The sequence below is a fragment of the Gobio gobio genome (assembly GCF_949357685.1).
Source record: "Gobio gobio genome assembly, chromosome: 22".
Taxonomy (NCBI): domain Eukaryota; kingdom Metazoa; phylum Chordata; class Actinopteri; order Cypriniformes; family Gobionidae; genus Gobio; species Gobio gobio.
Window position 1 is genome coordinate 40,157,553 of NC_137118.1, and position 72,089 is coordinate 40,229,641.

At 38.9% G+C, this 72,089-nt stretch overlaps 2 protein-coding genes across 9 annotated transcripts in view; one reads left to right on the forward strand and one right to left on the reverse strand.

The window, feature by feature from the left end:
• ssbp2b (single stranded DNA binding protein 2b) overlaps positions 1-7,779 on the reverse strand; it is a 140,872-nt gene extending 133,093 nt beyond the window's left edge. For 2 of the 7 annotated variants that reach the window (XM_079804342.1, XM_079804340.1), the window contains exon 1: positions 7,456-7,779. In XM_079804342.1, the coding sequence (XP_079660468.1) occupies positions 7,456-7,511 (56 nt within the window). In that variant the 5' untranslated portion in view covers positions 7,512-7,779. The other 5 variants (XM_079804341.1, XM_079804339.1, XM_079804343.1 and 2 more) reach the window with 5 other exon arrangements.
• Positions 7,780-10,933: 3,154 nt separating this feature from the next.
• On the forward strand, positions 10,934-51,345 carry atg10 (ATG10 autophagy related 10 homolog). 2 transcript variants are annotated; one of them, XM_079804914.1, is made up of 8 exons: positions 10,934-10,971; positions 15,502-15,668; positions 15,911-16,033; positions 19,437-19,559; positions 32,002-32,134; positions 32,520-32,617; positions 45,832-45,929; positions 48,050-49,518. In XM_079804914.1, exons 3-8 carry the CDS (start codon positions 15,911-15,913, stop codon positions 48,147-48,149), a joined length of 675 nt encoding a protein of 224 aa, XP_079661040.1. In that variant the 5' UTR covers positions 10,934-10,971; positions 15,502-15,668; the 3' UTR covers positions 48,150-49,518. The 2 variants fall into 2 exon arrangements, with proteins under 2 accessions (XP_079661040.1, XP_079661041.1); XM_079804915.1 differs by lacking the exon at positions 15,502-15,668 and having other exon boundaries at positions 48,050-51,345.
• Positions 51,346-72,089: the final 20,744 nt, after the last annotated feature.

Below are 72,089 nucleotides of genomic sequence, written 5' to 3' on the forward strand. Positions count from 1 at the left end.
TCAAATGTTCAAATATGTCAAATAATTTGGATGCCCCCAATATTATATGTTAAATGAATGAATTGGACACTAAATAGAATAAATTATTATTATAAAACATTGTACATTAATGTGCACTATTGTAATGTTGCTGTGGGACAATGTGAGACACCTATCAAATTCAATGCATTATTGTAAATATTATCAGTAGGCCTACTATAGTGTAAATATTGTGTAAATATTATCAGTACTATACTTTCCTGTGGTAGTGGAGCTCACGTTATCACCTGGGTTTTTAGCCACTAATTTTGTGGCATATGATGATGTGAGGCGCTTCAGAATCACTTGCCACCGGCGTGGAGAGACTCTTTCTTCCTGGGCATAAGTTGCACGTTACTTAAATATTCTTACCTTTCACCTCAACGAGGGAAAAGTAGCGCTTATACTTCCAATTTGCGAAAGCTACCTTTGAAGTCGTTGGACTATCGCTGAATGTGCATATGCGTGTGCGTCATAGGTGTGTGTGTGTGTGTGTGTGTGTGTGTGTGTGTGTGTGTGTGTGTGTGTGTGTGTGTGTGTGTGTGTGTGTGTGTGTGTGTGTGTGTGTGTGTGTGTGTGTGTGTGTGTGTGTGTGAACCATAGACCGTGAAAAAAAATAGGTGTGAACTCAACCTATCAACTTCAACCTTGTCTCCCACCCACCAATCATCATCAGTTATGTGTACCACCGCACCCACCCCCAACACGCATGGCTGGTGCGCGCGCACACACACACACACACACACACACACACACACACACACACACACATTGTAGGTCCGACTGACAGAGAGCCTGTTCGGATGAAAAGCGCTTCAGTGAGCTCAATTATAGTAACGCGACTAACGCCGCATTTTTTTCCCTCAGTAACGCTAACGGCGTTGTAACGAGAGAAACAGTAATTCGTTTGATTACTCGTTACTGAAAAAAATAATTCCGTTAGTAACGCCGTTTATCTGTAACGCCGTTATTCCCAACACTGGCCGTAACCAGGGGCCAGTTGCATAAACTAAGCCATTATGTTAAGACAGTGTCTTAAGATCTAGTATGAGCCACTAGCAGTTAGGCAAGTGGCATTCAGTCTTACTTTTCGTATCAAATTAGGCCAGTCTATGTTTTTATGTAACTGATTTTAAAAAGTTATGAACGGTCTTAAAGAAAAAAATGTATGTCTAACTTTTAAGACTAGTCTTAATGGTTTATGCAACCGACTTAAGTGTGTTTTTTTTTTTTGACATTGACGAGCGTTGTTAGACCGCTGAGGCAGACCAGCCTAAAAATGTACACTTTTAAACTGTCTGCCATTCTAACAACAAACAGAGCGGTGCGTAATGGTGATCAGCATTAAGAAATATCAAATATTGGAGGGGGGGGGGGGCAATTTGGGCATTTCCAATAGAGTGGTGCAGGTATGACATCACTTTGTAAGCCAAAACGCGGAAGCGAGTTAGCATTTTAGCACTTCCGGTTCCCTCGTCCCGAAGTCAATGGGCTTTTTGAATTAAGTTTTGGTTAAACGGCTAAAATAAAGTCTGTGGTGAACACAAGCTCAAGACACTTTCCCGTTTTATTCTACGACAAAATACTTCAGTATTACCCCACTCGAGATGTTTTGAAGCTGTTACGTGTAATGGTTACACAACAGTTGCTAAACGGGAGATTAAACGTCATCACGCTGAACAGGCGCTTTTACAGCTTCATTATGCTCATAATTGTGCTCTTATAAAGTAGTCTAACTCTAACGTTCTGGGAAAATGTTTTGAGATAAAAACCTGAAGAGTTGTCGGAAGCTTAGTGATGATGACGTTGAAATCATCATAGAATCCAAAAGCCTATGGGAAAATCCTATTGGGTTTTTCTAGAGGGAACCAGTGTGATGCTAACTTCCAGTTGGCCTGCAAAGTGATATCATACCTACACCACTATATTATTGGGGAGGACTTGTCCCCCTCAATACCTATGGTGGTTACGACTAAACGCTGCAAAAACATGTCAAAACTAGGCCTGTCACGATAACAAATTTTGCTGGACGATAAATTGGCCAAGAAATGATTGCGATAAACGATAATATTGTCGTTCTGAGACCATTTTCATCTAAAATAATGTTAATGGCATAATAATGCAGGTACACCTTTTCAAAGATCAATAAAGTTTTATTTCTCAAAAAACTATTTAACACTGAAAACGGAAAACATTTTAAATATCCACAATAAATGAACAAAACAACCAGAAACAATAAAAGCAATGGACTCTCAGTCTGTAAACAAAAAATGAACTTGAATAAATACCAAAAACAATAAATAAAATGGATGAAAAACTGCAACGGATGATTGTGTTTTAGGTGCATATTAGGGGTGGCACGGTTCACAAAACCCACGGTTCGTATCACGGTTTTAGGGTCACGGTTTTCGGTTCTGTACGGTTCTTGTTGTTGTTTTTTTCTTTTAAACGTTAACACTCCAGAAATGTACTTCAGCATATGATATTTAGCTTAATTATCCACAATTTAGAATACAGTATTAAAAAAATTGTTATATCATGTAATCATGCACAAACTGAATTTGACATGACTTTAAGCACATTATTGGGACCATCTCTGAGGAAAGCTAGGTGAGATTTTGATACAGCAAGAGAGAAGTGATGATATGTTTTTCATTTATTTGGCAAAAAAAGGAGAATATGTATTGCTATCTCTACAGGAACTTATGTGCCATTTTAGCACACAAATATTGAACTTGAAGCACACAAAGGTTAAGCTGAAGAATTAACTTGCATTTATCAAACTGCCAACTTCAGTTTAGCTTTAAGCCTCGTTTAAACTCGACGCGGCAAAAATGGCGTCAACGCGGAGCGGGCGGTAGTGAGTGTTGAGTGCGCGAGACCCCATTTCGCTTGGCGGTGTGCACGTCAAATTTTGTAACTTAATAAATGTTGTAAATGTTTTATTGTAAATTTTGTAACTGAAAAAATATTGTACATTTATTATTGTAAATTTTGTAACTTAAAAAATGTTGTACATTTATTACCGAAAAATTATCGAGCTCTTTTTTATTATTGTGCGATTTATTTATTTATTGACTATCGCGACAGGCCTAGTCAATACACTCTGAAAAAAAAAAGGTTCTATATGGCACCAAAAATGGTTCTTCGTCATAATCATAGAGGAACCACTTTTGGTGCTATATAGCACCATATCTTAACATGTTCTGTCTATGGTAGCGGTGCTATATAGAACCTTAGTTAGTAGGGGTGCTCCGATCGATCGGCAACCGATCTCGATCGATCGATTATCGCTTTGGGATGATTGATCGGCGGTCTCCAAAAAGGCAGATCTCATGAACCGATCGCATGCTGAGGACACATAAAACCCGCACCTGCCGTGAGAGCTAGGGCATGATATGCAGCGACACCGTCTCATTCTCTTTCCAGCGCAGGTAAAATAATTATAATGCTGAAGGTGAGGTACAATTCATATTTCTATATTAAATAACTTACGCAGTCATTTGAAAACGTTCTGTGGGACGTAAGTTCACAAACAGCGCGCGTGAATCACCGTGTGCGCGCGCTCTCTCTCTCCCTTTCAAAATGCTCAAATGGCTTCACATCAGTGCATCGCATCTGCACTAAAATCGCTGCTCAGTTGACACAGGATTTGCCACTTTGCACAATCGAGGCAGTGTCGCATCGTCACTAAAGTTTATCATTTGCATTTATTTTTAAGTCTTGCCAGTGTTCAAACCGCACTCGCGCGCACGGTCTGGAGAGACACACACACACACACACACAGGCCATCTCACAAAAAGCTTGCGAGTACAAATTGCGCTGAAATGGTCAGATACACACAAATGTATGTACTAAATTACCGTCTTGACGAGTGTGCACGTAAACCCCGTCGTGACTCGCGAGTGAACGTTCGTGCAACTGCATGTAACCTATCCGTGTTCGCTCTTAAAGTGACAGCTGTCGAATAAACTGCTGCTGTCTCTGAGTTTCTCTTTGTCTTGTGTTGTTTGATGAACCTTTATGACACTCACTGCTCTTGAATGACTAACTTTTGCAACCTTAAGTGTAAGGATTAATCTAATTGAATTTATTCAGGGAAGACCAATATAAATTTACATTTGATTTCTTATTAAATGTCTTTAGTATTTCTTACCTCAATACTAATGTTAGACCTACCTGAAAAATTGTTTTTAAAAACAAAAATGCACTGCATGATCAAATATTTAGGTGAGATAATTATATACATTTATTATATACATTTATTTGGGAAAGATGGCCTACAGTAGCCTTAACTTATCTCATTTTCTAAAATAAACACTTGGTGGTTCTTCAAGATCTTGACTCAGTTAATTTAGAGTTAGTTTCATTTCTACAAATGGTGCAAACTCTGCAAGATTATAGATAAAAGATTGCCATTCCCCTGCCATTCTGTGATCGGCAGTGATCGGCAATCGGCAGATCATGATCTTGGTGATCGGTAATCGGTGATCGGCCCCAAAAATGCTGATCGGAGCATCTCTATTAGTTAGCGGTGATATATAGCACCTTAGTCAAAGAACCGCTGAAGAACCACTGAAGCACCAAAATTGGTGCTATATAGCTCTTAAAAAGGTTCCCCTATGATTACGAGCCAACAACCATTTTTGGTGCCATATAGAACCTTTTTTTTTAGAGTGTAAAAACCTTTGATGCTTTCCAGAGCACAAACACAAATACGCACTGGAGTGTTTGCCAAATCTGTTTCGCCAATGTGATGTTATTAGTTTAAACTAAAGATGCTCTTGCTTTCCATTGAACTGGGCTTGCTTGTCCAGAGACAAGTAAGTGGGAATCTCCACACATAGCAAATCAAACCTTTCATTTGAGTTGTGTGTTCTTAAAGGTGAAAGTGAAAGTGACATGTGAAGGCCAAGTATGGTACCAAATAAATGGTGGGTGTAATGGTATCAAATAAATTGTCATTCAAATCATTCAATCAGGAGATGAACTTGCATTCATGTGAGGAAATGGCCAAATCAACACAATATGTTGAAGATCTTAATTATTAAACCAATTAAAATGCTGTAATAGCTTAGTTGTGATGTCTCAGTGATTCATGTCGCCTCAATAAAATATCAGTACGAACAGTGTTCGTCATCTTCACCCCTCCCCAACTCTTTAACTTTTTTCCAGCGCCAAAAACAAAACTGCTAGTCATCACGGTGACCAAAAGATTAGTTCAACGATGCACAGAAGCAGGTCGAAAATCGAAATAAACTACCTGAGAGGTGGTCGTTACAGTTATGTATATTTTCAATACACTAGCTAGCTTGCTCAATACACTTTAATAGGCAAGCTTAAACATTTTGGCCAAATGCTAGCAAGACCCCTGTTGTAGAGGAATCAAACATCTGTACAGAATTTCTTTAGTTAGGAACTGTTGTTGTCAGGAATGTTTGTCTGCGAATATCAAGTATCAAGTACCCCCACCCCAAGTATAAAATCCTGGACATGCCCCTCGGAAACATACACAACAGTGATTATATTGTTTTAAAAACTAAAGCATTCACAGTACAAGTATAGAACCACAAATAGCAGACAAATTCACTTAGCAAAAGCTGTAAGAACATCTCATAACCAGCAAAACTGCTTTCTCACGCTCAAATCTAATGCTGAAGAGTTCTCATCGACACCACAAGTCCACACATGTCCCACAAGACACTGGCCTGAATGAAACTGCAATAATTGTTAATTACAAGACAAGACCTCACTGCAGGAAGACAAAACTGTGTGCCTTCCAAACATGTACAAGCAGACAACAAAGGCAGATTGCAGAATAATACAGTTTGTCAATGACAATGAGTGAGGTGACATCTTTCTCACCGACTGACATGTCACACAAGTCCCCATGTCTAAAATCTCCACATTGACAAGCCAAATACACTTCAATATAACATATTTTGAAATACATTCAGGGATATACAATACAATACATTAATTTACTCGCTCTTATGTTGTTTCAAACCTGTATAAATATCTTTCTTCCACTGAACAAATAAGAAGATATTTTGAAGAATGTTAGTAACCAGAGAGTTGACAGAAGCCATTGATGTCCATAGCATTTTGGCATACCATCAACTGACTGGTTACCAACATTCTTCAAAATATCATATTTTTAATTCAACAGAAGAGAAGAGAGAAACTCATACAGGTTTGGAACAACATGAGGGTGAGTGAATTAATGATGACAAAATTTTCATTTTTGGGGGAACTATCCCTTTAAATAAAGGATATTCGTGATAAAGGTATTTTTTGAAAGCTCCTAACAACGGTAGCAGGTGAAATCTCCACATTAACCAGGCCAAACGCACTTCAATATGACATATCTCTAACACACACACATACTAAAGCTGCAATATATTCATGATAAAGGTTTTTACATAAAAAATACCCTCAGAAGACTGTTATAAGTGTACTGGGCATCATTTTAAGACCATTCAAAAACCCCATCGTTTCATGATTAGTCGTTCGTTACGTTCTTCCGTTTCAGACATAAATGTATATACCCATAAAATACTGTATAATATATAACACAGACAAATGTTCTTCTCTGATCAACAGACCTCTCGTCGTGCCATCAGTATCTTCAGAGATTCACGCGCAGCCAAAAAAAAAATCTTATATAACTGCCACAAACATGCAGTCACTGGCAGCGCGCGACGGGCACGAGTAGAATAGCGCGCGACAGAGAGTATGATTGACGTGTCCATCACGAAAAGTTCCACCGGCAGGTCAGTCAAACTCGCACGCGCTGGAACTTTTCACGCTCAAACGTCAATCATATTCTTTCGCGCGCTATACTGCACTCGCGTGCGCAGTAACTTTTCAGACCAGAACCGAACGCCACTCATACTCTCTCCCGCGAGCGCACAGAACAGAGAAAACAGCCTTACGCTCTTTTAACGCTCCCAAATAAACTTTTTTTTCCTACGAAATGCAGCTCACCTGACTGGCTGAAACGGGCATTTAAACTTGTAACGGGTACGTACTGTATACTTTTCTCCTAAAGCCAAAAAACTTCTGTACTCACCTCATTCCAATACTAAAATTGAGACGACGAAATCCTTAAAATGAGCTATATGGCGTTTGGTTACCCGTGACAACTCTGCGTGCACGCATATAACGTTATATATCTTTTTTGACTGATGCAGAAATATAGTCCACATGTAAAGTTTAGTCTCAGCATCTCTTAACTTCTGCGCGTGCACGTTAATTAGACGCACGAAATTCTACCAGCGCGTGACTGATAACTGACAACAACTTTCTTGCATGAACTACAAGCACTGTCAGCGACAACACAGCATCCGAGGAACACAGCGTATCCGCCGCTTGTTAAAAGTCTGGCCGCGCGCTGTCTTCATTACAGAGATTCCCCCCCTCATAAATAAAACTTACTTTTCCCTCGCTTGGCTGTCGGACGGTACGTTGTTACTCTTGCCTTTGGCGTACATGCTTGCAGAGAGCTCCGATTGTCACGCACCTGTCAACCCATCACAGCCTCCCCGGACACAACCCCGTCACCATGGTGACTACAGGAGCGGTTGCTCTCATTGGACAGCGCGCCGAGAAGGAACGCCCATTTTGTTGGGTAACTAGCGTGAGTGACAGTTACTCGGCCCCGCCCCAACAGAAACACAACCCCTTTCTTATCTCCAGCACTCTGTCTGTGGAACACACACACATACACTCACTCACTTCGTCTTACCCGGCACTGAGGGGAATTTGAAACCGTACTGAGAGGGATTTTAAACAACTGGCTGTTCCCCTCACAAGCAATCACACCCTCTACTGTCACTGGCCAAATTTAAAGTGATATGGCAAATGTGGAGCGGATTCTTCGGCTTATATGTACTGTGGATTGAAATACGATTATTTGGGTCGTGCAAATCTCTATTCATAAAGTAAAGCGATAGGCTAACTAATGTTTTTTCACAGTATTTGTGGTAACACTTTACAATAAGGTTCATTAGCTAACATTAGTTAACATTGTAACTGCACTTATAAAGCATTAATTTCAACATTTACTAATACATTATTAAAATCTTGTTAACATTAGTTAATGCACTGTGAACTAACATAAACAAACCATGAACAGCTGATTAACAAAGATTAACTAATGCTAAACAGAGGTGTTGTTCTTGGTTTGTTCATGTTAACTAATACAACCTTATTGTAAAGTGTTACCGTATTTGTTTATCTTCTAAAAAAGTTGACGAATCGCACTATAGCAGTTTAGGGAGCACAATACAACCTTAATCTGCTTTACTTCTGTGATGATGTTTGTGACAATCAAAACATCCCTAATGTATTTTATGAATCAGCTAGTAATTGTATTCCGTGTTGGAGAATACTTGATATTCGCAGACAAATGGATTTTAGACAATGTAAAACTAAAGTGGGGCCTTAACCTCCAGACCAAGCACTTCAATTTTCAAATTCTGGTTAAGACTTTATTCTGAAAAATACTTTAAAATGATGTATTATATATATAAGGGATTTATATGACCCAACGTTTTGAATCAAAATGTTTAATTTGATGTTTAGAAACTGGAATATTGGCTATTTTCTTATGGCAATCTGGTTGTGTTTACACAAATCTTACGTAATCGGAATATTCTTGCGCATATATACACAGACAATGTGAGTCAACATCGAATCAAAATGGCCTATTTACTTAGGCCTACCTGTTTACATTCATAATGCACATTCCTCGTCTTGTTGTGGATGATTCATTGATTGTAGGATTTTCCAAAGGAAAGAAAAATGTTCCATTAACTGATCAAAATACTATACACTTTCCTAAAATGACTTTCCTTGTCCACCTGTGTCAAGTAGGCCTAGCTACTCAGCCACGGGCTGAGTAGGGGCCATTGTTTTAGCAAACAACATTCTGTCCTGGTAACACACTTTTCGGCACCCAATCAAATCCCTTTCACTCTGGAATACCCCAAATTATGGAAGTAAAATGGTTGACTTTATACTTTTAATCTCGCCAAGTTGGTTAGATCCTTTCCTACTATACATGTTTTTTTTTCCTACATATTTTTCAAATAACAGAAAGATATAAGATATTATATTATACATAATTAGCCCTCTATTAAAGTTCACCCCCACAAAAAATTCTGTCATTAATTACTCACCCTCATGTCGTTCCAACCCCTTGCTCTGTCGTGCAAGAACCAATGAGGTTAATTCTCGTGTTACGCAGCACATTTTTAGCTTCTGCAAGAACCAATGAGGGTCATTCTCGTGTTACGCAGCACATTTTTAGCTTCTGCAAGAACCAATGAGGTTTATTCTCGTGTTACGCAGCATGTTTGAGCGTCTGCAAGATCCAATGAGGTTCATTCTCGTGTTACGCAGCATGTTTGAGCGTCTGCAAGATCCAATGAGGTTCATTCTCGTGTTACGCAGTACGTTTGAGCTTCTGCGAGAACCAATGAGGGTCATTCTCGTGTTACGCAGCACATTTTTAGCTTCTGCAAGAACCAATGAGGTTCATTCTCGTGTTACGCAGCACGTTTGAGCTTCTGCAAGAACCAATGAGGTTCATTCTCGTGTTACGCAGTACGTTTGAGCTTCTGCGAGAACCAATGAGGTTCATTCTCGTGTTACGCAGCACGTTTGAGCTTCTGCGAGAACCAATGAGGGTCATTCTCGTGTTACGCAGCACATTTTTAGCTTCTGCATGAACCAATGAGGTTCATTCTCGTGTTACGCAGCACGTTTGAGCTTCTGCAAGAACCAATGAGGTTCATTCTCGTGTTACGCAGTACGTTTGAGCTTCTGCGAGAACCAATGAGGTTCATTCTCGTGTTACGCAGCACGTTTGAGCTTCTGCGAGAACCAATGAGGTTCATTCTCGTGTTACGCAGCACGTTTGAGCTTCTGCGAGAACCAATGAGGTTCATTCTCGTGTTACGCAGCACGTTTGAGCTTCTGCAAGAACCAATGAGGTTCATTCTCGTGTTACGCAGTACGTTTGAGCTTCTGCGAGAACCAATGAGGTTCATTCTCGTGTTACGCAGCACGTTTGAGCTTCTGCGAGAACCAATGAGGTTCATTCTCGTGTTACGCAGCACGTTTGAGCTTCTGCGAGAACCAATGAGGTTCATTCTCGTATTACGCAGCACGTTTGAGCTTCTGCGAGAACCAATGAGGTTTGTTCTCGTGCGTCAAAAAGGTTTGGTTGAGCTGTTTATGTCCACTGATCAATGTTTATTTGTTAACAAAAGCCTAAATTAAATCTGCCTAAATTAGCTCAATTCATATGGTTAAGTTTTACGATTTCTTTATTAACTTTTTGAAGCGTCAAAGTGGTAGCTGCATAGCTGTCAATGGAGGAACAGAAAGCTCTGATTTCATCAAAAAGATCTTCATTTGTGTTCCGAAGATGAGTAAAAGTCTTATGTCTAATGACAAAATTATTCATTTTGGTGTGAACTATCCCTTTAAGTCCTAGATACTTTTTGTTGCTAAAGTACCATTAGCTACAATTATAACTTATTTATATTTTAAACTTAGACACTGGATGACCTTTAAGGGTCCTTGTTTGATGCCCTTCCTTCATAGTACTAAAATGTCATTTTAAATACAAGCTATGGATCAAAATGTGGATGTATCATCAAATAGTATGTTATGACCAGAAATTAAAAATGTTATAGCTAGTGATAAATGCTTCAAGTCCTTAGTTTGGTTGAAAATCCCTCGTTGTGGACACTGATCTTTTCTCTCTTCGGTTGTGTATATTATTTTGGCGAATGTTTTAACTGCTGTCTGTCCTCTAATGTCTGCGCTGTGCTTTTTCCCCCCAAAGTGGGCGGCTTGAAACCGTCTGTGCTGAATAACATTGGCTGTTCCGTTTCACCCCCTCAGCGCTCAGGATCCCGGAAGTAGCCGAGTGAGATCATGGTAAGACAGACCGATAGAGCAGTTTGCGCTGCTGTGGATGTTCTTTATGACAGTTCCGAGTCATACAGCAACAACGTAACATATCAGGCAGTCGTTTTCGAAATTATAACAAAGTCAAAGAACGTGCATTGCAGTTACCACAGCAACGTTGCTGCTGACTTTATAAATAGGAGCTCTCGAGTGCTGCACGGTTGAAGTGACACGAGCGCTGATGCTCAAACTGTTTTTTTAGTTCTTTATCTTTATTTGCTGTGTAATATTCGAGCTCAGCTCAACCAAGACGCCATATGACGCTTTATGTAACTTAAGTATCAGTAAAGGGTGTAACCTGAAAACATGATCGGATTCAGGCTATAAAGTTTCAAGAGGCAGTCGTCATAGTTGTCTTGAAAATACAACCACATTGAAATTTGGATGTCAAGAGTTTAAATGCGATTTGTGCAATTTTCTGATGATAAAATAAGCCCCATCCAAGCTTAAAGCTTAAATAAACAAGAGACAACTGCATATTAAACATCCATGTTAATAAGATTAGTTTATAAGTAAAAATCTCATATGCTAATTTACCAAATAGTGGAACTACTGTTATTCTGTGGCTTTTGTTGTCAAACGAACAATATGAGTAAAAAGCGTTAACGTCCTTGTAGACGTTAAAAAAACCCTCATAATTACAACTCCAACTTGTAAAATGCGAATGCTGTACCACCTGACCACTGCAGATTCATTTAGGGGCCGTTTACACACAGTTTTCAACAAAAAATGTAAAACTTTTCAAGCATTTTGGCCGTTTACACGACAACAGCGTTTTGGGGGTGTGAGTTTTGGCTGGAACTATCTTTTTGGCTGGCCAATGGGGGTGTGTTTGTGAAAAGAGTTGTATCTGATTACTGAATTTGGTGAAATGCAGTCTTTAAAGGTGCACTGTGTAAATGTTAGCGGCACCTAGTGGGGAGGTTGCGAATTGCAACTGCTCACCCCTCCCTTTCGAAGCACATGATGTTGACATTGTCTGAGACATAGATATACATAATAAAGGCTAGATGTTTCGTCCACGCTGATGACCAATGGAGGTCGACAGCCGCACATGGCGGCCATCCTGACACAGTCACTCACTCATTCATTCAATCATTGTGTTTTAATGGTTGCATGTACTTTTTAAATAACCATAACTGATTTTCAAACTGTTTGTTTTGTCATAAACGTCAGAGATGTAGTTATGACACTGCATACTGCATTTGTTCACGCATCCAGAATTATAGCCACGTTCAGCGATTTCAGATTTCAGCGAGATACGAGTATTTGTGTCGTGCAGATCACTCACCTTACATCAGGTACCACAGAGCCTGCCAGAAAGCTTGCCCGTGACAAGATGGCCGCCGGTGATGACGTTAGGCATCCAGCCTTTATTATGTATATCTATGGTCTGAGACAGCAGAGAGTGACTAGCGCTCTCTAGAGCAGTTTGTCCGTTTAGGCGCAAAATAGCGACTTCACTGTAAGGGGACCAGCGGTGTATGTGGATAGAAATGGCTCATTCTAAGGTAATAAAAACATAACGGTACATTATATAAGGTCTTTATACACCACATAGGGAAAACATAGTTATGTATATTATATTGCATTTCTGTCCATAGATCCTCATAACTATTTCACACTGCACATTTTAAGTATGTAAGTGTGTACTATAAATAAATTCCCGTACATGCTAAATTTGCCATGTGAACAACCATGAAAATAATTTTTATGCTTTACTTCTTTAGTCATATGAAATTGGATTAAAATTGGACATACAATAATGGTGCTTCACATTTTGTCATATTTACTAAATATCATAAACTCTAAAGGCCCGTCCACACCAAGAACTATAACGATAACTATAGTAGGATCCACATAATGCTCTGTTTATTCTAATGTCATTTAGAATAAACGATGTCGTTTAGATGTCGTTTTGACATCTGCCGATTTAAATACTTGAGCTTGTTAAAGCATAACGGATTCTGATTGGCTGTCAATGTTTTTATCATTCATCAGCTGGAAAAAATCTTTCTGAAAGTAATTCCATCGATATTGTTTCTCTGTGCCATTATCATTATAGTTGTGGTGTGGATTCTTTTTATATGTAGAACGATTTATCTATATAGTAACTATATATTTATCGTTATTGTCATAGTTTTTGTCCTTGGTGTGAATGGGGTCCTTAAAGGGTCCTTAAAGGGTTAGTTCACCCAAAAAAGAAAATTCTGTCATTAATTACTTACCCTCATGTCGTTCGACACCTGTAAGACCTCCGTTCATCTTCGGAAAACAAATGAAGATATTTTAGTTGAAATCTGATGGCTCTGAAAAGCCTCCATTGGGACAATGCACGGTTCACTCTCAAGACCCTTAAAAGGTACTAAAGACGTCGTTACAAAGTCCATCTCACTACAGTGGTTCTAAAATAACTTTATGAAGTGACGAGAATTAGTTTTTGTGTGAAAAAAACAACAACTAAATAACGACTTATATAGTGATGACCAATTTCAAAACACTGGATCATGAAGCTTCGAAGCATTATGAATCAGCGAGTCGAATCATGACTCGGATCGCGTGTCAAACCGCCAAACTGCTGAAATCACGTGACTTTGGCGATCGAAACCGCTGAATCGACTCACTGATTCATAACGCTTTGAAGCTTCATGATGCCGTGTTTTAAAATCGGTCATAACTATATAAGTCATTATTTAGGTTTTTTTTGCACACAAAAACAATTCTCGTCGCTTCATAAAGTTATTGTAGAACCACTGTAGTGAGATGGACGACGTCTTTAGTACCTTTTAAGGGTCTTGAGAGTGTAAAGTGCATTGTCCCAATGGAGGCCTTTCTGAGCCATCGGATTTCAACTAAAATATCTTCATTTGTGTTCCGAAGATGAACAGAGGTCTTACGGGTGAAATCATTTTTGGGTGAACTAACCCTTTAAGAATGGTCCATAAAAATAGGGCCCAGTGTACTAACATTTTGTGTTGTGCATTGTATTGTGTTTTAGGGTTTAAAGGAAATGTACACAAACTTAACACAAAGAAAATTACCAGTACACTCTAAAAACAAAAGGTTCTGTATTGCACCAAAAATGGTTCTTGGCTCGTAATCATAGAGGAACATTTTTTAGTGCTATATAGCACCAATTTTGGTGCTTCAGTGGTTCTTCAGCGGTTCTTCAGAGGTTCTTCAGCGGTTCTTCAGAGGTTCTTCACCGGTTCTTTGACTAAGGTGCTATATAGCACCTCTGAAGAACCGCTGAAGAACCACTGAAGCACCAAAATTGGTGCCATATAGCACTAAAAAAGGTTCCCCTATGATTACGAGCCTTTTTTTTAGAGTGTACCAGTGGGCCTACTTGTTATCCTTAAAGGCCTGTTCACACCGGGATGATTTTCGCACGCGTTTATCGCCGACGTTTAACGCCTCGGGACTAAACAATGGGCGCCAATGTGAGTGTTCACACCGACGCGCAAAACGCCAGGCGTAAAAGCGTCATTTTAAAAAAAACGCCTCGGGTTTGTTTTTTTATTTTGACGCGGCGCGTAAAAAACTGTCCGACCAATGAGATCGGCGCTTTTGTTCACGTGCCTGGAGCTGCTGAAGTGACAGTAAAACACGACTTGGTGGCGCTCAAGCACAAAACGGTCTTGCCGAGCACACATTGATACGACGAAGAAGTAGTAAGTAGACAAAGAAGATGAACTGCTAATGCTGCTTGCCAGTTAGCAAAAAGTGTGTGAATGGTTTTGTCCATATATATAATATGTCTATGGTTTTGGCAAGCACGTAAATACTGTCTCTCTTCTCCTTCTGTGTGACAAGCGAGTGTCAGAGGCTTAAAGTGCCGCAGCACCATCTTGTGTACCGGGAGCGCATTGACTGAATGTGCACGTTCACTCGGCGCAGCGCCAGTGAAAATCGCTTTGGTGTGAACACTCAAGACGCGCCGAAAAACGGCACGAAAAACGCTGGCGATAAGCGCGCGCGATATTCGTCCCGGTGTGTACAGGCCTTTATAGGTTTAGAATGATAGAAGGAACTTCTAAGGGTGAATCTCACAAAACATGTCAAGAAAGAGTGATTTTTACATTTTCTCTCTCCCTTTTTAACAGATTATTACTTCATAAATTAGAATACACAATACTTCTGGCAAGTGCAAAAGTTCTGAATAAATCCACGGTTGTCAAGAAATATCATCGTTTTGAGTTTGTGTTTATTGAGAACGGCTTCAAATGTGGCTCATCCAATCTGAATTAAGATTTGGTAGTATGTGCGTATAGTTATTTAAAGAATTGTTCTTTCCCCACATGGGCTATAGCTAGACACCCAGACACTAGTCAACTCAAGTGTGTGCACATTTTGTTTATTGAGTCACATGCTGTAATTAATCAAGCCATGTTGTGTCCATTTAGTTTGAAGTTGTAGATGCTCACTAAAGCGGCTGATCAGTGAAGATGTGAATAAATGGGTTTGTTTGATGTTTCTCATTTCTGCTTGCTCACGCAGAGGGGGTGAAAGAGGCACGAGCAGGAAAGGGCCACTTAGGGAATCAACCGTTTCCTCAGAGTAATTGAAGCCAGAGCCTCTGTTATGATGCAGCATCCTAAAGTTGTGATGGAATTTGTCTTTGAGCAATTCTAAATCTGCTCGTGGATTTGCTGAGAGAACTTAAAGTGAGCATAGAATTGTCTCAATTTACTCTCTTAATACAGTTGTGCATGATTAGCATAACTTTGCATGTTATCGCAATGAATCGTTCTTCCACGATCCAATCAATCCCTGATGGAATAAACCAAGATGTGGCCATTGCCCTAATGTTGTGAATGGCGTTTCATGTTGACTTTGGGATATTCGTTTTGGAGAGTTGAAGTAATCTTTGGTTATTAGACATTTAAATGTGACTTTTTACCCTCAGATGGCAGGTGAGAAAAACCCTGCGTCATGTTACTTGGATGAAAGGACCTTCCGGCTTTGCTGTCAGCTCTTTCTCCAACACTCCGAAACCATCCAGGATGGCTGGAGCTGGGAGCAGATCAAGGTGAAGTGAATGTTTGAGTAACTCCACAAAGTCTGGGCCTACTTGTTATCCTTAGAGGTTTAGAATGAAAGAAGGAACTTCTATGGGTGAATCTCACAAAACATGTCAAGAAAGAGTTTTATTTTGAAGATGAAGAAAATTAAGCCTGTTTTTAGAATTTTGCCATTTTTACATTTTCTCTCTCTCAATATTCTCATTATTTCTCAACTCTTGTTAGGTTCTCACTGCAATTGTTAATTGTATTACAACTTTTTTTTTTTAATGTTTCATACAGTATATTTACACTACATTACATATGCACTTCTCAGATGCTTTTATGCAAAGCAGTGTAAATTTTGACAGCAAATTTTGATTTAGTTTTAGTCATAGTCTTTTGACTAAAATGCCATTTAGTTTTAGTCATATTTTAGTCACCTGAATTGTTTTTAGTTTTTAGTCTAGTTTTAGCCGACTAAATATCATAAGATTTTAGTCAATGAAATCTACAGTAGATTTAGTATCCTAAAATCTAATGAGTTTAGTTAAATTGTAATACATTAAGCATTACATAACCGACTGTCACTTGAACTGACATTTTGACATCATTTTGTTTTTGACATTAAAAATACACGAAAGAGAGCTCAATTCACTTTTTTGTTTGTTTTTTAAAAACATCTATATAGTTTTTATAACTTTCTATTTCTATTTTAGTTAGTAGGCCATATCAGGTTAAGCTAAAGCTTCAAATAAGTGTTTTTTTTATTTTATTTCAGTTAACATTTATTTAATTTCAAGTAATTTTTTAATGGTTTTAGTTAACTATTATCTCTTTATAATTTCCTCCTGACTTTCTTCCTGACTATGAATTAAATGGGAATTAAATTAAATACAGTTTATTGTGTAACCAAAAACGAATATATAATGCGTGACTTTTAATTACAAACAAGCTCGAAATACACATTGCCTCTTATTTTGAAATGTCGGTGCCTTACTATTGCAGTTGCAGGAGCTCATTCAAATTCAGGAGATAAAATATGCGTTGTTACAACCGTCTAAAACATATTACTATATAAACATCGTAAAGTAAACATTGTCATTATTCATCAGCATTAGTTCATAAACAATTGCCTGGCATAAATGTGCGCCATTCATTGATTGTGAACCGCTCTGTAGCGCTGTATTGGGGATGAGCCTGTAGAACGTGCAACCGCGCCGTGTTTTCCAGCGGTTAGATCAGCACGCTCAAATCAAATGTGCGCATCTGTTAACACAGGATATCAGTTCTGACTGGATCTCTTCCCTAATCGTCCCTCCCTAACATTTTCGTCTTGTTTTTATTTGTTGACGAAAATTACAGTTGATTTTCGTCATAGGTTTTGTCATCCAACACTAGTTTTTATTTAGTTACAGTCTCGTTTTCGTCAGTGAAAAATGTTGTTGACGAAAATTATGACAAATGATTCGTCAACGAAATTAACACTGATGCAAAGCTACTTACAATAGAGGAACAGAAGCATTTTGTCACTTAATTTAAATGTTTTTACTTCAAAACGACCTATTATGCTTTTGTAAATTTTTGACTTTCTTTAGTTACGAAGCACAAAGTCACTCCAAAGGGAGTTATTCTCTATATCAGTGCGCACTGTTTCTGAACTCCCTGAAAAGCCTTGATTGTAGTGTTGATTTTTCCCTCCATAAACGAACACGCCACAATATTCCTCATTTAAATAATTCCCGCCCAAGGCATACGCAAAAAAAGGGACGAGGCCTGGTTGAGTTAGTTAGTAGTGTGTTGAAACCATAGACCGTAAAAAAATACGGTCTGGACGACGCGACTTCATTCTCTTCCGCTGAAGAAAAGTGAAGCCTCCGGAGGTCCGAATATGGCGCTGACATCTTTGATTTTAGACCGAGTCTGCGCAGTAGTGACCTCGGGACCGGAGTCTGCGCAGTAGACAGCAGGAAGTAGAGCCGCGATATCAAAAGCTCACCCACACTCTCATAGATGCAGAACAACTCATTATGTTGGTGTGAAATAAACAGTTATGGAAATGTAGAAATTAAAGCTAAAGAAAAAAATCTCAGCTGTCAATCATGACGTCACAGCCCCCGTTTTTATAGCATCAAATAACTAACTAAAATTAAACTTATTTAAAGAATGAACACTTGAAAAACTGCCTAAAATGAAAGAAAGCATCTTTTGGGAAAAAATGATTTAGTTTAGTTTGTCTCGTCCATTAGAATACACAGAGGGGCGGGGTTATGAGCTATACAGGGACCAGCCACCTGGGGGGCGATCGAGGCACGTCGGCTTCAGTTTTTAACACAAGTGCTGCAGGTTTGTTTGAAACTCGCAGTTATGGTAAGGGATTTCATTTCCGAAACACACTGGAAGCGGTTGACCAATCAGAACACTACGCTTTTTGGAAGGAGGCGGACCGGAACTAAAAAGAGTGTTACTGACAGACTAGGAAAAGAGGTGCTGCCTGCAACAATGTCAAATATATGTGTTTTTCAACATTCAAGACTATTCTAGTAAACCCCAATAAACTAAATCAAGACTTTGTAAATGGCATAATACGGCCTCTTTAAAAATTGCATTAAAAGCTAGTGCTACCATGCTACAAATGCTACCATGATGTGAAAATGCATGTCCATAGACATTTTGTTTATAGATATCAAAGGTTTTAGTCTACAGAGATGTCAAGTTTAGTCTAGAGATTTTAAGGGAAAGTGTATAAAGGGTCATGAACGGGTTTTTTTTTTTTACTTTATAATGTTTCCTGAGGTGCACTTTATAATGTTAATATGATTTTTACGTAAAAAAAAAAAAAAATGTTTTGTTTTCTATCCTGATTTTAGCCCTCTGTATGATGCATGAACAGTATTGAATGATTTTTAGGCAAAGAAAATCTGTCTGAACTTTAATAATTGCACATCAGAAATCACAGATCAGGCATTAGAATAAACATGGTTACTTGCATCTTTAGTTTTTTACTCCTTTTAATCACCTTTTTGAGTTTAATTGGTCCTGCAGTGTGAAAACATGAATATTCCATTGTCTCTCAATTAATATGGGTTCATAAAATCTGCATGCATAATATTTTGAAATGTCTTTTTAAAATTTTTTAAGGAAAAATGTGTATTTGTCGTAACAATATTATAATTGTTTACTGTCAAGTTTCAGCCAAATATTTTATGAATAAAATAGTGCTGTCAATCGATTAATCACAATTTTTATTTTGGATGCAATTAATTGTGATTAATTGATTGACAGCATTAATTTATTAATTACATTTTTGGCTGAAATATGTCCCAGATACAGTATGTTGTTGACATGTTTCCTGAGATTCATTAGGTGTTTCTTTTACATGCCAGTGTTTTATGGTAATCTGGTGTTGGTTGTGACTTGACTTTGTTCCAGGGCTCTGATGAAGGCTTCATGAAGAAGACTGTTCTCATCCCTGTAAAATCAAGCTTGTTGCACGAACAACATGGGGGTTTCATGCAGGCTGAAAACATGGAGCTTCTGACAGATGACATTCAGGTAAGACAAGTATCACTATTTCTATTGCTCCTACTTAGGAGGATTAGTGATCTGAACAACCCCTAACACTAAGTGCTGACCTTTGACGAGTAAGTCATTTCGTTTGACTCATTTTGGTCATTATAAGCGTACTGTCTCTGAACTGGGGGTGGTTCTTGGGTGGAATGAGCCAGTCCATTTATAAACGCTCACAAAATGGGCCACCAGAAACGAAGACTGACCTAAGTGTTTCCCCACATACTGAATCAATTACCTGAAGGAAACACTTTAACTAAATCCTTGCTGTATAACCGTGCCAGGTATAGTTTTGGAAAAACTTGCTAATGTTGGCATACTCTTTTATGTGACTGTTAAGATGTTTATGCTCTTTTGTCCATCCGGGTGTTTTACACACACACACAATCGTTTAGCTTTGTCTGCACACTACATGCATTTCCATTCGGGGGAAAAATGGTTGTGAGTGACATCTTTAAACTTTAAAGAGTATGCTTGATTTTTTTTTAAAAACAATCTTTGAAGTTAGTATCAGCAAAATATTTTGATTGGTATGCCGGTCTAAATGATCTCCTCCAAAATGGGGGTTGTGCCTTGTGGCTGATTTTTCTTTACCTCCACTCTCAGCCCATTTCATTAGTAAGCCCTTCCGGCTGATTGCAAATGACTCGACTTCTTGCATATTTACATTCAGCTCACACACACTAGGGAAGACTCGACACAGTCTCCCTTCATGAAGGAGATTTTGCCATATTTCAGTGCCATTGGAGAAAGCAGTTTAGTTTTTATGAAGTAACTGATTGTAATGCAATCCATCCGATATTCTGTGGTTGGGGCTGGTCAGTCACACTAATTATTTAATGATATTCACTATTATATCTTCCAGTATTTGCTCTGAAATAGCATTTCTTTACTTAGAGTAACTATCATCTGCAAATGTAGCCAAATTGCTTAGTTTAGGAAACATAACTGGTGAAATTAAAAGCTCCTTAAAATCAATGTGATTATTCACAAAGTTTATATATTACATTTAATATATATATATGAGTCAGAATCTGCTAAGCGGTAATTAAATGTAAATCATGTAAAAATGTAAAGTCTTTTATTGGAAAATTATACATTTTATCAAACTTTGATAATTGCCTTAATCTTTTAAACAATAGAGAAGATATTATTCAAACTACATTTTATAAAAAAATCACCTGTCAAGTTTATAATATATATATTACATATAAGAGTCATATATATACTCATGAGCATATGAGTCAAATTGGGCGACTACAGGGACTCATCTCCAGATCACATGTTTCTATTGTCAAAATGATGGAGAAAAAAAAAAAAAAGATCAGTCAAGAATAGAAAATTATGTAATGTCACTATCAGAATGCATAGTTTGTGCATAAAAAATGTCCATCAAAACCAACACGTTGAATGATGTTCACTAAGCCGGTGAAGTTTTTCCAAATTGATTGGCGTCTATTTTCTTTAGCATGCAGTGTAAAATATTTTGCTCCGTTCCCTGATCATTCGGATTCAATTCAGCAAGTGAAGAACAAATTTATACTTGCATGCAGTATGCATTACATACGTTATCGTCTCTGACAAATAGCATGTTGAAGTCGCTCAGGCCACCATTTTCTCCCTCTTCTCGGAAAGCGATGACGTAGTCATCTGGTAATGTGGGTTTTCCAGAAAATCCGTGACTCGCTGGACCTCTGCTTCTCGTAAATACTACCATGTATTGTGCACGTAATTGTTTGACTGACTTCAATGTTGTGATTATTCAAAAACTGATGGATCATAAGGTAATAATTATTTTGTAGCCGGCAAGTAGTCAGTGAATTGATGTCCATGGGTGTGTTATGTTGATGTTTTTAGTAGTGCTGTGCAATTGAATAATCACGATTAATCGCATCCAAAATAAACGTTTGTGTTTACATATTATATGTGTGTGTACTGTGTATAATTATTATGTATATATACATAAACACAAACACTAGTGTTTTTTTAAGAAAAATTTTATATTTATATATAACATTTTTATATTTATGAATAAGATATAATATATATATATATATATATATATATATATATATATATATATATATATATATATATATATATATATATATATATATATATATATATATATATATATATATATATATATATATATATATATATATATATATATATATATAATATAATATAATATATATGGTGTGTGTGTATATGTATATATATTTATATATATATGGTGTATATATGAAAATATTTCTTAAATATATGAAGGAGTGTGTATTTTTATATATACATAATAATTATACACAGTACACACACATGTATATTATGTCTACACAAACTTTTATTTTGGTTGTGATTAATCGCGATTAATCGATTTCCCAGCACTAGTTTTTTGTTCTAATATTCCATAATATTCCGATAGCCAGCCTAAGTTTTTGACGGACATGATAGCGTGCATAAGGGGTGAACTATGCTGGATTTTTGGGTAATTATAAAATGTGTTGGAGACGTTCAAAATGCTTTTTGTTATTTTGTTACTTATTTTACAGAGTGAAGTTTATTTTGTGGCTTAAATTAAATGTTACTCAGAGACATGTTTGGCTTGTGAACATTTTTACTTTAACTGCCACAAATTCTTAGAATTTTGAAAATCGTTTCTTCTTTTTTTACCGGAAAAGGAGTGGTTTTGATGCTCAAAGTTGTTGTTTTTTTTGTCTCATATAACAAAAATCTTTTATTTGACCCCATGAAAATGCAGATTCTGTTGTAAATAATAGTGAAAATTGCTCCATTGTTAGTATATTTTGACTTTCATATTATATAAACAAAATCACTGAGGATGTATAATAATTATTATATATATTTTGCCTTTTTATCATGACTTATAAGCACATATCTCTGCAGATGCTCATTACTGTAATGCAAAAATTCTGATTCTCATAATTGTAATGCAAAAAGAAATGTTATATTATTTAAATGGTAAAGTATTTATATTTTATGTTGTAGTATGTGTTGTACATTTTAAGTACAGAAAACAACTTGACAGTAAAATGTCCCAATGCATTATAATAATAAGAATTTTCAAGGGAAATGAGCTTAAATCTCAATAAGAAATCTTGATATTAATAAAATATGCTTTGTTTTTATGTAATTTTTTACAGTGTAAAAATAAAGGTTCTTTATTGGCGTCAGTGGTTCTGTGAAGAACCTTTTAACATCCACAGAACCTTTCCATTGCTACAAAAGGTTCTTTAAAAGGTTAAAAATGTTCTAAGAAAAAAACTGTTCACTGAAAAATGGGAAAATAGTGTTTCTATGGCATCACTGTGAAAACACCCTTTTGGAACCTTTATTTTTAACAGTGTATTGCTAGATTTATCCATCGCTGATAAATTACTGAAACACAGAAGCAAAAAGACCAGCATGCATTGTCTATAGTTATACCAACTCAACATCAGCATCTCCTTTGTTCACTCCCCAATATTCTGAAGTCTCATGTGCAGTCGTGCCACAGCGCACGTCACCTGACATGCCCTGCATAAAGGAACATTTAGAAAACTTGACCTTGGTAAAGACTGTTCGGCAGCAAGCAGTAGCTTGCAGGCTACAAGAAAAGTCTCTTTTTTTTTTTTCATTGTTCATGAAAGGAAGAAAAAAAATCCTGAAAGATCTGTGGAAGATTAGGCAAACCAGGACTGCTTTTTTTTTCCTTTTTTGTGGCATCCTGTTTTGAGTGGTGGAATTCTTTTAGGGAGTGAATAAATGCCTCACTCAACAAAAATCTATCAGGGTTAACCCTTTCAGTGCCACACACCTGATTTATGTGGAGCTATGCTCAATGTTACTCTTTGTCTATGAGCACCTGTACATGAAGGGGCCAATAAACAAGAATAATCGTCCTTCTCTCTCTTTATCTCACACCATTGGCAGGGCTCAATCCGAGGGGCGGGATAAACGGTTGTCTTTCAAATTCCCTCTGCACGCAATAGGATAGCGCTACAACTAACCAGAGCGACGAAGAAGGTGAAGCGGAGCTAGTTGATAGATTAAACTTTCGCCGTATCCGGTCAGCAAAACTCCGAACACATCTTCCTTTTTTAAGAATGACTTCAGTGCCGTTTGTTCTTTTCTCAAAGAAAAGCTTAACTCCAAGTCTTCCAGAGTTGCGGCCAAAGCCGATTCGAAAGACCGCTGTTCGCCAGCTTCTTTGTTTACAAGTAGCACGCGGAACCGCGTCAACTCTGCTGTCATTATGTGAAGCCCGCCCACCGACTCTATACACGATGTGATTGGCCTGACCAGAGTTTGTTTTTTCCAGCTCGCAAGCCAACGGAGAGTTGCTAGACGAATCTGGCTGCAAATTAGATTTGCTGCTGCTAGGGTGCATCTTGATTTCTAGGCTAACATATACACACAGTGTTGGTCAAAAGTTTGGAAGCATTACTATTTTTAATGTTTTTGAAAGAAGTCTCTTATGCTCATCAAGGCTGCATTTATTTGATCAAACATACAGAAAAAATTATAAAAAAAGTTATATTGTAAAATATTATTACAATTTAAAATGCTTTTCTATTTTAATATACTTTTAAAAATATAATTTATGTCTGTGATGCAAAGCTGAATTTTCATCAGCCATTACTCCAGTGTCACATGATCCTTCAGAAATCATTCTAATATGCTTATGATTTATTATCAATGTTGGAACCAGTTGTGCTGCTTAATATGTTTTTATAACCTGTGATACTTTTTTTTTTTTTTGCATTCTTTGATGAATACAAAGTTTAAAAATTACAGCATTTATTTAAAATCAATTTTTTTTTTGTAACATTACACTACCGTTCAAAAGTTTGGGGTCAGTAATTTTTTTTTTTCTTTTGTTTTGTTGAAAGAAATTAATTTAACTTTTATTCAACAAGGATGCGTTCAATAGATAAAAAGTGATAAAGATTTATATTGTTAGAAAAGAATTCTGAAAAAATGCTGTTCGTTTTTAACTTTTTGCTCATCAATGAATCCTGAAAAAAGTATGACAGGTTCTGAACACTGATAATAAATTGGCATATTAGGATGATTTCTGAAGGATCATGTGACACTGAAGACTTGAGTAATTATGATGATAAATTCAGCTTTGCATTAAAGAAATAAAATACATTTCACGGTATATTAAAATATAAAACCATTATTTTGTAGCTATATATATATATATATATATATATATACATACATATACATATACATATACATATACATATACATATACATACATATACATGCATTTTTATTATTTGCAATTAGTATTGTTTTTTCCCTTTCAGAAAAGACTAATTGAGTCTCGTCCAACCACTACAGTTTCTTGTAGCTGCTATATAACCACATTTAAGGAAGGAATCTTTATTTGTTCCTCAAGAGATGCACCCAGAAGCAAAAGATATTTTAATCCTTTAAGTGCGAAGAATGTAAACGGAATTACTAGGATAATTAAACCCGTAATTAGGGCTTATTTAGGTTAATGAAAGAGCCCATCCTTCATCATCCTCTGAAATTACCCAGCCAAACGCTGGTATTCAGGTAAGCAAGGGGAACGTCTTCTACTCTGCTATTGCACGTCCAGTATTGATCTTCCTTTTGACAGTGAAAAACGGAGCGTGTATAAAGTGTATACCTGAGCTCATGGCTCTGTTAGATCCTCTTTATAGCTCTAGTCTGCTGCAGCGTGCCACACAGCCCTTTGCTTTCCTTGTGTGTTTGTGGAGTTGAACAGGTGTCGCCGTTTAGCGATTGCACCGTTACATCTGTACACCTGCTTGAACGTAAACACGGCAGCATTTGAATGACAACAAACGGTGGCGGATGCCAGTTGTTGTTGCTAGAAACACGTTTCAAAGTTAATAAACGCCCCTTTTTAAACTTGACCTTTTAATCATTTTAAGCGTGTTCTGCAGGCGCACGTACACAGCAGCTGAACTTTTGTCCTTTATTTGAATTCCAAATGCAGTCGAAGAGTCAGTTATGCAAAGGTTGAATGAGAGCTTTCGTTTTGCTAAACGAGTTCCTGCCTGAAATCTAATGCGTTTTCTGCTAGCGTATTTAGACTCTTTTTTAACTCATCTCACACCTAATTTTACACCCTCTAGGTGAGATATTTTACCTTTCAATGCTGGTACTGTTTGGAAAAAGCATGACGTCATTGTTTATCTGACCTGCCTTCCCTCTTTCCAAACTCTTTTATTCCTGACAGACGTCGGATGTGAAACAGTAGTATTGTGTCTCTCAAGACTGCGCTTGAATGGGAGGGAGCAGATGTTATCAGTAAAGGCATGGATGCGTGAAGAATCCTTGAGCCTGCATTGAACTTGCCAGGGATACAGCCACCGCCTCTGGTGATCCGACTTGTCACTCAGACACTTTCGCTAATTAAACCTGCACGTATCAGTGTGGACCGCAAAGGCCATGTGATCGAAATCACATTGCAGTTGCCATTTAGGAGTGCGCAAAGACTTTTTATTACAAATTATTTATATTACAACAAAGCTATAGACTACAAGCTAATAACAAGTAGCTAACTACATGGAAGGGTGAAATATCTTTTAAACGTATGTATACACTGATCAGGCATAACATTATATCAGGTGAAGTGAACAACACTGATTATCTCTTCATCACGGCACCTGTTAGTGGGTGGGATATATTAGGCAGCAAGTGAACATTTTGTCCTCAAAGTTGATGTGTTAGAAACAGGAAAAATGGGCAAGCGTAAAAATTTGAGAGAGTTTGACAAGGGCCAAATTGTGATGGCTAGACGACTGGGTCAGAACATCTCCAAAACTGCAGCTCTTGTGGGGTTTTTCTGGTCTATCAAAAGTGGTCCAAGAAAGGAACGGTGGTGAACCGGCGACAGGGTCATGGGCGGCCAAGGCTCATTGATGCACGTGGCCCGTGTGGTCTGATTGCTCAATAAGTTAATGCTGGTTCTTGAAAGAAAGGTGTCAGAATACACAGTGCATCGCAGTTTGTTGCATATGGGGCTGCACAGTCAGGGTGCCCATGCTGACCATTGTCCACCACCGAAAGTGCCAACAGTGGGCACGTGAGCATCAGAACTGGACCACGAAACAATGGAAGAAGGTGGCCTGGTCTGATGAATCACGTTTTCTTTTACATCAAGTGGATGGCCTGGTGTGTGTGCGTCGCTTACTTTGGGAACACATGGCACCAGGATGCATTCCTGAAAAAGGCAAGCTGGCGGAGGCAGTGTGATGCTTTGGACAATGTTCTGCTGGGAAACCTTGGGTCCTGCCATCCATGTGGATGTTACTTTGACACGGACCACCTACCTAAGCATTGTTGCTGACCATGTACACCCTTTCATGGAAACGGTATTCCCTGGTGGCTGTGGCCTCTTTCAGCAGGATAATGTGTTTGAGATGTTGACTTGGCCTCCAAGTTCCCCAGATCTCAATCCAATTGAGCATCTGTGGGATGTGCTTAACAAACAAGTTCCGATCCATGGAGGCCCCACCTCGCAACTTACAGGACTTAAAGGATCTGCTGCTAACATCTTGGTGCCAGATATCACAGCACACCTTCAGGGGTCTAGTGGAGTCCATGCCTTGACGGGTCAGGGCTGTTTGGGCAACAAAAGGGGGACTAACACAATATTAAGCCTTCTATAATTTATGCCTGATACATGGGCGTTGGAACCATTGTATGTGGGTGGGACAAGACCCACCCACTTTTTACGATCAATGATATTGGATCCACTCACTTTTATCGTCTCTAATTCAGCTGATTACCTACCCCTAACCGATAAACACTTATTATTAAACACGTTAGACGCTTTTATTTCCACTGTTCTAATATTTTCTTCATTTTTATTGAAAACAAATGCCTTTCCGATCTGATATGTGATGGGAAAAGGGAGTAGAGTGAGTTTGGCAAAAGGCTGATTCGAACCTTGGGTCGATTTGCATCAACTTGATGCTATGCATTTTACCCCTACACTATTGCCGCCCTCAATGATGCAGGGATTTCCGTAATTTTGTCTTGCCCAACCAAATGAATATTCTGAAAATTACAAATGAACCAATTTACTTGAACAAATATGACTGTCCAATTTGTGACAGCAATGTAGCTTTCTGTTGTGTTACATTGCTCGTTGTTGGTAAAAGTTGCTTGTTACTGGAGAACCTACAGTGTGATGTATTCTGTAATGTCTACAACGTGTAGTTTCAGTAAATTAGTTTGCTGCTTTTAGTTGTAGTCACTCCCCAGTTACTCTGAGGATGGTTGTTAACTCCTACCTAGTATGACGGCACCGCTTCCTGTTTATCTGTGTTTGTGCAAGTTGCAGCGCACTAAACCTTTATACCACATTCTGACAGCCAATTAATCACCAGGGGTTGCAGGTCGAGAAGGAGCAAGAAAATTCAGTGCGCACGGCCCAATGAAAGAGAGGTAAATAGTCTGCACAACATTTGTGCATATGGTCCCGCTCGAGGGTCCTGTGCATGATGCCATTAGTCATGCTCCACAACATAAAGGGTGGAATGTACAAACTCCCTCAACATGTCAACAACGTCCTATGAATGAAGGATGCAAGAGGAAAACAAAAAGGTAAACACATGCTGTTGCCCACTGTTCAGGAGGTCTCATTTTCATCAGACAAGTTATGGAAAGAAGAATGAAGTCACATGCTGGTCGATGAATCACTCGCGTATGTCGATGGCTGGGTGGTGTGGATGTACGTTTGGGTTTGGTATCGCGGCTCAGGGTTTATGACAAGTCTGCACATGTACCATTGATCAGATATGCGATATGGCTCCATTCATGACTTCTTGCAGGTGGAAAGTTAGTTTTCTTGTAGAAGATTGTTAAAGCGGTTTAAACAGAATGAATATTTATGTGGCAAGATGTTGTATAAGAATAGTTTACCCAATAATGCAAACGTATTCATTAATTAATTCACCATCATGTCGTTCCAAACCTGTACAACTGTCTTTTGGAGCGCAGAAGGAGGGTTAAGGAGAATGTTCTGGCGACTCTTGTCTGTACACACCGAAAATGAACAGAGACGGATGCTGTTGAGCTCCAACAACTGTCAAAAACAACATACAGTTGTGGTCAGAATTATTGGCACCCCTGGTAAATATGATCAAAGATGGCTGTAAAAAATAATGGTTTATCCTTTTTATCTTTTAATTAAAAAACATAACCTTTCATTGAAGTGAAGGAATTGAAAGTGGGGGGAAATCACATTATGAAATAAATGTTTTTCTCCAAAACACGTTATTGGCACCCCTAGAATTTTTAGACTAAAATATCTCTGAAGTGCATTCCCATTAATATTTAAATTTTTTAGCACACCGGGGTGACTATGAGCATGAGATTGTCTAGCTATGACTTCTTGTTCCACAGGAGTATAAATATGAGGAAACACAAAGGCCAAATTCCCTTAATCCATCAGAATGAGTAAAACCAAAGAATATAGTTCTGATGTGCAGCAAAAGATTGTTGAGCTTCACAAAATAAGTGGCTGTAGTAAAATAGCTTAAGCATAGAAAATCCCCATTTCCACCATCAGGGCAATAATTAAGAAGTTCTAGTCAACTAATGTTACAAACCTGTCTCGAAGAGGACGTGTGTCTATATTGTCCCAATGCATAATAGTGAGGAGAGTTTGATTGGACAAAGACTCTCAAGGATCACAGATGGAGAATCGCAGAGATTAGTTGAGTCTTGAGAAAAAAAATGATCAAACAGCCCCCCTACACCACATGTTGTTTAGGAGGGTTTGAAGAAAAATCCTCCTCGCTCATCCCCAAAAAAACTCCAGCATATTCAGTGTTCAGACACGACTGCAACTTCAAAAGGGACCTGGTTTTATGGTCAGATGAAACAAACAAAAAAAGAGCTTATTGGCAGCTGTAACACCAGATATGTTGTTATGGGAAGAAGGAGGTGGGAACCGGCGAACGTTCAACGCTTTACTATTCAAATAAACACAAAATGAAAGTAAAGAAGACAGCCCCTCACGGACGACTGCCACACACACACATAATAAAACATAACGTAAAAATCCAGGGGCCCGTTTCAGAAAGGAGGTTAAGTGAAAAATCTGAGTATGTTAACGCTGAAATGAGGGAAACTCTGGGTTTTCTGTTTCAGAATGGGAGGTATGTCAAACCTGAGTCAAGCCAGTTTCTGAAAGAGAGCTAACTTAGAGTCAGTTACCAGGGTAACTTACTCTGTGAACCTAACCTGGTAAGGAGCAGGTTTTCTTTGGTAAACCCAGTTTCTTTCGGTCTCCTCCCCCTTTTTTAAAGTCACAGCTGTGTTTAAATAAAGTCAAGTTCGTAGAGCTTTATTCACAGTTCATTCAAATTCTGACTTTAACTGCCTCTGAAATGGGTCAAACAATAGATATAACCTAAGAATTCAAGTAAATATGCTAGAAATCTGCGCTCATTCAAGGATGTGCATTTATTGCATGGATGGAGAAAGAATAGATGCCTGCAGGATTTCATCTGACGATGCGCACAAAAGGTTTTTTTATTTAACACTATAAAGTTAAATAAGCATAGCCTAACTATTACGCACCTTTCGGAGCATCAGTGAGAGCAATGTTGCCACAGAACTCTAGACGTTTAAACGTTTTTAAATCTGAAAACTGCAAAAAGCAACAAAATTGTCAGACATCCATTTAGCGCACGTTCACAGAGGAAAACTACTGAAAACAGCGTTGGTCCTCTCAATATTGGCTGTTTGTTTTACTGACTGAGAAATCGCTTCTAATGATTCAATGAGAGAGCAGTCCAAACTCATTCAAGTGGATTCAGGCCGTTTTGCAAGCGCGTTTGACCCATTTAGAACTCAAAATGTGCGCACTGCACAGTTTAACTTCTTGAACCTAATGCTGTTAAACTGAATATACACTTTTTTTTTATATATCCACATAAACAACAAATTGTTCGTCTCGTCACTATAGCAACAGTAGAGCCCAGTAAATATCACCCCCACCCCACCCGGGCCTCGCACATCACGTTCGCACAGGGCCTCGCACCCCCCTTGCGACGGGCCTGCCAATGGCCACTGTTAAATATACCGCTGGATCTTTAATGTTGTGGGCCTATTTTTTTGCTGGAGGTCCTGGACATCTTGTTCAGACACATGGTATCATGGATTCTAGCAAATACCAACAAATAAAAAATCATCGTCCTCAGCTAGAAATCTTATAATGGGTCGTGGTTGGATCTTCCATCAGGAAAACAATCCAAAACAAACATCAACACAAAAATGTTGTCACTGAACACAAAATTAAGCTTCTGCCATTACCATCCCAGTCCCTGACCTGAACCCTATAGAATGAGTGAGCTGAACTGAAGATAAGAAGCACCAACATGGATCTGGGTGTCTGTGTGGAGGAATGATCTCTGATCTCTTGTCAGGTGTTCTCCAAACTCATCAGGCATTATAGGAGAAGACTCAGAGCTGTAAAAGGAGGTTGCAAAAAGTATTTAATAAAAGGGTGCCAATACTTATGGCAAATGTGTTATGGAGAAAGACAATGTAGATTTATTTTTACAGCCATCTTTGATCATTTTTACAATGGGGGCCAATAATTCTGCCCACAATTGTAAATCAATCTAATATGCTGATATCGTGCTCAAGAAGCATTTCTTATTATTATCAATGTAAAAAAAAAAATTGTGCTGCTTAATATTTTTGCCGAAAACCGTGATACATTTTTTTTCAGGATTCTTTGAGGAATATAACGTTCAGAAGAAAAGCATTTATTTGAAATGGAAATCTTTTCTAACATTAAAAATGTCTTTTGATCAATTTGATGCATCCTTGCTGAACTAAAATAACTAGCTACTATTAATGTAACTATTATTGTATACTATTAATGTATACATCATATTATATTTATATTGTTAATAGTACTAATGATATTAAAAATAAATATTATTGTTAAAATTCTTTAATACTAGCTACACTGAAGATATATAAGGGTGCAATATCTTGTAAATATATAAAATAATAATAATAATATCATATAAAATGTCCTTGCTGTTTAAATTCTAATTTCTTATTTATTTATTTATTTATATATATATATATTTTTTTTTAAATATTACCGACCCAAAAGCTCTGTGTATGATAATGAGAAGTTTGGACATTCACATAAACTTCTTTTGTGTTCCATGGACTGAAATAATTAATACAAGTTTGGAACGACAAGAGAAAGAGTAAATGATGACAGAATATTCATTTTTGAGTGAACTAATCCTATCTCAAAATTTGAGACTTGATGTTCATTTATAGCAATCTATAGATTTGTTGCAGCAACAACAAAAAACTTCCCCCGCATTTATGGCTGCATAAATCTCTCACTTTCTATCCGTTTCTCTGTCTTGTTTTCTAGGCAGACGTTGAGGATGAAACGGCTGGAGTTCAGGCAGTATGTGAAATTCATGCTGTGCTGCGCTATGAATACCACGTTCTGTATTCTTGCAGCTATCAGATCCCCGTCCTCTATTTCAGAGCCTCCGCGTTAGGTACACGACATTCTCTCTCTGCATTTCTATCATTAAACTGCAAAGTCTTGTTTATATGCTGTCTGCTTCCCTTATCAGTGTGTGTATTTCAGAACCCTCTGTGTTCTGCTTTCTCAAAGTCTGGTTTTATGTGCGCTGCAAAAACAGACTCAACATTTACACTGAGACCCCATCTCGTCAGGAGTGTTTTGAGTTTTGAGAATGCAGGCAGAACGTCGACTTATGTTTGTGCTCAACAAAGTTTGACTTTGTGCTGTAAATAAATGAATGGCCACCATGTAAACATTTTTGAAGCTGTTATTGAGCAAGTTCGCAAATATGCACATGCAACCATTTTAAAATGATCGCTTGTACGGACTGTATAAAAACCTTATTCTCATTACAGATGGGAATACCCTCTCTCTTGAGGAGGTGTGGAGCAATGTTCATCCGAACTATAGACAGAGACTACAGCAGGGACCCTGGGACACTCTCACCCAACAGGTAACGTGTGTGACATCATGAGTGTACTGAATTTGTTGTTTGGCAGTTGCTTTCTCTCTCTCTTTCTCTCTGCAGTTAGAATGGCTCTAAAATTCAAGATATCCGGGCAAAAATGCCTCTGTATTTTCTTTGTCGCATATTTAAATCATATGATATACACTCACCTAAAGGATTATTAGGAACACCATACTAATACTGTGTTTGACCCCCTTTCGCCTTCAGAACTGCCTTAATTCTACGTGGCATTGATTCAACAAGGTGCTGAAAGCATTCTTTAGAAATGTTGGCCCATATTGATAGGATGGCATCTTGCAGTTGGTGGAGATTTGTGGGATGCACATCGAGGGCACAAAGCTCCTGTTCCACCACATCCCAAAGATGCTGTATTGGGTTGGGATCTGGTGACTGTGGGGGCCATTTTAGTACAGTGAACTCATTGTCATGTTCAAGAAACCAATTTGAAATGATTCGAGCTTTGTGACATGGTGCATTATCCTGCTGGAAGTAGCCATCAGATGATGGGTACAGGGTGGTCATAAAGGGATGGACATGGTCAGAAACAATGCTCAGGTAGGCCGTGGCATTTAAACGATGCCCAATTGGCACTAAGGGGCCTAAAGTGTGCCAAGAAAACATCCCCCACACCATTACACCACCTGCACAGTGGTAACAAGGCATGATGGATCCATGTTCTCATTCTTTTTTCGGCAAATTCTGACTCTACCATCTGAATGTCTCAACAGAAATCGAGACTCATTAGACCAGGCAACATTTTTCCAGTCTTCAACTGTCCAATTTTGGTGAGCTCGTGCAAATTGTAGCTTCTTTTTCCTATTTGTAGTGGAGATGAGTGGTACCCGGTGGGGTCTTCTGCTGTTGTAGCCCATCCGCCTCAAGGTTGTGCGTGTTGTGGCTTCACAAATGCTTTGCTGCATACCTCGGTTGTAACGAGTGGTTATTTTAGTCAAAGTTGCTCTTCTATCAGCTTGAATCAGTCGGCCCATTCTCCTCTGACCTTTAGCATCAACAAGGCATTTTCGCCCACAGGACTGCCGCATACTGGCTGTTTTTCCTTTTCACACCATTCTTTGTAAACCCTATAAATGGTTGTGCGTGAAAATCCCAGTAACTGAGCAGATTGTGAAATACTCAGACCGGCCCGTCTGGCACCAACAACCATGCCACGCTCAAAATTGCTTAAATCACCATTCTTTCTCATTCTGACATTCAGTTTGGAGTTCAGGAGATTGTCTTGACCAGGACCACACCCCTAAATGCATTGAAGCAATTGCCATGTGATTGGTTGATTAGATAATTGCATTAATGAGAAATTGAACAGGTGTTCCTAATAATCCTTTAGGTGAGTGTAGATAGGCAATATCAAACGTGTAACAAGCGCAATATCACACGAGTGCTGTTTTTGTTTCTGAACAGCACGAGTGCAAACTTGATATTGATTTTATAAAACAGTTCAATAAATAAGAAGTTAATATGTTATTTTACACACAATATTGTCTGTTTTGTTATTGTCTCATTCGATTCTGAATTAATCTGCATTTTGAGCAAATAAATCGGGTGAAGCAATGACAGTTGCTTTCTCATTAAATGGCCCATTCATAAAGAGAGCCACTTACTTAAAGGCACAATATGTACGATTTTTGGATTAAAATATCCAAAAACCACTAGAACATTTTGTTGACTTGTGTACTATTATCCCAAATGTTTCCAAGAATGTTTAAATCCAGAGAAATTAGCAATTTTATCCAGGACACGGACCGTGTATGTGCCGCCTATCAATGACATCATACCCGCATTACCCTCGATTTCCGGGTTTTTATTTTTTTATTTTGTAGAAACCAAAGAAGCTTTAATATGTGTTTTATTAGACAGGTGAGCAACTGTTTGGATACATTCATCGACAGAAAACGAATCATTGTTTTATAGCTCAACACAGTTAAGGCCCTTTCACACCGGACGCGTAACGGAAAAGCAAAGTGGAAAAGCAAATATTTTGTGTGCAGATAGTTCGCTTCAAAACCATTCACATCAGCCATGACACGAATTTGCGACGTTTGAGGCGTTTCAGAGCTCCAACATTGCAAAACAATCGCGGCGACAGCTGAGAAAACATGGACACTTCATCATCCAGTGAAGACGAGCTTTTCATTTTATTTAAAAGACAGAAAAGAAGGTTTTGGGTGCACCCAGTCTTAAAAGAACAGAGAGACTGAAGGGGAGTATGCTAATCTTGTACAGGAGCTAAAACTTCATCATCTGCACTTACTTTCGAATGTCCGTGGGACAATTTGAGGAGCTCCTCCAAAAAACAGTAGCACCGCATCTGACAAGACAAACCACAAACTTCAGGAACCAATCGATCCGGAGCAGCTGTTTCCTATTATGTTTCCGGTTGAGTCACAATGTAAACATTTAAGTGCGTACTGACGGAAACACATTCACTTTCTATAGTAGTGGACACAATTAGGTTTAGGAAAAAAATCAACAAGTTTTAACTCAAAAGGCTAGGCTATGTTATCGTTGTCTGTACTCCACAGGAGCTGTAATCTCGTGTCATCTCGATACTTGGCAAAGGTTGATGTTGATTGAATAGCTAGTGACATCTACTGGACATTTAGTCACCTTTGTTTCCTTATATTGATTGGCTGAAGCCTTTTCTGTCGCTACGAGAGTTAAAATAAATCGACATTGAAGCAGAAAGTTTTTTTCGCCGTAGCACATTCACGTTCGGTGTTGAAGCACTCATTACACAAACAGCCGATCAAAAACTAAAACCATCACGCGAATTATTTGCACGTCAAAATCGCGTCCAGTGTGAAAGGACCTTTAGTCTTTATTGTTTAAATCTCGTTTTCTAGATTTAACGCAAGTACCATGTTTTACCATGCCTATATCGATCTAGCTCACTGCAGTGTGTAGCATTATAAAAACTTTCAACACACTCAAATGTATCTAATATGAAAAAACAACGCTGCGTTACCCCACATAACCATGAGTGAAAGAAGAGGAAGCGGTCATCTGCGGCATAAAAAATGCTCCCCGAAATCTGGGTGTCATCAAGCTATGCCTTTGTTTTGAAAAAGCGACCTCTAGCGGTGAAAAATTACATATTGTGGCTTTAAGGCTAAGGCTATTTACACCAATTCCGCCCACTGATGCCTGGTTGAGCCACACAAGTGTTGCGCACCTTCTTATCAAACCCGCAACAGCAATGATCAACCTCTCCTCCATTTTGCATGGGTACTAATATGGTCGGAACCAAAGTTTACAGGACCGCGTTCTCTGGAATCCTCTCAAGCGGAGGACTTCTACATTGCGATTGGTTACTGCCGAACCGTGTCATAGCTCATTACCATAAAGTTTTGCACGCACAGTTAGGAAGGTCAAACAAATGAGTTTTGGAAAGGGGGTGGACAAAACAGCGTCTCTTCAACATAGCGACAACACGGTCTTTTCTAACGCAGACAGGCCTCGTCCCCTTTTTGCATATTCCGTGGGTGGGGATTATTTAAATTAGTAACATTATGACTTCATAAGATCAAGAAAAAACCCGTTGTAGTCCAAATGAGTCGTCCGTTTTAGTTCTTGGAAAGTGGATTCTGTTAAATAGAATATCTCCTTTTGGAGTGGACTTTTGAGCTTTGTAACCTTGCAGATCTTTTTTATGCCCAAACAGCAACATTACACACTAAAGTTGAAAAAGTGAAAAAGCATAATAGGACCCCTTTAAAGAAGATATTTTGAAGAATGTTAGTAACCAAACTGCTTTGGTCTGTAAATATATCTAAATGGCAATTCAGATGTAGCTTCTGGGGGGAAAAATGGCCCTTGTAGCCTAAAAGTTTATGTGTAATAAATTCCATGTTGAATTAAATAAAAAGCTAATTTTTTAATGTCTATTTGATGCTTTTCTCATGTGACACAATAATAACTTTAAATGAGCTTTTGGGGTAATTTGATGTGTGATTAATTTGCGATTCATTAATCAGCACATGATGTAATTAATTAGATTAAAAAAAATATTTTAAAATAACAAAAAAAAAGTTTCAGTTGCTAATGGAAAAACGTTGTGCATCAACCTACAGTGTAAACGCATCCTACTTTAACTGTGATTGGTCGGTTTACATGACAATCAGATGGCTGTTCCTGTCTTTTTAGGCGGTTCTTGGCCATAATATGCTGCGATATGGATCAAACTGACAGCTGGCGTTCCCTCCTCGTAGATGTCCTGGATCGTATGGAAAAACTGTTGTTTAGTGCTGCTTGCCTTAGGCTGTGAGGGATGCAGATCCATCTCCGGCGTCATTACAGGGAGATGGTGAATGGATGGAGAGAGTGTAAAAATAGATGCAGAAAAAGGCTGATTAGAAGCAGTGGAGGATATTAGAGGAGAGGGACCGCAGTAAAAGCAGAGGGAGAGACTTAGGAAGGGTTGAGGGTCTTGAGGTGCTCGGGTAGATGTAACACTGCCGCATCTGACGCAGGTAAACACGAGTGACTCACATCAAGGCCTTACGAGCAGTGACGCCAATGGACTCTCTCTCTCTTTATCTCTCGCTTTTCTCTCTGCACTGTCTGTTTTTGCCCTCTTATACTGTATCTCTCGTTCTCCTCTTTATCTCCCCGAATTTCTTAAACCCAAATCGCTCTCTTAGCATAACCAATAATGGAGGTGGCAAAGTAGATTAGGACAACGCAGAACACTTCTCTCTTGAGGACCCAAGAAGGCCTCAATAAATAATGGTCAGAGAACAGTGCGAACGTGCCATACTCTAAAAATAATGGTCTTTGGTCATCCATGGAACCTTTTTATTGCACAAATGGTTCTTTAAACTATTCAAATGTTCTTCTCACTAGGGTGCTTTCACACTAGCAGTTTTTGTGCCCGCACGGGTTCGATTGAAGTCAGAGTTCGGTTCGTTTGGATGATATGAACGCTGTCTTCCGAACTTGGGTGCGCACCTGTGAACCGTACCCGAGTCCACTTAGGGTGCTTTCACATCTCTAGTTCGGTTGATTTGGTCCGAACCCAGGGCAAATAATTATACATTGTAGCATTTTTCCGCTTTTTTGGTTCCACACCACACTGATTGCTTTGGTCCGAACCAGTTGAAACGAACCAAAATGCAGTCACATGACAACATCCACATCACTCATTGGCCATGGCGTATTTCTTAAACTGCGCGGGCTGGTTTTGTCCCTGGCCATAATCTATTACATTGTTTGTATACACCACAATATGCAAACAATACATTTCTATAATGAAGTGCAGATGCGGCTTGAAAACAACATTCTAATGCACTGCAAACGGCGAGCGCGCATCGCTCGTCACTTCAAGCGAAGATCGCACTGTTCTTGTGAGTTTTCAAAAGTTGGGACCTAATATGGTCATCAGACCAAATTTCTCCAAGTTTGTCCGCGAGCTACCATGCTAAAGTAGCCTAGAAATCTAGACGCACCCTAGTGGCAGAAAATGTATTTTGCTGCGAGTGTAGTCTAGCAACTCTCGGTAGACCTCAGAGCTGGAAAAACCAAACTCTGGTCAGGCCAATCACATCGTGTATAGAGTCGGTGGGCGGGCTTAACATAATGACTAAGCGGAGTTGCGGAGGTTCTGCGTGCTACAGGTAAACAAAGAAGCTGACGATCAGCATCTTTCAAATCGGTTTTGGCCGCTACTCTAAAAGACTTGGAGTTAAGCTTTTCTTTGAGGAAAGAACAAAGAACGGCACTGAAGTCATTCGTAAGAAAGGAAGATGTATTCTTTGTAGTTTGTATGCTGCCTTCACGTGCTATCGGAAATGTTATAATTCCGACTTTGAAGTTCTGATTACGAGCTCATTGCATTCAAGTTTCAAAATGTCAGGGCGTTCATGTGCAATTTTTACCTAGGAAACTCGTATTTACGATAATTCCGAGAGCACGTGAAGACAGCATTAATCTATCAACTGCCCGAGTGCGATTGCTGCTTTCACACCTGGCCAAACGAACCGCACCAAAGGGGAAAATGAACTCTAGTACGATTCAACCGAACTAAATGGGCCAAGTGTGAAAGCACCCGTGGTGTGGGGTACGGTTCATGTGAACTCCGGTACAGTTCACTGCATTTGAGGTACATTCGAGGCAGATAGACGCAAGTGCCATTACGTACTGAAGCTTTGGAAACAAAACCAATGATTCAAAAACAAAAATATAAAAGAGAGGTGAGCAACGCTATGCATTTTGCTGCCTTTACACTTGCTGACGTCAATAAGCTATTGAGTAAACAACTGCTGCTTTGACACAAACGCACCACGGTTTGGACCCAAATAATATAATATGAACACAGTCCAGCGGGGCAGGGGGAGGCGGGATTCGGTCCAGGCAATCGAACCAAGTGTGAAGGCACCGTAAGAAAAAAAAATATTTAAAAAACTGTTTACTAAGGGTATGTTCACACTTGTCATGTTTGGTTCGATTAAAGCGAACCCTGGTGCGATTGCTCTGTTAGTGCGGTTCATTTCAATAAGTGTGAACGCTATCATCTGAACCCTGGTGCTCACCAAACAAGTGGACGAGACCGCTGAAAAGATGCTTCCAAACGAATTCTGGTGTGGTTCGACTGAAATATGAACCTAACACGGACCAAAGACATGTAAAAGAACCAAAAACGGGTGTCACAAGAAGCGACCCTAAAAACAAAATTCTCAAGCACACCTGTTTTTTCTCGTCATAGTCATTATGTTGCCCATTTCAATTCTGTACAGGCTCCAGAACCGCATCTCCTTGCAGCAGATCTTCGTTTGTGTGTGTGACGGAGGGATTCCTGCTGCTGTTTTGACATTTTATAAGCTCTTCACAAGTAGCTTGTCAAAATACCATCATATGTAGGCTACACACATACAACGAGTGCATTTAGCCCAGGACACAGCATTGTTTTGGATGTTTGGTAAGTTCCGTCTTGAAATATACATCATAAAAGCCGACCAATCAGGTTGTAAACATATCCCTATGCCTTTAGGTTGGTGTTAAAATGCCAATGTGAATGCCAAGCAGACCAGGACTAAATGTTGTTTTTTCTGAGGGGGGACCCGGATTTACAGATTTGTAGATTAACCAAGCAAACTAAATTACAAGTGTGAACACACCCTAAAAAGTTCTTTGGAGAACCAAAATGATTGTCTTTTATTAGTGTCTATGGTTCCATGAAGAACCTTGAACACGCATGGAACCTTTCAATAGGATAACTGGTTCTTTACAGCGGAGAAAGGTTCTTTCGATTATTAAATGTTTTTCACACTAAGAAAGAACAAGCAAAAAAACAGATGTGATGCCCACACACTGATTAAACTGCTCGAATTTATTGCATTGCATTGTTTCGACCGATAGGTCTTTGTCAGGCACCAACTAATCACCAACTTAAGAACTAATCACTAAAAGGTCCTTTGGAGAACCAAATTATTATGTTTTATTAGCATCTATGGTTCAATGAAGAACCTTTAACGCACATGAAATCTTTCAATTGTACAAAAGCTTCATTACATACAGGGGTGAAAAGGTCCTTTAGATTATTAAAATGTTCTTCACACTAAGGGAAAAATGTCCTCGACTCCCTCTTTTTTATTTGTTTACATGTCTTTGGTCCGTGTTGCGTTCATATATCATTCGAACTGCACCAGAGTTCATTTGGAAGCGGGCTGAGACCCATCTTTTCAGCGGCCTCGGCCCGCTTGTTTGGTGCGCACCAGGCTTCAAATGAACCGCACTAAGGGTGCTTTCACACTAGCAGTTTTGGTGCGCACCCGGGTTCAATTGACGTCAGAGTTCGGTTCGTTTGGATGATGTGAACGCTGTCTTCCGAACTCGGGTGTGCACCTGCGAACCATACCCGAGTCCACTTAAAAAGGGTGGTCTGGGGTTCGGTTCATGTGAACTCCGGTACGGTTCTCTGCTGATGTGAACGCAATCGTACTAAATCGCGGAAGTGAACCATTATTAATGACGTATGATTTGATCAAAATGTGTGTTTGTGTGTGTTTCACTCATTTTCCTGCCGAGCGTGGCTGACGTACTGCAAGCAGAGAGCTGTAGATCTCATTTCTGCTCGTCTTCAGCGTTCTTTAGAGCATTTGCCATACATTTGCGGCAGATAGACGCACGTGCCATTACGTACTGAAGCTTTGGAAACAAAACCAATGATTCAAAGTAGGGATCGACCGATATGGATTTTTTTTTTGGTGCCGATACCGATTTTCTTTCATCAGCCTTAACCGATGACCGATACGGGCTGCCGATATTTGGAGCCGATACTGCTTTTGCTGCCTCAATTTATGTACTAAAGACGTCGTTACAAAGTCCATCTCACTACAGTGGTTCTAAAATAACTATGAATCGGTGACAATAGTTTTTGTGCGCAAAAAAACCCTAAATAACGACTTACATAGTGATGACGATTTCAAAACACGGCATCATGAAGCTTCGAAGCGTTATGAATCAATGAGCCGAATGATGATTCGGATTGCGTGTCAAACCGCTGAAATTTGGCGATTCAAACCGCTGAATCGACTCGCTGATTCATAACGGTTCGAAGCTTCATGAGGCCGTGTTTTGAAATTGTCATCACAATGTAAGTCGTTATTTAGGGTTTTTTTGCGCACAAAAACTATTGTCGCCGATTCATAGTTATTTTAGAACCACTGTAGTGAGATGGACTTTGTAATGTGTCTTTAGTACCTTTTAAGGGTCTTGAGAGTGAACCGTGCCATTGTGTCAATGGAGGCCTTTCAGAGCCATCAGATTTCAACTAAAATATCTTAATTTCTGTTCCGAAGATGAACGGAGGTCTGACGGGTGTCGAACGACATGAGGGTAAGTAATTAATGACAGAATTTTCATTTTTGGGTGAACTAACCCTTTAATTTTAAAACGATTTACAACCTAGTAATTTAATGGTTATAGGTGCACTTAACTTAATCTCTTGTTGAGCAACACCAGCGATAATTCAGGAAAAAATCTCCCAATGCTCCACGTGAAACTTCAGTCTTCAGTCAGTTTTTCGGCGCGTCTTGAGTGTTCACACCATAGACTGTAAAAAAATATGGACGACGCGACTCCATTGACTTCCGCTGACCAAAGTTGAAGCTTTCATAGGCCCGCTCACGGCGCTGACATCTTGGGACCGAGTCTGCGCAGTAGCGATCTCGGGACCGGAGTTGCGCAGTAGAGAACAGGAAGTAGAGGCGCGATTATCAAAAGCCCGCCCACACTCTCACAGATGCAGAATAATTAATTATGTTGGTGTGAAATAAACAGTTATGGAAGTGTAGAAATGAAAGCTAAAGCTCCAATCTCCTCACAAAAATCCAGAAAAAAGTCCGTTAGTGCCTCAGTGACAACTTCACTCAGAGAAGCCGTCAATCTCAGCTGTCAATCATGACGTCACACCCCCGTTTTTATAGCATCAAATAACTCACTAAAACTAAACTTATTTAAAAAACGAACACTTGAAATGAAATTATTGTAATAAAAACTGCCTAAAATGACAGAAACCATCTTTAGGAAACAATTATTTGAAGTGTAATTAAATAGTTTAGTGTGTCTCGCGCCCATTGAAATACATGGAGAGGCGGGGTTTAGGAGCTATACTGGGACCGGCCACCGGGGGGCGATCGAGGCGCGAAAGCTTCAATTTCTGACTGGAGCACTACAGGCTTGGTTCACACCCAAGCGATTTTCACTGGCGCTGCGCCGAGTGAACGTGCACATTCAGTCGATGCGCTCCCGGTACACAAGATGGTGCTGCGGCACTTTAAGCCTCTGACACTCGCTTGTCACACAGAAGGAGAAGAGAGACAGTATTTACGTGCTTGCCAAAACCATAGACATATTATGTATATGGACAAAACCATTCACACACTTTTAGCTAACTGGCAAGCAGCATTAGCAGTTCATCTTCTTCTTTGTCTACTTACTACTTCTTCGTCGTATCAATGTGTGCTCGGCAAGACCGTTTTGTGCTCGAGCGCCACCAAGTCGTGTTTTACTGTCACTTCAGCAGCTCCAGGCACGTGAACAAAAGCGCCGATCTCATTGGTCGGACAGTTTTTTACGCGCCGCGTCAAAATAAAAAAACGAACCCGAGGCGTTTTTTTAAAAATGACGCTTTTACGCCTGGCATTTTGCGCGTCGGTGTGAACACTCACATTGGCGCCCATTGTTTAGTCCCGAGGCGTTAAACGTCGGCGATAAACGCGTGCGAAAATCGTCCCGGTGTGAACAGGCCTTTACACTTGCTGACGTTACTAAGCAACGGGGTAAACAGCTGCTGCTTTGATGACGCAAACGCACCCCGGTTTAGACCCAAATAATATAATATGAACACAGTCCAGCGGGGGCAGGGGCAATCGAACCAAGTGTGAAAGCACCCTAAACACCAGGGTTCGTTTTAATCAAACCAAACATGCCATATGTGAACGCACCCTTAGAATTAGAATGTGATCTGTATGCGTGTATGTATTTTACAGAAGTCTATTTCAACAGAACAAGACACTGAAGTGCAGTGTTTAGTCTCCACATTCAGAACAGTTTGTTGTGCATAGTGATTTGTTCTGTTCTCCCTTGAGACCTGTAGATGAAGTCGTGATAATTGACTGACCGAGCTGGAATTGTGCCGCAGTATAGGAACACGATGGCATTGCTATTCACAAATAACCTGAAAAAGTCCAACTCTATCCCGCTGATGCAAACAGTGCGGTGTCGTCGAGGGAATTTGAAGAGTCAGCATGTCTTCGGTGCTTGAACGGTAACAGAGCAATGGATCCAGACAGTTGATGTAGTGAATTTTAATGCAGATGGTGACAGTGCACTGAGGTTGTTTTTATTTGTTGAGTAGAGGAGAGTTTTTGATGTTTTGGATGACTGGATTAAACGGGTGCTTACTGACACAAAAGTTTCTGTCCTAAATGGCACCCTCTGACTCTGCAGTTGTCTTCAAAGTGCACACTTACACCTTTTCCACCAAAAATTAGTGTTCTGGTTCTGGAGTTGCTGGTCAAATGGTAGATCTACAAAAACATTTATCAGACTGGCTTGTGTTAAAATTGCCACTTGGTTCTCAAGTCAATGCAATTGAATATGTCACTTGGATGTTAAAATATCTCCAAAACTGCAGCTCTTGTGGGGTGTTCCCGGTCTGCAGTGGTCAGTATTTATCAAAAGTGTTCCAAGGAAGGAACAGTGGTGAACCGGCGACAAGGTCAGGGGCGGCCAAGGCTCATTAATGCACGTGGTGGGCGAAGGCTGGTCCGGGTGGTCCAATCAAACAGACAAGCTACTGTAGCTCAAATTTCTCAAGAAGTTAATGCTGGTTCTGATAGAAAGGTGTCAGAATACACAGTGCATCGAAGTTTGTTGCAGGAAGGGTTCAGGAATGGTTTGAGGAGCACAACAACGAGTTTGAGGTGTTGACTTGGCCTCCAAATTCCCCAGATCTCAATCCAGTCGAGCATCTGTAGGATGTGCTGAACAAACAAGTCCGATCCATAGACCGTAAAAAAATATGGGCGACGCGACTTCATTGACTTCCACTGACCATAGTTAAAGCTTTCGTAGGCCCGCTCACGGCGCTGACATCTTGGGACCGAGTCTGTGCAGTAGCGATCTCGGGACTGGAGTTGCGCAGTAGAGAACAGGAAGTAGAGGCGCGATTATCAAGAGCCCGCCCACACTCTCACAGATGCAGAACAATTCATTATGTTGGTGTGAAATAAACAGTTATAGAAATGTAGAAATTAAAGCTAAAGCTCCAATCTCCTCCCAAAAATCCAGAAAAAAGTCTGACGTCATGACGTCACACCCCGTCACATCATGACGTCACACCCCCCGTTTTTATAGCATCAAATAACTCACCAAAACTAAACTTATTTAAAAAACGAACACTTGAAATGAAATCATCGTAATAAAAACTGCCTAAAATGACAGAAACCATATTTAGGAAAGAATTATTTGAAGTGTAATTGAATTGTTTAGTGTGTCTCGCGTCCATTAAAATACATGGAGAGGCGGGGTTTAGGAGCTATACTGGGACCAGCCACCGGGGGGGTGACCGAGGCGCGGAAGCTTCAGTTTCTGACAGGAGCGCTGCAGGCTTGGTCCGATCCATGTAGGCCCCGCCTCGCAACTTACAGGACTTAAAGGATCTGCTGCTAACATCTTGGTGCCAGATACCACAGCACACCTTCAGGGGTCTAGTGGAGTCCATGCCTCTGACCTGTCGAGTTTTGTCAGCAAAAGGGGGACCAACATAATCATATGGTCATATGTCATATGTTCATATGTTATGCCTGATCGATGTATATAATTTAAATGAATGTAAAATGAAAATAATTTAAAGTATAGCAATATATATTTAAAATATTTAAATAATATATAAATTATTTATATTACAACCAACTTTAAAAATAATAATAAGTATCAATTGTAATATTACAATGAATAATTATTATTTTTAATTATTGATTCCAATTATACTAAAATTATTAATTAATATTAATTGAAAAGAAAATAGGGTGTTTTGTGAGCAGTTTTTTAAACAACAAATGACAATTTATATTTGTGGATTTATATTTAATTCTACATTATTGTTTTTTTCTTTATGAATATTCTGTTTCAGATTACATCAGGTTATGGAAGTCAAATAGATTGTGAAAGCTGTTTCTTGTTGAATCAACAGAAGTTTTATATTGTATGTTCAGCTCACATTTCAGATTGTTCCTCTGCCTTTGCTCCAAACCTCTTCCTAAGTATGACTTCTTCCAATGCTCCATAAGAAGCTGTCCGTGATGGTGTGCTATTATGGGATGGGACATTCCTCCATCTCTGCTGTGCATGAGTGCCCTCCAGTGTGCGAGACTCACTCGAGAGCGGCTCAGCAGGGTGCCAATGAAGACCATGTGTTGCACGGCAGATTTGCTTAAGTCTGCCTCGTAATTTTCTTTTTAATTTATCCAAAGCTTTGAGCGTAATTGAATTTGGGTAATGAAAAGTATCGTGTGACTAGTTAACATTGAGTTAAGATGGAAAAACACATGTTGCGGCGCTGGTTTAATGTCTGTATTGCAGCGTGTGACAGTGAGAACCTGTCCCTAATAAAAAATGAGGTCAGAATAGATGTTAACAAAGAGCTTGAACGATGTGTGTGTGTGTGTGTGTGTGTGCAGGAACATCCTTTACTGGGCCAACCGTTTTTCATGCTTCATCCATGTCGCACTGAGGAGTTTATGAAACCTGCTCTGGATTTGGCACAAGCTGAAAACAAGTGAGTTTCTCTCTACTGCTGCTTTAGTAGTCATGCATTCTGTGAAATGAATATTCTGGGTTAACATTTACATTTATCACACATGCCACTTCCACTACTGGATGAGAAGTTCCAAAGCCACTTACATAGCATTTTAGATGCACATTCCTTGGGAATCAAACCTATGACTTTAGTGTTGCTAGCTCTACTGTTTGTGCTATGAAATTATGTCGACTAGCTTGTTGTTGGATACCATGGAAAATATTTTTCGGCTTCTCCAGTGGATTCCTAGTAGGCAGTCAAACAGCGTAACGAATAAATGTTTAAAATATAAAATAATTATGCATAAGCTTTGAAAAATGTAACGTTTGACTTAAACATTACTTATGTTAGCATGAAACTATGATGAAATCGCTTACTAAAATGTTCAGTCTTTAGGTTCAAATCTGCATAAATATAGTGGGTAGGACATGACTTAACTATCCATAAAGCATTGTAGCATTAATTTAGGAAAAATTCCAATAATATATAAATTACTTGCATTATATGAAATATATAAAATTTGAATTATATTACATTTTTATAAAGTGCATAATAGTTAATGTAATATTCTTTTTTTTAAATAATAATTTTAAATTAATTAAATGTATTATAAACTAATTTGAGGGGCTGTTTGTGAACACTCTTTTAAACCAATATACAAATACAATATTTTTTCATTGCATATCATGTAGGGCTGTGCGATATTGAAGAAAAATGCGATATGCAATACCTTGTTAAATAATGCGATATGCGATACGATATTGCTTTAAGTGTGTAAAATCTATTTTAAAAAGTATTTAAAAACTGAGAATTATACCGTTTGTGTTTCACATTCTTTCTGGGAAAAGAAAGCATCGCTACAACTTCTGAGAGCAGTGTTTTAGCAAAAAATATGCCAATATTTAAATACCAAAAACTCTTTGCTTGACTTGGTAACAGTTTTATCAACCTAAAACTTAACATCAAGAACATCCTGAACTAGGGGTGGACGATTATTTTTATTTTTATTTATCTTTTGTTGTTAAAAATAAGAAGTAAAAACAGTAATCTTCACATGAATTAAATATACACTGATACATAATAAAGCTACAAAGGTTATTCAGCCAAGAGTACTGAGTGATTTTCTCTTGTTCTTGTGTTGTTTGACAGACAGCGGCAGGTTTACTGTATTAGCAGGCTGTCACTTTAAAACCTAATGCACGGATCCTATTGACACGCATTCGGTTTCTTTCCCCAACTGATATCGTTCACTTAAAGCATAACCGACTGTGTTTACATGAATACTCATCAAGACAGCCATTTTGACATAACTGTGTGTGTATTTGACAGTTTGAGTGTGAAACAAGACACGAAACCGAACTGAAGGGATCACACGCTTTCAGAGCTTTTCACGCTTGTGTGCACGTTTCGGTGCACGTTCCAGACAGCAAGTTGTTTTTGGCAAGTTATTTGCGTTTAATAACTCTTTTTAACGTCAAGCAAGTCACATAAGTAACAGTCGTGTGCCCAGTCTATTCTCTGCTATATGCGTCGATCTAAAACGTACACTTTTCACAATGTTGAAGTAGCCTATTAAAATCATTCAGATATTGCGTGCCGGTGCGAAATGTAAATTTGCGATATTTCGATATATTGTGCTACCCTAATATCATGTAAGCCTCAGGAAACCGAGTGTATATCCATCAGTTGTATCCACCAAGCAAAGTCCACAAAAAAGATGATTCGATTTTTTTACAGCTCAAATTTACATTAACTATAATTTATGTGCATGCTTTAATAAAAAATGCAAGATTTGCATTCCTGCATTTAAACCCTCCAGAATACTTACCCCATCTTTTTTAAATGAGGGAAAAATCAACATTATTTTCTGTGGTAATGAAGGGCATGGTTTCAATACCAATTTTATTTGATCTGGAAATGTTCCTTTTAACATTTTAAAACGGCGTTATATCCTCTGATAGTTTTATATCTGTCTTGTTTAGCCCTAAATGTTCATTATCAGATCTGGCATATCCATCGATTTAGCTAGAGAGATATGATTAGATATAAAACAAATTCAAATTGACGCACTCCAGTGTGATTATCTCATCTGTTCTCAGGAGGGTGAACTATATCGTGACCTGGCTCAGTGTTGTGGGCCCCGTCGTCGGACTGGACGTCCCATTGAGCTACTGCACCGAGGTGTCCGCTCCAGACTGAAGCTCCATTGGTAGCGACCTGCTCTGATCTTCCTGTCCGTCTGACTCCACTCACCCAGGCGATGTGAAGAGGACACCTGTGACCCTGCTGAGGGTTTCAAAGGGGCCGAAGACGGTTCAAGAGTCTTGTTATTAATGCTTAAACATTCAAGACACCAAGTCTTTAAGAGCATTGTGGAGCTAGCTTGTGAACTTAAAGGGTTAGTTCAGCCAAAAATGAAAATTCTGTCATTAGTTACTCACCCTCATGTCGTTCCAAACGGGTGAGACCTTCGTTCGTCTTGGGAACACAAATTTAAGATATTTTTGATGAAATCTGAGAGTTTTCTGACCCCTCAATAGTCATTTTATGAAGCGACAAGAGTACTTTTTGTGTGCAAAGACAAACAAAAATAAATGTATTCAACAATTTCTTCTCTAAACTCAGGGAAATCGTTATTTTTGTTTGTTTTTTGCGCACAAAAAGTATCCCATCACTTCATAAAATTAAGGTTGAACTGCTGTAGCCACATGGACTATTTTAACAATGTCTTTACTTCCTTTCTGGGCCTTGAACGTTGCAATGATGTTGCTGCCTATGGAGGGGCCAGAAAGCTCTCGGATCAAAAATATCTTCATTTGTGTTTCCAAGATGAACGAAGGTCTTACGGGTTTGGAACGACATGATGGAGAGTAATTAATGTCCACATTTTTGGGTGAACTAACCCTTTAATGTATTAATAAGTTGAAATGAATTATTCATGCGCTACGATTAAAAATCTTTGAGCTCAGGAAGATTTTTCAAAGAAAGTAAAACATTCATTAAGTATGCATTAAATTGTTCAAAAGTGACAGTAAATAATGTTACAAAAGATTTGTATTTCAAATAAATGCTGTTCTTTTGAACTTTACTGTTCATCAAATAATAATAATAAATGTATATTATGGTTTTTAAAGAAATATCAGAATGATTTCTGAAGGATCATGTGACATTGAAGACATATTCATTTATATATATTCGATATATATTCAAACAGAAAGCAGTTTATTTAAATTTTAGTCATATTTCACAAAATTGTTGTTTTACTGTATTTTGGATAAAATACATGCAGCCTAAGAGACTTTTCTCAAAATCTTACTGAATAGAAGTGTATACAAAACTGTAATTCTTGTTTTTGTTGTTTTTATTACCAACCATAAAATGTCCATATTATATGACCTATATCACTGAAATGCTCTGAGAGCGACCAGTTAGCTTTTCCATTTATCCTAATTGCAGTTGCTCAGATGATCTGCATTCTGCAGTCTTTTACAGAACCTGTAAATACCAGGATTTGTTCAGGATATGTATGTGACAATATCATCATAATTAAAAGGCAAACCATATTTCCCTCTGCTGCCATTTCTTTTTGCATTCCTAACAATCGCGTGTACAAGTAGCTTGTGCTTGCAGATGGAGGATTGCTATTCAAGCATGTCTGCGAGTCTTTGTCTCCAGCTGCGTAGGTGTGTGTGTGAGACTCAATATTTTCCCTCACTGGTCGGGTATTGTGAAGAAGGCTGCTACATTTAGCCAATTTTTGACATTTCTGAGGCCTGAAATTAGAATACAACATTATTCGTATAACCTTGCACCTTTGTAAGCAAAGTAAATAGCCTATTTTTTGTTGTGTCTCCCTGCAGTCTGACATTTCTCTTCATTGCTCATCCACGCAGCGTGCCGTGCCAGGACCCTGTTTAAAAGTTGAATGGAATCGAATCCCTCTGAAATCCTGACTGTCTGATGTGAAGTCTGAAACGGAGGAGCTGAGTTTAGAGTCCAGAGTTTGAGAGAAGACGGTGAAAGTCCTCAGTCAGCATGTCTAAATGGGGCGCGTGTCTCTCAGGGGACTATATCAGTGTTGGTAAGGAGGTCAGCCTCCTACCCGGAGCATCTCGCTCTAATGGACGGACAGGAATGATGGAGAGGGGAGAGAGAGAGCGAAACACATAGAAGGATCACAGTAGGGAAATGTTACCTGCTTCATAAACGGCCATTTTAAAGGTTTAGGTCACCCCAAAATGAAAATCAATGACTGTCAAGCTCCGATACAGTGTACAAATCTTTTCCAATGAGCATATTTTAAATTGGCACGACACATTTAGTTACAAGATGCAAGAACCAATGGGTTTTCATTTATGCTTGAAATGTGTCTGGATATTCCTCACACAAAGCTATCATTATGATTATGGACCGTCTGCTTTTATCCCAGTTAACAAATATGTTCTATAAACGTTACGAAAATATTATTTTGAATGTTTTCGTAAAAACATTTTTTGTAATGCGAACGTTGGAGAAAACATTAAAGGAACATACACCGATCAGGCATAATATTATGACCACCTTCCGAATATTGTGTTGGTCCCCCTTTTGCTGCAAAAACCTGACCCGTCGAGGCATGGACTCCACTAGACCCCTGAAGGTGTGCTGTGGTATCTGGCACCAAGATGTTAGCAGCAGATCGTTTAAGTACTGTAAGTTGTGAGATGGATCGGACTTGTTTGTTCGGCACATCCCACAGATGCTCGATTTGACTAATCTATGCAGCCCCAAAACTGTGATGCACCCTTTCTATCAGAACCAGCATTAACTTCTTGAGCAATTTGAGCTACAGTAGCTCGTCTGTTTAATTGGACCACACAAGCCAGCCTTCGCTCCCCACGTGTATCAATGAGCCTTGGTTGCCTATGACCCTGTCGCCGGTTCACCACTGTTCCTTCCTTGGAACACTTTTGATAGATACTGACCACTGCAGACCGGGAACACCCCACAAGAGCTGCAGTTTTGGAGATGCTCTGACCCAGTCGTCTAGCCGTCACAATTTGGCCCTTGTCAAACTCGCTCAAATCCTTACACTTGCCCATTTGTCCTGCTTTTATCACATCAACTTTGAGGACTTTTTTGACACTTGCTACCTAATATATCCCAGACAATCAGTGTTATTCACTTCACCTGTCAGTGGTCATAATGTTATGCCTGACCGGTGTATATTCTCTGAAAGTTCTGAAACAATAAGTTGTAACATTTAAAAGAAAGTTTCAGAAAAATAAAGCTTTTGTGATGACATTTTGAGAACATTAAAGACCAGACAGCGTTGAACAAAGATTCTGTTATGAACTTTGAGAGAACCTTGCCACAACGTCAGCCAAAGTTATGGTGCTTTTTGTCCCTCTTGTGCAAAAACAAAACAAAACAAAACAAAAAAACAGGTAAAATCCTGTGAACCTTTAAAACATCTCCTTTATAGCATTCCTTTCAAGAAAGAAAAGAGTTTGGAATGACACAAGGGTGATTTAAACAATAACATCTAATTGATTTAATGGACTAGTTCACAAAAAAGTGAACATATTGTCATACTCCTGTTATTTTAAAATAACAGGATAACATATAACATATATTATTCAATTAGATATCAAATGTCATTTATGTTTGCATTCAATTCCAGACATTTCGTAGCTCAACATTTTCATTGTATGGAAAAGAACCGCTTAGACATAAACATTGTTCATTCTCCACAGAATGCTAATGACTAGCATGCTCCAAAACACAGCTATCAGTTCAAACGTGATATTCCAGTAGGGCAGACACATGATGAGGGTGAGTAAAGATGACAAAATGTAATTTTCATTCTTGGGTGAACTATTCGAGCCACATTTATGACTGTGTGCAGAACGTCTAATTGAAGTAAGTAGCATACGTAGCGAGTAAGTTTTAGACAGACCTCAATATTATTATATCTGGAGGAGTTGTTACATTAGAGGAAAGGAAATTAGAATTGCCTTAGAAACAAATACCCATTTATTTTACATGCTTCACTGGAGGTGTTGCTTAATGGAGTTAGATCGCTCCTAATGGAGTTGGGGAATTAAATTTGTGAACTGAAATGCCAACGTGAGCGTGAACGAGCCGCTGCTGACATCTGTTGGCCAGCGTGTGTTGTTGTAGTTTACACGCCTGTCCACTAGGAGCCGCCATTGACCGAAGAGCAAGTGACTCAAAACTACAGAAAGATGCCTGGCAACAAAAGCCACGCTTAAACAGTAAGTAGCATTTATTATAGAGGAAAATAGCACTAGCTCACTTTTCAAGCACTTTTCTCAACAAAAGTTATGTTTTAAATGATAAATCAATTTAAGACAAACATGTAATTTTGATATTTAACTTAATGATATTTGACATCTAATACCAGTGCTATTTATATTTAGTTTTAGTTATTTTTTATGTAATGTGATACTTGCCTTTTTAATAGTTATTGTTTTAAAAAAGAAAAAATCTATATAGCTCTATTTCTATTCAGTTTTTAGTCATTTTAATACTTCGACTTTATGTTTTACATATTATTTTTTATTTTGTAATTGTAATGTAACAATGTCTAATACAATGACATTCAAGACAAAAAATATGTGACCCTGGACCATAAAACCAGTCATCGGGGTAATTAAAAAAAATATTTATACATTTATTCCTCTGAAAGCTGAAATAAGCTTTCCATTGATGTATGGTTGGTTAGGATAGGACAATATTTCGTTGATCTACAACTATTTGAAAATCTGGAATCTGAGGGTGCAAAAAAATCTAAATATTCAGAAAATCGCCTTTAAAGTTGTCCAAATGAAGTCCGTAGCAATGCATATTACTACTACTAATAAATGTTTTATATATTTACGGTAGGAAATTTACAAAATCTCTTAATGGAACATGATCTTTACTTAATATCATAATGATTTTTTGGAAAAAAGAAAAATTGATAAATTTGACCCATACAAGCTATTGCCACAGATATACCTGTGCGACTTATGACCGGTTTTGTGGTCCAGGGTCACACATACCGGTATATATTTTCAGATTACTACTGGAAAACTGCCTGGCCGTAATAATCATTATGTACCTCAGCTGAATGATTATAAGATTTATCATGTGCTGTAAAAATGCTGTTATATTTGAGCTTTAATTCAATGACTGAAAATAATAAATTTTTAATAGTTCTAACAACAGTGCCTTGCAGTACCCTGACAAATGAATATGATAATCAGACTATATCTTGGTATATATTAAAAAAACAATGGTATTAGTATCGGATACCACAGCTTTTAGTAAGTGCAGAGGTGAGTAAAATATTTGTATAAATCTTTTTTTACTGTATCATGTTCACAATGTTATTCATTTCCCTGAGAATGTTTTATCTGGCAGTGATATTCCAGACAAAGAAGACCCCTTTCCCGTCCAATTAATCCAGACATCATCCTGGCTTCCAGCACGATTCGGATAATGATAAAACCAAACAGAACCCATCTTTTGCATGTCTACACCAGACTTTCCGACAGCAGGGAAATGGGTCAGATTTTCTTTGCAGAAGCAAACCATCTGCATTCGGGCTTTCCTCTTACATTCTCCACCATGTTGTCAGGTATGAGAACGAGGCCATCTCGTCTGTAACACGTTTCTAAAATCTGCATAAATCAATGCCTTCCAAATGCTTTGGATTGCGTTTTCCAAGCCTCTGTAGAGCGGCAGAGTTGATTCATAATTAAATAAACCTTTAATTGGGGTTTTATTGGGCCTGAACACTTCAGTCAATGCCTGGAGCGTGAGTCTAGACGTGTTGTAAATGCATGACATATCTGATGTATTTACAACTGTATACTGCATAACAAGCCAGCATGAGGTATTGTTATAAAGCAAAGGCACTGCTGAGGTCGTAAATGTGTTTAAATAAGAAAATTAGCTGCGTAAACACTGGACACGCTCCAAACGATCTGATACAGCGTGGCGCTTTTGTTTGTTTTCTCTCTTGCACACACATACTCCTCTGAGACCATATACATAACCTTTGTGGAAAAAGCTACCTTTTCTGCATCCTCTAAAAGACATCATTGTTTGCATGGTTTCACTGATGCCAACGTTGAATAAACAAAAACATATGGTTCCTTATTGCAGCAATTATTATGTTAAGTCGGATTTGACCTCATCTGTAATTGGAGAGAGAGAATAAACTAACTGTTTTTATTAAAATTACGCTTGCTTTACATCTATAGTGTCCCTAAAAAAGCATTTGGACACTTAAGTGACACCTAAAATGTCATTGCATTAGATCATTTTTACGCAATGACTTTTAATGAAATCAAATGTGTTGCAGTGGGGAAGGATACGCAAAGTCAGTAAAACAAGAAGAAATCAGTTTCAGTTGGTTATTCTCAGTGTCTCACAAACTCTGACTCATGTTGGAATCGTCTAGTCACTGTGCTGGATTTGTTGAGAAAAGGGCCTTTTGTTTGCTTCGGTATGAGGCTTTAATCACACTCTGGCTCTTTCTCGTCGACCGCCCGAAGAGTTTTGGACAGTGTCATTGTTGCCAAGTTAAACAATGTTTTCTGGGAAAGAACCAAAGGTTTGTGAGCTCCAGGACCAGTAGATGGCCTCATATCCCACGGCACAAGCAAACGTCAAAGCAAATTTGACTCTACTTATGGTTCTCCGAGCACTTACAGTCCACTCTTATTAATAATGGCATTAGAAGTGCTTGCTAAGGCTGTAGTGTCACTGTTAAATTTGAACAGAACCTTAAAAGTTTTGAGGCATTTGAGGAAGAGTGTGCTATTATCATTTTATTAATGCATATTATTTTCAGAATAACTTTTTTTTGCCTGGCAGACGAAGAGATTTAGGAAGGAGGGAGCCAAGACATGTATAGAGACCTGAGTATCATCATCAATACTGAGCTCTTTTGATTTGTGCCTCTAAGTAACCAATTAGCAACCACAAAACAGCCTGCTTAAAGAATGCATTAGCATCTGTAAGACAACATGCTAAAACAATTAATTAGCAACCACATAACATGCTAAAACCGCTTAGAATACCCTAGCAACTGCATAACAACATGCTAAGTCCACTCAGAATTTAGCAACCACATAACAGTATGCTAAAACCGCCCAGAATACCCTAGTTACTACTTAACAACAATGCTAAACCACTAAGAATACTTACCACTCAGAACCAGGGGCGGAGCCAGACGATGTAAACATTCGGGGCTTAAGCCCAATTAATAAAGGCTGCTTGTGTTCTGAATGGTTTTAGCATGTTGTTATGCAGTCGCTAGAGTGTTCTGAATGGTTTTAGCATGTTGTTATACAGTCGCTAGAGTGTTCTGAGAGGTTTTAGCATGTTATGCGGCTGCTTGTGTTCTGAGAGGTTTTAGCATGTTATGCGGCTGCTTGTGATCTGAGTGGTTTTAGTATGTTGTTATGCGGCTGCTTGTGTTCTGAGTGGTTTTAGCATTTTGTTATGCGGTTGCTTGTGATCTGAGTGGTTTTAGCATGTTGTTATGCGGCTGCTTGTGTTCTGAATGGTTTTAGCATGTTATGCGGCTGCTTGTGATCTGAGTGGTTTTAGTATGTTGTTATGCGGCTGCTTGTGTTCTGAATGGTTTTAGCATGTTATGCGGCTGCTTGTGATCTGAGTGGTTTTAGTATGTTGTTATGCGGCTGCTTGTGTTCTGAATGGTTTTAGCATGTTATGCGGCTGCTTGTGATCTGAATGGTTTTAGCATGTTGTTATGCGGCTGCTTGTGTTCTGAGTGGTTTTAGCATTTTGTTATGCGGTTGCTTGTGATCTGAGTGGTTTTAGCATGTTGTTATGCGGCTGCTTGTGTTCTGAGTGGTTTTAGCATGTTGTTATGTGGCTGCTTGTGTTCTGAGTGGTTTTAGCATGTTGTTATGCGGTTGCTTGTGTTCTGAGTGGTTTTAGCATGTTGTTATGCTGTCGTTACAGTTTTCTGAGTGGTTTTAGCATGTTATGCGGCTGCTTGTGATCTGAATGGTTTTAGCATGTTGTTATGTGGCCTCTTGTGTTCTGAGTGGTTTTAGCATGTTGTTATGCGGCTGCTTGTGATCTGAGTGGTTTTAGCATGTTTTTATGCGGCTGCTTGTGTTCTGAGTGGTTTTAGCGGTCTCTAGAGTGTTCTGAGTTGTTTTAGCATGTTGTTATGCGGCTGCTTGTGTTCTGGGTGGTTTTAGCATGTTGTTATGTGGTTGCTTGTGTTCTGAATGGTTTTAGCATGTTGTTATGCGGCTGCTTGTGTTCTGAGTGGTTTTAGCATGTTTTTATGTGGCTGCTTGTGTTCTGAGTGGTTTTAGCATGTTGTTATGCGGCTGCTTGTGATCTGAATGGTTTTAGCATGTTGTTATGCGGCTGCTTGTGTTCTGAGTGGTTTTAGCATGTTGTTATGAGGCTGCTTGTGTTCTGAGTGGTTTTAGCATGTTGTTATGCGGCTGCTTGTGTACTGAATGGTTTTAGCATGTTATGCGGCTGCTTGTGATCTGAATGGTTTTAACATGTTGTTATGCGGTCTCTAGAGTGTTCTGAGTGGTTTTAGCATGTTATGCTGTCGTTACAGTTTTCTGAGTGGTTTTAGCATGTTGTTATGCGGCTGCTTGTGTTCTGAGTGGTTTTAGCATGTTGTTATGCGGCTGCTTGTGTTCTGAATGGTTTTAGCATGTTGTTATGGGGCTGCTTGTGATCTGAGTGGTTTTAGCATGTTGTTTTGCGGCTGCTAGTGATCTGAGTGGTTTTAGCATGTTGTTATGCGGCTGCTTGTGTTCTGAATGGTTTTAGCATGTTGTTATGCAGTCGCTAGAGTGTTCTGAGTGGTTTTAGCATGTTATGCTGTCGTTACAGTTTTCTGAGTGGTTTTAGCATGTTGTTATGCGGCTGCTTGTGTTCTGAGTGGTTTTAGCATGTTGTTTTGCAGCTGCTAGTGATCTGAGTGTTTTTAGCATGTTGTTATGCGGCTGCTTGTGTTCTGAATGGTTTTAGCATGTTGTTATGCAGTCGCTAGAGTGTTCTGAGTGGTTTTAGCATGTTATGCTGTCGTTACAGTTTTCTGAGTGGTTTTAGCATGTTGTTATGCGGCTGCTTGTGATCTGAGTGGTTTTAGCATGTTGTTATGCGGCTGCTTGTGTTCTGAGTGGTTTTAGCATTTTGTTATGCGGTTGCTTGTGTTCTGAGTGGTTTTAGCATGTTGTTATGCGGTTGCTTGTGTTCTGAGGGGTTTTAGCATGTTGTTATGCTGTCGTTACAGTTTTCTGAGTGGTTTTAGCATGTTGTTATGCGGCTGCTTGTGTTCTGAATGGTTTTAGCATGTTGTTATGTGGCTGCTTGTGTTCTGAGTGGTTTTAGCATGTTGTTATGCGGCTGCTTGTGTTCTGAGTGGTTTTAGCATGTTGTTATGCGGCTGCTTGTGTTCTGAGTGGTTTTAGCATGTTGTTATGCGGCTGCTAGTGATCTGAGTGGTTTTAGCATGTTGTTATGCGGCTGCTTGTATTCTGAGGGGTTTTAGCATGTTGTTATGCGGCTGCTTGTGTTCTGAGTGGTTTTAGCATGTTGTTATGCGGCTGTTTGTGTTCTGAATGGTTTTAGCATGTTGTTATGCGGCTGTTTGTGTTCTGAGTGGTTTTAGCATGTTGTTATGCGGCTGTTTGTGTTCTGAGTGGTTTTAGCATGTTGTTATGCGGCTGCTTGTGTTCTGAGTGGTTTTAGCATGTTGTTATGCGACTGCTTGTGTTCTGAGTGGTTTTAGCATGTTGTTATGCGACTGCTTGTGTTCTGAATGGTTTTAGCATGTTGTTATGCGGCTGCTAGTGATCTGAGTGGTTTTAGCATGTTGTTATGCGGCTGCTTGTATTCTGAGGGGTTTTAGCATGTTATGCGGCTGCTTGTATTCTGAGGGGTTTTAGCATGTTATGCGGCTGTTTGTGTTCTGAATGGTTTTAGCATGTTGTTATGCGGCTGCTTGTGTTCTGAGTGGTTTTAGCATGTTGTTATGCGGCTGTTTGTGTTCTGAGTGGTTTTAGCATGTTGTTATGCGGCTGCTTGTGTTCTGAATGGTTTTAGCATGTTGTTATGCGGCTGCTTGTGTTCTGAGGGGTTTTAGCATGTTGTTATGCGGCTGCTTGTGTTCTGAATGGTTTTAGCATGTTGTTATGCGGCTGCTTGTGTTCTGAGGGGTTTTAGCATGTTGTTATGCGGCTGTTTGTGTTCTGAGGGGTTTTAGCATGTTGTTATGCGGCTGCTTGTGTTCTGAATGGTTTTAGCATGTTGTTATGCGGCTGCTTGTGTTCTGAGGGGTTTTAGCATGTTGTTATGCGGCTGCTTGTGTTCTGAATGGTTTTAGCATGTTGTTATGCGGCTGTTTGTGTTCTGAGTGGTTTTAGCATGTTGTTATGCGGCTGCTTGTGTTCTGAATGGTTTTAGCATGTTGTTATGCGGCTGCTTGTGTTCTGAGGGGTTTTAGCATGTTGTTATGCGGCTGTTTGTGTTCTGAGGGGTTTTAGCATGTTGTTATGCGGCTGTTTGTGTTCTGAGTGGTTTTAGCATGTTGTTATGCGGCTGCTTGTGTTCTGAGTGGTTTTAGCATGTTGTTATGCGGCTGCTTGTGTTCTGAATGGTTTTAGCATGTTGTTATGCGACTGCTTGTGTTCTGAATGGTTTTAGCATGTTGTTATGCGGCTGCTTGTGTTCTGAGTGGTTTTAGCATGTTGTTATGCGGCTGCTTGTGTTCTGAATGGTTTTAGCATGTTGTTATGCGGCTGCTTGTGTTCTGAGTGGTTTTAGCATGTTGTTATGTGGTCTCTAGAGTGTTCTGAGTGTTTTTAGCAGGTTATGCTGTTGCTAGTGCATTCCGAATATTTTTAGCGTATTATTACGTGGCTACTAGTGTGGTTTTAGCATGTTGTTATGTGGCTGCTAGGGTGTTCTTAGTGGTTTAGCATGTTTTATGCAGTTGTAAGTATATTTCAGCATATTGTTATCTCTCAGAACAGTCTAGCAACTGCATGACAACAAGCTAAAGCCATTCAGAAAACCTTAGGTACCGCAAAACAACAGGTTAAACCACACAATACCCTAAAACCCACTTAACAACATGCTAAAATCACTCAAAAAATCTAGCAAATGCCTAATAATGTCTTGGAAACCACACTCTACACCCAAGCAACCCCTAGTAAATCTTAATGTATAAACATTAAAATGTCAAATGCATGTCTATGAGGTGGAAACGGTCAATGCATCTCGGCTGACAACTTCTGATTGAATCTCCAAAAACATACTTTAATACCCTGGAAATGGGGCTTTTCTCTCTCGCTCGCTCAATTTCTGGGGTATTGTTTATAATTTGTGGGGCGTCAGGGAGCCGCTATCAATATGTGGGAGACTTCCGGACCTTCCGGGAAAGGTGGGATGTCTGGGGACGTTGTTGTCTAGCACTTCAATAGGACATGCCATTGCCAACCCATTGATAACTGTGTGAAATCATCATAATCCACTCTAAAACTGCAAATTTCTGATGGGGAAGGGTCCCACTGGAAAATTAGAAAAGCGTTTAATGTCACAGATGATGTAAGTCTGAGAGTGCACCTTTCTATGCCAGTGTTGCTTTGTTTTTCCCATGCTCCTCTGGTTCTGATCTCACTTTTCGCTCCATACATGTGTTTCTCATTAGCGTCCGAACTCTCAGAGCACAGCTTAGGGTTTTTAATATACCTGCTGAAGGATGTTACATCCAGAACAGAAACCTGAGAGAGAACATAAGGGTATCAGCTGTAATAACCAAAGACGCCTAGGTAATACCTGGACAAAACTGTTAGCATCCATTCTCCTCAACGGTAGTTCCCCTGCTAACGCATGTAGCCCTGAAAGTATGTGAAATATTTTAGAAAAAGAAAGAAAGCCCTCAGAAAAGTTTGGTAAAACATCTACTGTAGTATAGTTGCTAAAATGCTGAAAAAAATGGTTCTAGAAATTGGACATGTCAAAAGATGTCAGAATCACAGCATGCTGGTTCTGTTAAAATTATATTCTCAGGTTTGGATCACAGCTCAGGGAAGTAGTCCCATATGGAGGGAATCAGACGCTAGCGGAGCTGACATACAACCGGATTAATGTGAAGAACTTTGGAAAAGTGCACAGGAAGGACAACTCAGGTGGATGACACACATACCTGCAGAGAAAAGAGACGGCCGTTGTTCGCTTTATGGTGACACTGGAGGAAAGGTTACGTGCAAATCAAATGGATATGATCTTTTACTACAGTATAATGATTCATGGGTGATTTATTAAATTGAATATTTTAAGTTAAAAGTAAATGGTTAATTATAAAAGACTCTAGACTGAATTCTAATTGGATGACCCACATTCATTCTTGTACCTTTATCTTTTTGTTAGCGGTGGGCCGTTATCGGCGTTAACGTGCTGCGTTAACGTGAGACTCTTATCAGGCGATAAAAAAACAAATCGCCGTTAATCTATTCTCAAAGATGGGTTGGGAGCTGGGTCTATATTACGCAAGCTATGAGGACTTTCACCTTGATATTTTAGCCCACCTCCTCTCATTCAGTCCGTTTAATCCTCTGAACATTTTTTCCTCATGACAGCGTGTTAGTATTGGTGTGACCGGTCTGAATTTCGCGCGGGGTTGCACATAACGTTAATTCTACTATTTCCCGCAGATTTCGCGCTCGCATCTGAAGTGCACACACATATACCGTAATAAAGCCGCCTCTGATATAAAAGTGCAAAAATTAGCTCCTTTTTCCAGTTTATTAATGGTCAAATACACTCAAAAATGTCTCAATGCCCATCTTGGTGAGTTTTAACGTCAACACAGTCGTAACCAGCTCCTCACAGGAACAGTGTTTGGGATCCATGCGTGCGTCAGGTCTTAAAGGGACATAAGCAGTGGCGTAACCAACACACAACTCCTTTTGCTATGTGTTTATTTAATAAGGTGACGCATTGCTGCCACATACATATTATTTTTCCACTCAATTATGTAGTAATAACAAGATCTTCTGTTGTTAAAACGACATATTTTTCTCTTAAAATGACATATATTTTCTCCTAATAAGGGCATGTGTTGTATAGTGATGTGTGTGTATATATGTCTGTATCCATATTAGAGAATTTATTTAGCCCATGCCTTTGTCACACTTGTTTGAAAAGCAGAAGCAAGCTCAGTGTAAAATATCTCATCTGCTGTCTGTATCAGTGGCAGTGCCCATAACACGAAATTGTTGTAGCCTAATTTATTGATGTAGCCTATAGTTCTTAACAGCCATGGGTAGCAGGTGCCATAAGTTATTTATTATTCAAACTACAAAAAGACAAACAATCACTTACGAGTACACATATTCTGAATGCCTTCGGCAGAATTCAAATGAGCCATTTTAATCTAGATTAATTCCAAGATTACAGTGAGATTAATCTAGATTTTAAAAAATGTATCTATGCCCACCACAAATTTTTGTACGATTTTCAAAAAAATGTTTTGCTTCAAATCAAAGTTTGTAATGTTGGTTTGATCCATACATGGTTTATAGCTCTTTAACAAAGACTATTTTAAAATCCCTATGGGAAAAATGAACTTCCGGAACCAGCGCTGCTGAAAAGGGGGGCGGGAACTGTTGCACTATTGGGGCGTTCAAGTCCTCCTGGAAAGTTTGCATTTACGAGTTTTGCTTCAATTTATAAAGGTGCTGTAAACTGAATCGTTATATATTCAATCGTTATTGTACAATATTGTCATACAGTTGAATGTAAATGGAAAAATAAGTTTAAAAAAGTTAATTTAATCAAATTTACTGTGAATATAGATGCTACATCCATTACATCCGCCATGTTTTCTCTCTGACACACCCCCAACTCGGCATTAGCACCTTTACATCATGAAAGCGGCAACCTCCTGAAGTTTCTCTTGAAGCCAATAAGGAAGTGACAGAATCTCATTGAGCCCCATGTTAAAATGCACAACTTTACAGCAGAAAAAAACATGTTTACAGTCTGGTACAAATTGTGGTTTTGGTCTATACGGCTAATTTTGCCCTTCATGACAACTGTGAGGGGGTGAATTTTTTTTATAACTCATTCGTTTACATTATATAAAGCCTTAAAGTTCTGCTTAATTAAGAGCGTGGCCACTTTGAGTGACAGGTGGATAGCCATTTATCTGCTGTCTGTTAGTAATCACGTCCCCTCAGCTCCACCCACGTCCCGCCTCTTTGACCATTTTCTGTTATCCAGGTGTGACACGCTGACAAGATGGCAACGGCCAGCTCGACCCCACTTTACGCTTCAAAACTGCTCTCCAGAATCCTATGTGACATACACTACGTCCATATTTTTTTTACAGTCTATGTTTGGGACATGGCTTTAGTACATTAACGTTGGTGGACTTGAACTTGAAAAAAACTGATGTCTTTCCGAGGTTGAAATTTAATTCCTTCTGATTTATGTTTATTTGATGCTAAACTAACTAGGAGGAAGAGATGATCGGTTCACAAGCAGCTTTAGCTAAGACGCTACAGCGATCTTTCACAACGCATCAAAGAGCCACAAAACGGTATTTATTGTTTACATTTCTGAATCAATTGCAAAATTTGGAAGTTGAGTTGTTTCATATCAAAAGTAACCTGCCCTGTCCTTTCTGTCTGTTGGTTGTCAGTATCCTCTTTGCTCCGCAATGAATATTTCACTGTGTGAGGACATGATGTGTGTCAGAGACATGGCAACAGTAATTAAAGGGGGCGGGTCTTTGCGAACTGTCAGTTCTGGGCCCAAAGAAAATCCAGAGTTTCCCGCTTGTAATTCAGTGCCATTCATGTGCGTTCAACTCATAAATACGATCTCATCTTAAATGCACCATATATTCACTATATTGATTTGCAAACGCAAACAACCTAAAATTAGGCTAATGCACATCATCACCATATTGTATCTTGTACAGTAGTAAAGTTGGCAGTGGTGATAGTGATAGATAGATGTTATTTAAACTGTGCAAATAATAGATTACACTATGTAAAAAGGGAAATAAATGCTGTGATGTTATTTCCATCAAGAGGTGCATCAATTTTTGGTGAAGATCTTGAATTGACAATGCAAGAGTCCAGCACTCTGTAAAGTCTCCTCCAGCACATCCCAAAGACTTTCAATGAATTTAAGGTCTGGACTCAAGAGGTGCTGATTCATGTGTGAAAATTATCCTTCTTGACATTGTCGTCCTGAAATATGGCCATGATGTGTCTTCCTACATGGTTAGGAAGGTGTCCCTACACCTACCCCTAACTCCGTGTCTACACCGGACGCGACCATTGACGCGTTGTGCCGCAGCCATAACAGCTAGAAGCTGTCAATACTGGACACGACAAAGTGACCATTGCAAATCCATTTGTCCTTCCTATGAGAAGTATCATGAGTGCTTGGGGTACGTCATAAATAGAATGAGGTCGGGATTACGCCACGCCGCATCCATTGTAGACAACATCACTGATTATAATGGGTTCTATTGTCACATTGCGCCGCTCGCGTCCGGTGTAGACACGGTGTAACCCTACCCGAACACTTTATTATTAAAGGGTTAGTTCACCCAAAAATGAAAATTCTGTCATTAATTACTTACCCTCATGTCGTTCGACACCTGTAAGACCTCCGTTCATCTTCAGAACACAAATGAAGATATTTTAGTTGAAATCTGATGGCTCTGAAAGGCCTCCATTGGCACAATGCACGGTTCACTCTCAAGACCCTTAAAAGGTACTAAAGACGTCGTTACAAAGTCCATCTCACTACAGTGGTTCTAAAATAACTTTATGGAGTGACGAGAATAGTTTTTGTGCGCAAAAAACTCTAAATAACGACTTATATAGTGATGACGATTTCAAAACACGGCATCATGAAGCTTCGAAGCGTTATGAATCAGTGAGTCGAATCATGATTCGGATCGCGTGTCAAACCGCCAAACTGCTGAAATCGCGTGACTTTGGCGATCCAAACCGCTGAATCGACTCACTGATTCATAACGCTTCGAAGCTTCATGATGCCGTGTTTTGAAATCATCATCACTATACAAGTCGTTATTTAGGTTTTTTTTGCGCACAAAAACTACTCTTGTCACTCCATAAAGTTATTGTAGAACCACTGTAGTGAGATGGACTTTGTAACGACGTCTTTAGAACCTTTTAAGGGTCTTGAGAGTGTACCGTGCATTGTGCCAATGGAGGCCTTTTAGAGCCATCAGATTTCAACTAAAATATCTTAATTTGTGTTCCGAAGATGGTCTTACGGGTGTCGAACGACATGAGGGTAAGTAATTAATGACAGAATTTTCATTTTTGGGTGAACTAACCCTTTAAATAACCGTTAGGCACTTATTTATACACATATTTGCGGAAATAAATGCCTTTCCAATCTGATATGCTATGGGAAAAGGGAGAAGAACGAGTTTGGCAAAAGGCATATTCCAACTTGGTTAAATTGCCTTTCAAATGCGCCTTACTCCCTACACCACTGCTGCTAACAGGTCATAGCCGTTTTTTTGTACGTTTGTCTGGCCCAACCAGACATTGATGGGCGGAGTTGGTGTAAATAGCCTCTGCCAACAAGATGGGCTGTCTAGACACTCCATATAAGGCTGATCTGCTGATGTTATGCATTGCATGTATTGAAATATCCACTCAATAGCAGGATTAGGCCTGTGTGGCTTTCCAGTTTGTTTTTCATTTGTGTGAAGTCTTCATAATGACTCTCACGTTCAGCTGCTTCTTATTGGGAGACTGGATGTTGCACTGGTTTCCGTGAAACGTAAGATGCTAGTAGTTAAAGTTTACAGGCAGTTTCAAAGAACCCCTGCTCACAAAAACCCCTGATGCTCGGAGATGAGTCATTTAAAACAAACATGTGCAAATGGTCATGCGTGCGTCACACTACACTTAGCATGTAACATAGCAAGCTTAGTTTACAGCTTTCCTGGATGAATTTCTCCAACATTTGCTATCTTGTTTGACTTTTTGGCCCTGTTTACACCTGGTATTAAGCTGCGTTTTGGTCGATCAGATCACAAGTAGATGAGGGAGACACACCCGAAATCAGATACACTTCTGATTTCTTTGAGGGGACGGTCTATAGGCGGATAAAAGTATGGGTTTATTCACATCTTTCGTTCTAATAGACAAAATAAGCATGCACAGTATACATATGAATGCAACCGAAGACGGAAAAACAGATGGCAAAAACTTTCGTTTTAGTTTTGTTAGAAATCAGGAATGGTGAGAGAACATTGTGCTTGGTGCGTTTTTCGTTTTCAAACCAAATTTGGGTCTTCAGTCAAAGCTTAAATTGAGAGTAGGTGGTCTTTTGTGGCTGTTTGAACACATTTGATCACATGAACGTCTACACTACAAAAGCAATCCAGTAAATGTGTTTTCGACTACATCTGGAAGTGGTTGGAAGTGGACAAGCTCAAAACGTTTTAGACCCCGTTTACACCATAGACTGTAAAAATATATGGACGTAGTGTCCGTAATGTCACCCATAGGATTCTGAAGAGCAGTTTTGAAGCGTAAAGTAGGGACGAGCTGGCCGTTGCCATCTTGGCAGCGCGTTACCGCGCGTCACTCCCAGATAATAGAAAATGGGCAAAGAGGCGGAGCTGAGGTGACGTGATGACGAACAGACAGCAGATAAATGGCTAAATAAATCTACCTGTCACTCAAAGTGGCCACGCCCTTAATTATGCAGAACTTTAAGGCTTAATTTAATGTAAACGAATGAGTTATAAAAAAAAATACCCCCCCTCACAGTCGTCATGAAGGGCAAAATGAGCCGAATAGACCAAAACCACAATTTGTACCAGGTTGTAAACATGTTTTTTTCTGCTGTAAAGTTGGGCATTTTAACATGGGGCTCAATGAGATTCTGCTCCCTTCTGGAGCCTGTCCCTAGTGGCCAGTCGATGAATTGCAGTTTAAATCACTTCCGCATTGGCTTCAAGAGAAAAGCGTCATTCACTTGTGATCTGATCGGCCAAAATGCATCTTAATACCAGGTGTAAACAGGGCCTGAGAAACATCACCTACTGTATAGAGACAGAGCGACACGCGTCATAATCTGAAGGCCACGCCCACCGGGGGGGGAAACAATCGAACGCTCTCCATTGACTTTGCATTGTGTGAAGCGGCATCCTTGTCATTTCGGACTTATAACAAAAAACAGAACAATGTCTAAAAGCGGATATGTGACAAAGTGTACAACAAACAAGCTAAACAAAACCCACAACCAAAAACCCAGAAGTTTTTATAAGCTATTGACCCAAAAAACGAGCGTTTAAGGACAAAAAAGTGGATACAGGCCATTGAGACAGAGAGCGGCACGTTATATTACACTGAGAAGTACACCCACTGGAGGGGAACGTCATCAGAGACAGGAAATAAAATATATAAAACTGACATTTGGATATTTGACTTAACAGTGACAACATATTTACTGCACACATAGGCATACTGAGACATACTGAGTGTCAGGATCGCAAAATTTACCCATTCTTCCTGCTGAAGCGTCACGTTTTACTGCATTTATCCACTTTTGTCTCCTTAAACTCTCGTTTTTTTGGGTCGACAGCTTATAAAAACTTATTTCTGTGTTTTTTAGCTTGTTTGCTGTACACTTTGTCACATATCAGCTTTTAGAAATTGTTCTGTTTTTTGTTATAAGTCCGAAATGACAAGGATGCAGCCTCACGCAATGCAAAGTCAATGGAGAGTGTTGGATTGTTTTCCCCCCCGGTGTGGGCGTGGCCTAAATACGCTCTGTCTCTATACTATACTGTATATCATCTAGTACATACACATACCACCCCTGAACTCCTGCAAAATAGCCGCAAACTCAAATTTTCCCATGCAAAGGAATTTGTAGACAAACTTATCACATTAACTACAAGTTGGTCACCAATAAGTGAAAAAATAATGGTTAGTCAGTAAGGCCCTGTTTACACCTGGTAGGGGAGAGTGGGGTAAGGTGAGACGTTTTTTACTTATGTGGTCCTCAAGATAAGATAAAATAAGGCAGAAGTACAATGAAAGTAAATTTCAGAATGTTTGCTGAAATGATCAGAATACATCTCTGATAAAGGGTTCTAAAAATATGGCTTCTTATAAAAAAAAGTGTTCCTTCGGCTCAATTTACCCCAGGTTGGGGATAAGTTGATCCAGTTCAGAGGGTAAGTTGCACCATCTAAGTGTAAAACGGACCATTTAATTGAATCTGAATCAAACCCATGTGAAAATGGTGATAATTTACCTCTTTTAAAAACACCTTCAATAATAAAATTTCCTTTACAAATAGACATTTTTTTTAAAAAGCTAATTTAAACAACATAAAACCAACCAAATTAAGTTGAAATGTCAATGTCTTTAATTGTTTGCATTTCTGAAACGTGTTCAACAACAAAGTTGTAACCTTCTCAAAAACAGACTAAACAGAGTTTGTTGAGTAAAATTAAATACAAATTTAACTGAATTAGATTAAACTAATGGATTTTAGTCTAAACGTTCTTGGCATAGAAGTTTTTTCTGCAATGTTGAACATGTTAGGTCATTAGGGACTACGGGTGGAAAGATGTATATTATTAAGCATCTCCTGGTTCTTATCAGAGAAGGATTTGTTGTACTTGTACATTGTTCCTATCAAATAAACTCAAACTAATGATAAACTAAACCAGTTGAGTAGCATTACATCGAAATTATACCAGTTTATACTTCAGAGATTTAACTCAACTACAGTGCCTTATGGTAGGGTGTTAAAACGCTGGCTCAACTTACCCCACAGCAGTTGGCTCACTGCGCCATAGCTGCCATTTTGGATTAAACTATTTTACCAATTCAGGCTAATATTTAGCTAAATGATTTGCATGGTTTTATACATGGCTAAATCACCAATATGGATCCTAAATAGTTTAGACCTGGACAAATTTGCTTTGATGCAACAGCCATTGCATCTGTTCTGCTAAAATGTTACTTTGACAAGCCAAAAACAGTTTTTAAAGTAAATGGTGTACCTTGCACTCCTCCCATGTGCTTCTCATTTTCACAGTCTGGCAGAAATGATAGGTGGTTCCAAAATATATGGTCACAAGACAATAAAAGTGTACTGTTGCCAAGATAAAGGGGGTAGGTCAATTTACCCATTGGCTCATCTTACCACACTCTCCCCATTAAAATGCGTTTTGGTCGATCAGATCCCGAGTAGACGACACTAAATACAGGTGTAAACAGGGTTTAAAACGTTTTGAGATTGTCCACTTTCAACCACTTCCAGAGGTAGTTGAAAACAAACACATTCCATCGGATTGCTTTCGTAGTGTCAACGCATGTGGTCGAATGTGGCCACAAAAGACCGCCTACTCTCCATCTACTGACCTAATGTGTAAACATGGGAAGCGCGCTAGCCAGACGGGATTTAAATTTTGTCGGCTGAAGACCCAAGTTTAGTTTGAAGATGAAAAACGTACCAAGCTCAATGTTCTTTCACCATTCCTGATTTCTAACACACACTCACTGTGCTCAGCCTGGTCTTGCGGCTGTCAGAGCAGAAACGAAAGCTGATGCTCTTCATGTGTTTTTCCATCGTCTCCGGTCGCGGTCATATGTACATTGTGCACGCTTATTTTGTCCATTTGAACGAACACACCCATACATTTACCCGCCCATAGAACCTCCCCTCTGAGAAATCAGGACAGAAGTGGTTGAAAGTGGACAAAAGAGACGGATTAAAACACCCGGTGTAAACGGGAACGTGTCTCCTTACTTGTGATCTGATCGACCAAAACACATCTTAAAGGATTAGTTCACTTTTAAATAAACTTTTGCTGATAATTTACTCACCCCTATGTCATCCAAGATGTCCATGTCTTTCTTTCTTCAGTCGAAAAGAAATTAAGGTTTTTGAGGAAAACATTCCAGGGTTGTTCTCCATATAATGGACTTCAATGGGCTCCAAACGGTTCAAGGTCCAAATGACAGTTTCAGTGCAGCTTCAAAAGGCTTTACACGATACCAGACGATGAATAAGGGTCTTATCTAGCGAAAACGATCAGTTTCTGCAAGAAACCAAGCAGTATTTATGCTATTATTTTACCTCTTTTCAGACGAACGTGATCATCTCCGAGCTCAGCCATAACTTCCGCTAAGTGAGGTCAAAATACGAGCGTGGTCATAGATGTATACGTAGATACCTCATTAGCGCCTGCACGGATCAGTAGAATGAGGCATCTACAATTGACATATCTATGACCACGCTCGTATTTTGACCTCACTTAGCGGAAGTTATGGCGCTAGCTTAGCTTCACATTAGGGATTTCCTGAAAACAAACGATTACTTCTCTAACGCAAATGTGGTTTCTGGAGTTTCTGGTCGATTGCACCCTCTGGCCTCCAGTATGAATTAAACTTTTTGGTAACAAATGAGAAAAATACTTCTCTCTAAATAAATGTATATGACAATCCATATGTTTTTCTTAAATATACAGGCATTTTCTTCCCCACAGTGGATGCATAAGAGGCTCATATTTCGTATGAAGGACATAGACTTTAAGAAATTGATATCGCAGATAAAAAGCACAGATTTTATAATAATAATGTTACAATAAATCCTTAGACCTTTTTAACGATTTTTATTCAGGCTGTCTGCATATTAACAGGTAACCCAGCAGTTTTTATTGTAAAATTAATTTTCTGTAAAATATAAATATTATTATTATTAGTAGTAGTAGTATAGTAGTATATTGTTATATTCTTAAATACTCTATTTTTAATAATGAAAATGCTATTGTAACAGTAATATTTCTTATTTTGTGAAATATTTTTATTTCACAATAATACTAATCATAATTATTATTAGTCATATTAATATATAAACAGAAAATGTTATACATTACACACACACTTTTCATTTGTAAAAAAAATAAAAATTGCATTCAAATCGCAATTTTAACCAGAATAATCGCAATTAGATATTTTCCCCAAATCGTGCAGCCCTAAAAGTGAACTAATCCTTTAATACCGGGTGTAAACAAAAGTGTGCAAGAAACATACTACAGCCACCACCCAGAATGCCGAATGTGCAAAAAACATTCAGATCAAAATGTTTTACACAAGCAAGTAACAGCACAAAACATTAACTTCACTTGTAACATGACCTACTTCCTCAACAAGATCTAACCGAAATGCGAAGTAAATGAAATGTTACTAGGACCCGCCTGCAGAGACCCTACTGAAGTTTATGTCTTTTTCCTCTGTTGCAGTAACACCACAGGGAGAAGGAAAATGTCCCCTCCGACGCTCTGCCACAGCTGTTGAATTTTAAAACGCTCATTGTGCAAGAGGATATACACCAATTGAAACGTGTCCAACGATAACATGCTGGAAAAGTAGTTTTCTGCTGTGGGCACATCCACTGTCAGGGGGAGATTTATCTCAAGACTCTCTCTGGCCAATTCTAACAACGCTTTGTTGCGTTAAGTAATGCCCTGTTAAACAGTTAATAAAGATAGACTGTCTGGTGATTATTTGTTTTAGAGCGCCATTCAAGTATTAGGCAACACAGAAACGATTGTGTGATTCTGTGACATCGCTGGAAGTTCTTGGAAGGGATGTTGGCACAAGACTAGATGCGTCCGAAATCTCATGCTCTCTTCAGTAGGTACTTATTTTGAATAAGTAATTACTTCACGACTGCTAAACATCATGTATGTTCTATAGTATGAATTTGGACAAACTACATTCACCATGTTGTCATTTATCATGTGATCAGTTTCGTCGCTTCGCTGTCACTCATAAATCCTCTCCTGTGGCCTCATGGGATAGTAAAGTGTCCATCGTATGCACACTTCAGGATCTCACCGATTACTTCATGAGTACTGTGAATTCAGACATACTTCTTTGGTCACATGCTTGTTTTGTTTTGGCCTATAAGGGGAAGTATGGGATTTCGTATGCAGCCTTAGACATTCTCTGAAGACATTGTAAGTGGCCAAATTTAGTGCTTTGGTATTCTGGGTGGTTGCCAGGGTGTTGCTAAGGTGTTTTTTAGTTTGTTGCTATGAGGTTGTGAGGGAGTTGCTAAGGCGTTCTGATTTATTTTAATCAGGCTTTATGTACACTGTCACAAACAAATGCTCAGAAATGGTTACCTTTAGGGGTCCAACAGATTGTCACTGATCGTTACCCTTAAAAGGACACGTTTGTATCTTATGTACCCTTAAATTACTATTATGAACCTTTTAGGGGTAAAAAGGTACAAAGTGTTTTCTTTAATGGTGCTTCTCCAGTGACAAGCTGATGTACCCCTAAAGGTACAATCTTTTCTCATTTTTAGAGGGTATTTGTGGCTATATGTTTTTTTTTTTTGGGTGGTTGCAAGAAGTTGCTATTGCTATCTATATCTATCGTTCGATCGTTCTATCCATCCATCTATTGTTTTATCTATCTCTCTATCTACCTAGCTATCCATCGTTTGTTTGTTTGTTCTATCTATTCTTCAATCCATCCTATCTATCTATCTATTGTTTGTTTGTTTGTTTGTTTGTTCATTTGATTCATCCATCCATCCATCCATCCATCCATCATCATTATATTTTTTATCTCTATCTATTGTTTGTTCTATCTATCCATCCATCCATCCATCATTCTATTGTTTCATCTATCTATCTATCTATCTATCTATCTATCTATCTATCTATCTATCTATCTATCTATCTATCTATCTATCTATCTATCTATCTATCTATCTATCTATCTATCTATCTATCTATCTATCTATCTATCTATCTATCTATCTATCTATCTATCTATCTATCTATCTATCTATCTATCTATTGTTCATTTGTTCATTTGATCCATCCATCATTATTATATTGTTTTATCTCTCTCTATCGTTCCATCCATCATTCTATTGATTCATCCATCTATTGATCGTTCGTTCGTATGTTCCATCCATCCATCCATCATTCTATTGTTTCTCCATCTCTTTCAACCTAGCTATCCATCGTTTGTTCGTTCGTTCATTCTATCTATTGTTCCATCCATCCATCAATCTATTGTTTCA

Coding starts and splice junctions, on each gene's coding strand:
- atg10 (XM_079804915.1), top strand. Junction 16,034..19,436: donor GGAGCTGGGAGCAGATCAAG/GTGAAGTGAATG, acceptor ACTTTGTTCCAG/GGCTCTGATGAAGGCTTCAT. Junction 32,618..45,831: donor GGGACACTCTCACCCAACAG/GTAACGTGTGTG, acceptor GTGTGTGTGCAG/GAACATCCTTTACTGGGCCA.